The sequence below is a fragment of the Protomyctophum parallelum genome (assembly GCF_964188405.1).
Source record: "Protomyctophum parallelum genome assembly, chromosome: 16".
Taxonomy (NCBI): domain Eukaryota; kingdom Metazoa; phylum Chordata; class Actinopteri; order Myctophiformes; family Myctophidae; genus Protomyctophum; species Protomyctophum parallelum.
Window position 1 is genome coordinate 20657546 of NC_139711.1, and position 72089 is coordinate 20729634.

Consider the following 72089-nt stretch of genomic DNA (forward strand, 5'->3'; position numbering starts at 1 on the left):
TTTACTTCTTTACTCAAGTGGAGATTAGGCACAGCCATATGTGAAACTGATTGAGTCATGGCCTGGTACAGCAGAGTACCAAAAACGTTTCAGTAAGACAATTTGAAGCTTAGGAAGAGTAGCCACTTGTTGGGCAGCAAATGGAGATTTGGAAAAAATATATAACTGATGGACAAGGAAAGTTTCCACTTCACATGCATAATTTAAAAAAAAATATATAATCTACAAGCTCACAGCACATATCATGCATTGTGAGCTTGTAGCTCTGCCAATTTGGGTTCATGTTCACCCTAGACTATGGATCCTGGGGCTCAAGTCAAGTGGTTAATGTATTCAAACATTTGCAGTAATACTTCTATGACAACTGAGCAAGTAACAGTGTGGAAAACAGTCTAATTGTGAAGCCTTTTGACATTTAAAAAAACATTTGCAGAATACAGGCACCTCCTCTTACAAGTCCAAAAGTGGCTCTCTGCTGCCCCCATGAGTACACAAACAAATGGTCTAAATTAATTTTTATTTACAAGAGCTGTTCCTTTGTTTTACAGAGCAGAAGATGCATTTAAGTGTTTAAGACCTGTTGGACAAAATGGGTGAAAAACTTCATCAGCAGAACAGGTGAACTAATTTAGCCAGCACTAACTGGAGAAGTACATCTTTCAGTATATAAAAAGCTCTTTAGATAACTACTCAAAGCTCTTACAAAAATAGTTATAAAATGTAGTTGTCAGGCTCACAAGGACAGAAAATATTCACAGGCCTGTCAGAGAAAATATGCATTTACAATGTGTGGTGTTAAGACCACTAAATGTGCATTCGTCTTAGAGACAAACTATCAGAAATTACAAACTGCACTTGATTACGTAGTATCCTGCATGGACGATGCTCATGGTAATATCCAGTATGAAAGAACAATTTTCCAAGATTGTTCATAAAACTGTATGATTTTCCTTTAAAGCGCACATTTGTGCAGCTCTGCCAAAAACAGATGCTATACATGCTCAGTTATTAGAAATGTGGCATTTTAAGACAATAAAAATATAAAAAGGGGCAAAAACAAAATCATTTCAAAAGCAGTTTGGCAGGAGGATCAATGAGGGAGACTTCATGGTACCTGGGGAGAAGGGGGGGAAAAAAGGTTTATAAATATACACTACTCTGCACAGGCTTCTTCGGACAATATATAGTACACGCAGTATGTATTCATTTACTAAGACTAAGACTTACTTGACTGCCTTGTATTTTTCCCTGACCGACTGCTGGGCATGCTGTGGGGAATTGAGGTATGTCTGGTGCAGATCTTCGACACACTGAGTTAGGTCCTCTAGCGAGTAACCAGTCATCTCCGACAGGGTCTTGGGCTATGTGGGAGATGAGAGATTTTTTCTCTTTTAGACTAGTAGCATATCATACATCAATCAATATACTGATGGCAGAATTGTGCAATGTTTCCAATGTTACTTTGACCGCCCTATATAAAAAGCACACTTCCAGAAATGAATGCCAGGCGTTTTACTTGAAATTCAAACATCATGTGTTCAACTTACCCATGAAGCCCCAGTGATGGTGCTATTGGCCACAATGAAAGCTGCAGCTGCCGTTTGTGACGGGAGGTACTTCAGGAATGGGTCTGAATCAACCAGACTTATCTCCCCAAGGAACTAGAAAGGGAAAATAAATAAATAACTCAAAACTGGCCTACACATTTCAAATAAGCTACAACTGGAATGTATACTTTGGACATTGTTGCAATTCCATGTCAGGAGAGGACAAAACTCAATTAAAGATTAGACCTTTAAATGATCATAACACTAACCATTGCTAGGCTCTCCACCTGCTTGCTAACCGAATGGTTTACAAAGTACTGCGTTAGAAACTGGTTGACTGTGGGAGCAGCCAGATCAAAGGACAACACTTTCAGAACAAGGTGCTCCATCCTCAACACTTGTTTCTTGGTGTAGGTGTCATCTGTGATGTAAACGAACTCTGCCACCTCTGGGGGGTAGATCTCTTCAAATTTCCTGTATTAACACAAGAGCAGTTGGGAGCATTTTGTCTCAGGTCACCTCAACTTGTGTCACCTTCAACTTCTGAAATGCAGCTTTATGGAGAGACTTACGATGCAAGCAACATTGCGGCAGCTCCAACAAGCTGCAACTTTCCCCGAAGGACAGACATCGAGGAGAGGAAGCGGTCAATGTAGTTGACTGCCAGGTAGAGTGTCTCGCTCTGAAGCTTGTACTCCTCTCCCACTTCTACTAGCCAGTCTACCAAGATGGCCCTCATGCTGTTGGTGATGTCAGGCTGCTTCTTCATGTAGCCAGCTTTAGGCCTAGTTTTCACCTGGTAAAGAAAATGTAAATATTGAGCCACCATGGCAACCACCACTTCTTTTATTTTAATAGCAGTTATGTGATCCATGAATACACTCACCTCCATTTCCCTTATGTAAGTGTGAATTTCTTCAGCATAGTCCGGAGAGTTGTTTATATTGACCGACTTCTCTTCAGCCTCGATTACAGACATGTCCATGGGAGAATCTATTAGGCAAAAGTCAATATACATTAAATTGGATGACAACTATTGCATGGTTTACACACAACCGCAAAAGGAAATAAAGACTAATAGCTAAATGAAAAATTTGTTTTTGCTCATTAGTGCATACTACTGTGGACATAAGACAGGTGGAATATAAAAAGTAGGATTGGAAGCTGAAAGCTTACCGAAACTGACATCCATGCAGGGAGGGATGTCAATGGTGGCAAGAGGCTGTCTCAGGCGGGTTATAGCATGGTTGAGTAGAAGTGGGGAGTCATCTGTGGTGGGCCTTGGCTTGATGGCCACCTGCTTCTTGAAGCAGGCACCATCAGGCTGATCCATGTGGATCTGGAAGGGAGGCAGCTTGGAAGGCTCATCCACATGAATCTGGAAAGCTGGCTGCTGCTTGGAAGGTACTTTCTCATAGCAGCTTTTGCCATCATCTTCATTTTTACAGGACAGCGCCTGTAATGAGATGTATGGAGAGACAGGCACACAGGTTAAGCAACACTGTTCTTGTGACTGGCAGTGAATATGCAACCCTGTAGTAAGGGGGGGGGTCCTAGTTATATAACATGTGATGTTTTTTGCACAAATATATACACACATTTTGTTTCTTGGTGTACAGTAGTCTGCAGTAAATGTGATTTATAAATAAAATTGACTTTAGTTTGTTCCTAAAGTACAATTAGTGCGACTGCATTTATGTACAAATGTCAGCATTCCAATTAGGTAAAAATATTAGATCTGAAAACAGCAGTTGACCAAAGCTTTCCTATAGACAAGAGCAACATCATAAGAGACGAAATCGATTCACAAAGAATAAAAGCACAGGGCTGCCATATTTCAGAAAATGTCAAGAGTGAGACTCTAGTGTCTTAATGTGTTCGACGCCGTCCGAAGGGCGGCGGCGAAAAAAAATGCTTTTTTTAATGTCGATTTGGCCCGTTTTAACGTTGATATTTAACCTTAACACTGATGTCTTTACCTCCATGCCAGCTGCTCTCCCTGCACTGACAGCCTCCTCATGCTTAAAGTAGAAATGAAAAATATATCTATCTATCTATCTATCTATCTATCTATCTATCTATCTATCTATGCTCCTCAGACCCAGCCAGCCAGCCAGCAAGCCACACACATAGTACTCAGACCCAGCCAGCCAGCCAGCCAGCCAGCCACACACATAGTGCTCAGACCCAGCCAGCCAGCACGCCACACACATAGTGCTCAGATCCAGCCAGCCAGCAAGCCACACACATAGTGCTCAGACCCAGCCAGCCAGCAAGCCACACACAGTGCTCAGACCCAGCCAGCCACACACATAGCTCCCTCAAAAAATCTTCAAAAAACTGAAGAGGCTACTGGAGATTGGAGAACCTGATTTGGACATGATCTGATGCAGGAGTCAGGACAATGTCACTATGACAGAAAGAGAAGATGGGTCTTGCCACATTCATTCACCCCATAATCTCAGTGGAAATTGGGGAATATATATATGAATGTGGGAAAATTCCTTATTTTTACATTTTCTTAGTTCAAACACATCTGTGGGCTCTCTCTCTCTATGAACAGAAACAAGTCGCGATGCGGCCCCTCCCCCTTCACTTCACTTCACACACACACACACACACACACACACACACACACGACTTTGTCCCTATAATGTGCATGGGCTATGGCACCGTTCCACTTCCTCATATCACGCAAGAGACGCCACACACCAGTATAGAAGAGAGATAGTCACAGGTCACTTACTCACTTGTTGTAACTTGTGGGGGCTATATTGTCTTCCATGAAAAATATTTCGAAGCGATGTTAAACTCCGCATGGCTCATTTCCATGCGTCACACAGTCAGGGACCCTGCTGACGATTTGGTCCCTCCTGCATATATCAGCGCTGCATGCAGATCGGCTATTTTACCGTTCGTGCGTTATTACGCGGCGGAGCCGCAGAGAAAATTGTTATTTATCATTATAATGCGTGTGAAATGGCATGTGTGGCGTGGTGCGTGGTAAAGGGTTAAATTGCGTGACTGTCACACTCAAAGGGTGAGACATGGCAGCTCTGAAAAGCATGATAACGTAAGAAATACAAGGCCGGATGTGTTTAGTTTAAAAAAAACACACACGGCAGTTGTAACTGCTAATCAGAAGCTAAGCTAAGTTTAGCCGCTCTCTTGTTTCAGAGTCCAACAACAAGCTATATGGTTGCTAACATTAGCCGGCTTAGCATCGATTCATACACAAAACCATGCGCATTTTAGTACCACTACCAACCTGCTTGGTGCCGCCGTGGGTCTTAGGCTTGATGCTGTGCTGGTTGCCGTGCAGCGGTCCTAGGACGGTCCTGTTGCCCGCTTTGGGAACGAGGTTCTCCTGGTTCCCCTCGGCAGCAGCACCGGTAGTGTTAGTAACGTTAGCCCGGGGCTTCAGCCCCCTCAACCGTGACAGCACGTTCTCTTGGTTGGCGGAGGAGGATTCGACCGCGCGTCCGTGGTTCAAACGAGACATGATGGACGATTCCTGCAAAGATTCAGGAATTCCGCTTTAAAACCGCTTTACTATAATGTCGCGACACTCGTTTTCAAACACAAAACAAACGGGTGGTTTGTTCAGTCAAGTAACGTTAGGCGCTTAGCATTAGCTGCTAACCGCGGTAGGGAAGATCACTTACTAGTATCAGGTTTGTTGTCGGTTGTTCAGAACGTCGGTTCCGCGGCTGCAACGGTTTTCTGCTTTAGTTAGAACACTCGAATATATAAGAACGAAAGGACGTCTAAACAACTGCGTGTAAATTAATGTTTCAGCTCGTCATGTTCTCGTAATTTGCGCGTAAAAAGCTAACGCCTAAAACCTAAACTGTTTTTCTAACAATGACCGGTGGCTTCCTCCTCTCAGCTGCCTGTCCCTTTACTTTAAAACACACTGGTGGAGTTGGAGAACTGTTGTGTTGCTCTCTCTCCAGTTCAAGTAGCCCGCGACTATTGAAACGGACCAATGAGGAGACAGTCCGGGCGACGACGGACCAATGAGGAGACGGAGCTGGGCGTTGACGCGCTGCCCCTACGGCATCCGAGAGAACTCAAAGCGCAGTTGCGCTTCGCGGTGCGACGGTGCCTCGGCGTGGAAAACGGCAGAGCTGCAAGCTCACTGCGCGCCGCGTCCTCCACGCATCGTGAGCTTGTAGATCGGCTTTCCCCCCACATTGCATTCAAATAATCCCTGGGTGCATATTGCATAATTATGCTGGCCAGGGAAACATCGAATTCTGACTGTTTATCAACAACAGTTTATAAAACATTCAGTTTCTGGTACTTTGCATTCCTTGGAGATGAACGGTAATCTATTCAGGTTTTGATGCAGAAATATTGGGCCTGAATTTTTTGGGCCACCTTTTTAATGGTGTCCAGTAACCTGTTCCGGTTACATTTAACAGTGGTTCTCAAACTTTTTCATAAAATTGACAAATTTAGCCTGTGTGGACCCCCATTTGAAAAGATACACCACAGTTTTTTTTTTAGTGATTCTCAAAGTTTTTAATTTCAAGGACCCCCAGATTGAAATGCATTAGGACCACACAGAACCGCATTTGATACCATTTTGATTTCTGGGACCCCAATCTGCACTGTTGTAGGCCTATCAGCAGTGTTCATTTAATTCAGAGCACATGAGACCAAATGGAGAGTTAGACAAATAAAGGGTCCATTTGTTTCCTAAATATTCCTAATTCTTGAGTGCTGAAGTAAACAATCACTAATATGTTATTTGTTTCATCACAGCACAAGTAATAGTGCAAATAAATCACAAGTGAGCTAGTCTCCAAAAGAAAATTCTACTCCAATATGTTGCTCACAATTTGCATTTTGCCTATAGGCTAGCCCATAAGTCAATGATATGAATTTAATGTTGACAAACATTCATCAGAAAAAACACTCAAACTACATAAAATATTTATTTCCAATTGCTGTGGGACTACAGATCAGAACAATTCAGTAGTATACAAATGATAATGATATATGAAGACATTATTTATACATTTATTTATTTTTTACCAGTCAATAGGATAAAATATAAAACTGAAGAAAAGTCCTAACACTAAATAATGTAATGATGAATCAACACTTTGAACTGGAATGGTCTTCTTCAATCCCTGGAGAAGAACAGTCCAGGTCTAAATGTTGGCTATTATCATTCAATTATTTCTGCATCGTGACTGATGTGTCAGCAACACTGGTGTGTGCCCTTCTCCTGTTGGCTGTTTAATAGGAGAAAATACAAAATAATTCTTAAACTTTAACAATGAATCAAGACTGGAAAATAAATCACTGTTTTGACTTCCTCTTTGTCGGTTTATTCATTGTCAGTGAGCTTTGAATCAATGCTACTGTTTCAGGACAGTATGAGAGAATATACAATGGAAAATAAATTTGTGATGAAATTGTATGATATATATTGTCTACAATCCATTGTCAAGCAGAAGGAAATCTAAAATACAGATAATGTATACTTACTTTGTATACCAACTTTATCTTACATCACAGTACCACAAGTGTTCTATTTACAATACAAAAGCTAGTACAAATAAATAACATTGCCTGATCATTGAATAAGTTAGGCCTCGTTGAAAAACTCCAGCAGAGAGTTTAAGTCATAGTTGTCCAGTATCTCCAGCAGCGAGGACACCTTTGTCTTCACGTTCTGCCCTTTGAACTTGAACTTGTCAATGAAGAGGTCTGTTATCATACCTATAGGGAGGGTACATATGCAAAAGTTAGTATCTGCCTAGCCTCGATACCCAGGCTTTCATTTCATCTGCGCGAAAGATGAAAGCCTGGAAAAAGCCGTGGGCTGAACCAGTCTAAAAGTGGGAGTCAACCCTTCCGCGTAGGCGTCGCTCTAAATGATGTGACGTAGCGCTGCACTAGGGGGGAGAGGAGGGGCCGGGGGTGACGGACAGATCGATGAGATCCAATCAGGGTGCGCGTTTTTCTGAGCCGCGGCCCTCCCATCTAGGCCAGAAATGTCTCTGCTTAGGTCAGGCTAGTATCTGCCTGACTGAAAGCACTTTTAGCAACAGGATCTGTGCATAAAAGTCGCGGGTTTTCAGTAGTCTTTACCAGGTCCGATACTGCTTAAAATGCTGGTATCGGCGAGTATGCCAGTATATGCCATTCCGATACCACGTAATGTAATCCATGATATTTAATTAACCGTCGTATTTTGAATGCTTCAGTTGGTGTTGCACGACTTATTTATACTCTTAAGGTCCTTGCAGACTGAACGCATTTTTCGGGAAAATGGCAGCTGCACTTTAACAATAAATGGAATTTTGATTCATTCCTAGATAAGTGGATCCCCATAGCTCTGAGAGCTATTTGGTTAATTTGTACAGGGTCAGAGTTACAGACCTGTAAGGGTCCATTTATTTTGGAACCCCCTCAAGGAACCCAGATAGGAGCCCAGTTCCAGGCCCCACTTTGAGAACCACTGTCCTAAATGTGGCACTCGGTATCGACCGATACACAAGTTATGGGTATCGGACCCTGGGCAGGGTAGTAGCAGGGTCGAGGTTAAGAATACATTGCTGGAAATTAACTGATACAAACCCTGGTTTGGGTAAGGGGGTGTAGAGTAGTGGTGATATTCTAGCATTAGGGAGCAAAATTAGCAAAGAAATAGGTAGAGCGGTGCTACAAACTAGTGTCGGACTCATTGCTAATGTTTCCAAAAATAAAATAAAACATTTCAGAGTATCTTTTCAAAAACGTCATGTATATCACTCATTGAAATGTAAGGTTGTGACACACCATAAAGTCTCTCAAGGTGCGCTGGCTGCTTCTTGTACTCTTCCAGGAGAAACGTGGATTCGTCTAAAATACTACGGTACTCTGGGATGAGAAAGTCTGCATTCCCTTCATGAACCTGCAACTCCTAAAAAGAGAGAGAGTGAAAGAAGAAAAGATAAACCGTGAGAGGCGTCAACAGGTTTTTAGCTTAAAATGATTTTAAGATTATGTTTCAAGTCAATACATACTTTCAACGCGTCAATAAGCTGAACCTTTTTAGCCAGCAGTAGTTGATATTCCAGCTTTGGGTGGATCATCTTCAGAGTGTGGCTCACAGACTCATCATTGATATCTGCAAAACGTATTCGAACAGGAGCGACATTGATATTTGTTACATACCTCTGTAAGTTAAGTTGCTTAATTATACTGACTTAGGGCACAGTAATAACACAATAATTACATGTACTGGTATATTGTTGCTGCGGGCAGAAACCTCACCTCTATATTCTAACTTGTTGTGTTTATTCATAAATTAATTGATCATACTACAGCATCACACAAAAGCATAAAAAGTAGCAGATTTGCAAGCTCGTTCTGATACTTTTGCTATTTTCTTTTATTTGAATACTGAGAAGTAGCAGTTTTGGACATATGAGGTTTCCACCCGCCCTTGACAATATACTAGAATGATACTTGTAAATTGTATTAAAACAGCAATAGAGCTAGAGTCTAGACCTACCATAAGAGATGTTCAAGTTGATCTTCCTTTTCGTGGCTTCTTTAGAGAGGACATCGCTCAGAATGGAAATAGTGGAGATGTTGTCTGACCTGAAGTGGGCTTCTCCTTTGCTGATGCCACAAGAAAAACAGAGCTGACTTGTCAATAGGAAGATTGAACTATTATAACTTACTATAAATAATACATTTAAAAAACAAACATTGACAAAATGAGAATGCACAAACGAGACACTCTTAAGACACAACCTAAAATTTCAAAATGGAATTGTGTGAATACAGACTTCATGTTTTGTTTCCATAAAGACAGAAAACTAACTGGTAAAAAAATTCAAATCACATCATTGTGCAAGATACAAATCGCAAGTGGTTGCAATTTGTTTGTGCAAGCAATAATGTTTTGGGCTTCACCAGTGTTCCTGGTGTAAGTAGACTACGGTGAATAAATCAAGTATATGTCAGAAGAAATCTTAAAATTATTTCAGAATGTGCATATGGTGCATTAGCATTCAAGTCTCCCAAGTTTTTATTTAAATTGCTTTGACCACAGAGAAAGAAACTATGGAATCACAGATCATAATTTGCAATCACTATATCTGCAAGAAAACAATATGATTTTTCCTCAATATTATGCAGTGATATTAAAATGAATTGTGCAAAGGAAAGTGCAGTGGGAATAAGTAATTTATCATGCAAAAAACAAGTCAGTTTATTTTCTTCTAAATGACTTGCTTACAGTGTACTATTAACCCGCTTGAACCACAGTTTATAAAGGTATTCCATGGCTCTATATTCAATGTAGCTACAGACAGTAACGTATTTTTGACACCAGGTGTCGCTAATTACAAAGTGTTAGAAAGAAGTTAATCCAAACAAGAACACCAGCTGCCTTTTTGTTTAGACAGTGGGAGGTCAACTATGAATATACCTAAGTTCAAAATACCACCAAAGTGGAAAAAGTGGCACTCCAAAATGAAGGATGAAAGACTGTCTCAGATAAACAGTTACTGTACATTCTTATTGCCGCTTTCACACTGCGGTGAACCAAGCGCACACCAGCGTTGTGGAAGTGCTGCTCACGGCGCAGAAGACTGAAGATTACAAGAAGAGGCTGTGCAGCTCGTCGACACAATGCAATATCAATTTGTTACATTTATTGATAGAAATAATGAATGCACCGCCACGTGACAATTAGGCCAATTAGGATGGCATATTTGCCTGTTATTCTGGCAAATATGCCAGACATTATTATAACATTTTGTTTGTTATTTTTCTGTGCTGTGGTATCAATGGGAAAATGCTGGTCCAACAGGTTTCTGTCAGTGTTCATTTCTTCTACTAAAACTATGTCAAGAAATGTTCGACTACCTTTTTCAACTAAAAAAAACCTATGATGACATAAACTATGACAAAATAGATTGACAATTTCGGAAACAAATACAAACTAGATTAAAATGTTAGGGAGGGAGTAGTGGACAAGAGATCCAGTAGAAGTAAAAGACAAGTAATTACATTTTTGCAGGATCAGGACCAAAATCAATTTTTGTTGACTAAATCAACTGTTGATTTACTAAAATATTATATATAATATATAATATAATATTACAAAACCATGTCAAAAATGTTTGCTGTCAAAAGTAACACTGCAATACTTACCAGTAGGTGGCCTCTAGCTGTGTGCTGAGGAAAGTGTTGTGGAAGTGAAAGGTGATGGTCTCTCCAGCGGGGGTTTTCTCCGGTACCTCTGGTAAACAGAACACCACCCAGGAGTGGATCTCAGCAAAACTAAACTGACCCACAAGACTCAGCCTGTTCATTGGTCTGGGGGGGGGGTAAATACAGACAAGATACATTTGTTATTCAAGCTTTTTCATGAAGGGGGATTATTTTCTTCCATGTCCTTTGTTATTTCAAGCATTTCTATTATCAACACATGCAGATGTGTATTTCTGAGTGTGTCCATCTGAGATCTTATTCTATTTTAATTTTAAACAATCTAATGATAATTTATTTTGGAATTTAAGAATATAATGGATTATCTGAACACAGTTTTTGCTGCGCCCAAAGTGTGATTTATTAGGAGGTATACAACATTTCAACCTGTGTAGTCTTCATCAGGTACAAATTTGGGAATTTGCTTGCCTCTTTTGAAGTCCCCCATGGCAGAAATTCAGTTTTCAGATTCACCCAACTGAGTGCTTTTCAAGTAAGCGCAGGGGGGGGGGGGGGACATAAACTACATAAACTTCCAGTAGTTTATGTCAGTGATTGATCATGATTACCTGTCTTGGTCTATGCTGTGCGTTCGCTGGTGGAGGGACAGCGGCTTGATCTGGTACTGCCGGACCTGGCATGTTTTGGGCTGCAGCCTGGGGGTGATGTAGGCCTGCAGTGTACCATACTGGCCCTCGATGGATCTCACCTAGAGAGACCAGGCAGTCATTTTTTGTGTACTGGAGGTCCAGGTGTTTTCAAACATATCCATGATATATAGAGACATGACAAATCTGGCAAATCAAATCAAACAAACATAAGTGGTGCAATAGTTCGGTTCCCCTCTGTCACTTACCAGAAGCCATTTTGGGCGGGAACCCCTTTTCGTGTTTTAAGCATTATGTTATACTTTAGCTATTGAAAAATAGCAGATCTACAAGCCCATAGCACGACACCGAGTGCCGCACTATGAACTTGTGGGTCTGCTATTTTTGAAAAAACGTGAAAATGTGTTTCCATTTAACTCAAATCTTTGCTTCTGGGGGGTCCCTGGAACAACATATCAGATGGGGGTTGGCGGCATATTACATAAATCTTTTGAGGTCCTTGACATGAAATATTGAGAACCACTGATATAGGTATTTCGACGTCAGGCCTAAATCACATTTTAGTACAGCGCGTCGCACACAGAAAATAGGTCATTACATTTTCTCTTTAGCACTTGTTCATTCTATATAAAGGAATTTGTAAACTTTTGGGCTAGCCGTAGTACCTTGAGCTCCAGCCTGGTTGTATTGGCCTGACATCTGTAGGTAGCTAGGAGGAAGTTTCCATTAGTCTGCTGGGAACAACGGAAGACAATCCATCACTGAGCAGAGGAGGGGTCTTTGTTTTAGGTTATATTTTCTTATTTAAGCAAAGCTATACACAGCAGCCAATTCTGCTAATTGATGCATCAATTACTCTCTTTTATAATAACACTGTTTTTTCCGGCACTTAATGTAAGGTGCTATATGCATAATAAATAAAGCTTATTGGTTTTTTATCCATATACGGTCTATTTTTGTTCTGCATAGCAACAGTTAACACAATAAATGCCCAAGATGTCCACATACGTCCTGAACCACATGTAGTGTCCAGTTTCTGTGGACATCTTGGTAAAAAAAATCTGTCAAAATGTGGGCACCCACGTCGCTATTTTGAAAGAATGAAAGGGCACATAACGTGTGAATAAAAAAAACAGCAACAAAAAAAGAAACATCTCACCTCTGAGTCACATTCACTGAAACTCACAACAGCCGAGTTCTTATCAACATCCAGTAGGTCTATAGGAACATCGCTCTGTAAAGAGGGGAAGAATTAAATACATTTTACACTCTCAATCAAGAGGTCAGTTAAACACTCTCGACGAAAACAACACTGACATGTCGTTTGCATGCTGGTAACACATGGTACCTGCAGCAGTAGGTTGTCGATGGCGGTCTGGACCTCCAGGGTGAGGCTGTAGCTGGCGTCGTCCTGGCAGAGGGTGAACTTGTCGTTGACGCTGAAGACGGGCACGGCGGACACGGCCGTGCTGGACTGGGAGCTCTGCTGGTACTTCTCCCTGCCCTGGAGGACTTTGACCTGGAGCTGCTCCAACTCTGCCCTGAAGGACGACCACACACACACACACACACACACACACACACACACACAGTCAAATACTGCAGCGGTTCTCAAACCTTTAAACACCAACGACCCTGAGCTCTGACAGTAAACAAAGCATATATCTAAATCCCGGGGGGTTGCGCAAAGAAAAATGTTCGCTCTGAAAGAATATATATTCAAAGATATGTGCCACATTTTCACGATTTTTCAAAAATAGCAGACCTACAAGGAAAATAGCAGATCTACAAGCTCATAGCGCGGCACCGAGTGCCGCGCTATGAGCTTGTAGATCTGCTATTTTTCAATAGCTAACATATAACATAATGCTTCAAACACCAAAAGGATGCCAGCTAAATTGATATAGACATTTTACCGCTTGTATGCCCACATTCGCATCATCATTTAACTTCAGACGATGGCTTGTCATGGCAAAATAAACCATTCAAAAAACTTTGAAATAGCATTTCTAAGCAATACCTCAGGGAGGCTACTTTGGACTGGGTCTCCTTGCTCATCTTGACTTCATCTCCGGGGCCGGCCTCTGTCTTCTGGGCCTCAGTGGTCAGTCCCGTCACCCAGCCTGGAACACAGAAGTAAACACAAAAGTAAAACATGAGCGCACGCCGCACGCTCACACGGCTCAGGGGTAGAGTGGATGGATGGTAACCGCAAGGTTGCCAGTTCGAACCTGGGCTCCCCCAGAGTTAGTGTCCAAGTGTCCTTGATCAAGACTCTGAACCCCTAATAACAATGGAGAGGGCCATATTTCCACACTCACTCCAGAGGGGCCACATTGCATATTACTGTCGTAGCAAAAATAGCCGATCTACAACTCAAAACATATCGCATTGCGACACATTTTGAGCTTGTAGATCAGCTATTTTTGCTAATTTGAATTGAAATCCTGAATAATATTTTGCTATTGTTGACTTGGAATCCTAAAAGGGATTTTTTTTTAATGCTTTTAGTTATAGTTATGTTAACTTTATTAACTAAATAGAAATACATATTGGACATAAAAAAGACAATAACATTTTAATACTAGTAATTAGCAATCAATGTTCGGATATTAACCTGCAGGTCACATTAAGTGACGCATGTGGCCCCCGGGCCGCCAGTTGCCCATGTATGAAGTGACGCATGTGGCCCCCGGGCCGCCAGTTGCCCATGTATGAAGTGATGCATGTGGCCCCCGGGCCGCCAGTTGCCCATGTATGAAGTGACACATGTGATCATGGTCGTGAGTTAAATAAATGATGATGATGATGATAATGTGTGAAGGACTCTGAGACTGACCGGTGTAAGTGGCAGTCAGGACCTCATCATAAGACTCCTTCCCAACACAGCCTCCCTGGATGGACGTCACACTCTCAGACAACACCTGAAGAAAGAGACCAAAAGAACCTTGACGACAAGTAATGATGAGGGTACAGAATTTCTCATGTGTTCCGTACCCTTCTGTAATCTGTATACTCTTTATTTGTCCTTTGGAAATGTCTTGTTTTCTGTATGGGGGGGAATACAGATGGAAATTTGCATTCTTGCTAAATCCGGTGTATATACACTGTTTGTCAATATGCGCCGTCCCGTCCAAATAAACGTATTAATAAATAAGTCACTGAATTGTCTGTGCCATCAGTCAAATAAAGGTTATTCTACCTGATCAGTTGAGAAGATGCCAGTGTTCATTTAGAGTTTTAGTCATATTTTAGTCTTTTAGTTGACTAGATTTTAGTCAACTAAAACTACAGTTGACTGAGACCACTAAAATGTCTGTAATGCCTGATCTATACTTATTGTAGCCAAGTGCCAAAAATAGCAGATCTACAATTCACAAATTGTCACGCTGCGACACACGGTGAGCTAAGCTTGTAGATCTTCTATTTTTAGATCTGCTAGCACTACACCTGCAAACAACCGAGCATAGAATTAACAGTTTTGTCTAGTTTTTATTTGTTGACGAAATTGTCAATATATTTAGTCATAGTTTGTAATCATAGCTTAGTTTTTATTTAGTTTTCGTCAGTGAAAAAAGGTTAGTCAACAAACATAGTTCTAGTGGATGTTTCATGACAACATCGTTGCATGGCTGTTGCATGGCTGTCTTCTGCCCTCCCCCCCATGCAACAAGGTTGTGTCTTCAAACCATGTGACTCCCATTGGAAATGCATTGAGGCGGCCATAACAAACAGAACACACAGGACACAAGTGTGTCTTGCGTGTGTCTTACGTGTGAGTGAGGCCTTAATGAACACTGGAAGATAGGCAGACTCACATGTTCAAAGCGTAGCGTGGGCTCACTGGAGCTGTCCAGGCCGTACACCTCCACTGTCCCATCATCCCTGCCCACCAGGATGTCGCCCACACCGTCTCCAATGATGTCATATGTGTCAACACATAGGACACCTGTTGGGTGATACGAGCCAAATAAAATCTCCTGACTGAAACATTGTTCATTAGAATTACGTTTAGGTTATTATCGGTTATTATCGTTCTAAAGCCATTTCCTCTGTGCTCTACGTATGTACAGCCGCACGCAACACCTGGAACGGCTTTTATTCTTTGAATCGTTTGTTTTCTTTTGTAAATATTTACTGAATACATTTTGAGAGCGGTTATATTGATGCATCTTGTGCAGGTTGATTTTGTTGTTGTTTGTTTCATTCTGACACTAAAGCAAATGCAAAGATTCTGTTCCATTCGAGGCATATACATACTGATGCTCAACAGCAGTACTGGTCTTGATTAGAAAAGACATAATACCTCCTTTCTTTTTGTCATTTTCAATCTCCCATTTGGACACGGCGCTGGATTCACCGATCTTCACCAAACCCAGTTTTCCATCTGCTGTTCCATAAATAATGTCCTCTCCTGTTGACAGGTTATCCATATTAAGTGCATGATAATTTACAGGGGGACAAAAGCACATTTTGGAGGTTTACACTTATTGAAATATTCATATCCTAGGAGTTATGGTAAGCAAAAATACAATTAAATATAGTATTACTATTAACCACTTTACAGGTGAACATTTTCCAAAAAGTTAAAAAAAAATAGCCAAAACAGTACAAGCTCACAACACAACGCATCGCATCGCAATGCCTTGTGAGCATTGTAGACCGACTACCGGTATATAGAGTGTACCAAAATCTCCTTGAGGGGGCGTCAACATATGCGTCAGGTCACGTGGTAGCGGCCGCCATACTTCTGGGATTGTCTAGCTTGTTTACAGAGTGAGCGACTATCCGTGAGTTCAACAAACGACGTGCAACCATTCTAAACTGACATCTCACAATGGCGCCTGTAAGCTACTGTATGTCGAGCCTGACCTTTTTTCTTTCCATTCTGGTGTTGGCTCACTGTGTTGTCAACAGGAACGAGCTCAATGTTTACAAAAACAGACCACCGTCACTCTATTTCTACGTCATGTGGGCTAGAGTTTAAATCCCACAAAAATGGCGCAGCTAGCTTTTCAGACGCCACCCCCCCGCCTCTTGGTGATGTACACGTTTTTACACCCTATAGAATCAGAACGTGGACGGGAAAAACATAGTGTGACTTGCCTCCATCCTTGTTGTAAAGCTCCAGGACAGATGGAGGGCCAGGTACTTCAACATCATATGCAAGCTCTGATCCCTATATGGAATATGAAATGTGTTGAGAAAGGAGCTCCTTCTTGTAGAGATGTAATGATAACATCATTTTTGAGTGGTGCAACCACTCCTACAACCAGCAATGTCCGGGGGGGAGTTGCACCATTTAGTTCACACGGGTGTGATTTCTTTCCTTCCGGATACCGATTCTGATACCCATAATAACTTGCATATAGGTCGATATAACGAGTACCGAATCCGGTACCAGTGTCATTTTAAAATAATCTAGGACAGTGGTTTCCAGGGGGTTCTAAATGGACCCTTACAAGGTCTGTAACTCTGGGAATGTACAAATGGAACCAAATGGACCCAAATTGACACTTACAGGTCCATTCGATTCCATTGGTACATTCTCAGAGTAATGCTGGTCCTTGAAATTAAATAGTTTGAGAATCTAATCTATCTAGAAATAAAAAACAAATCCATTAATAGTTAATGTGCAGCTTTGTTAGTTAACTAAAAATGTAAATAGTAGTACAGTAAGAAAATAAACAGTCGTGCAAAACCAACTGAAATATTCAAAATATTACTGTAAATTACATATCGTGTGCTAAATCAGAATTATATGATATAGTATTTTATTGTCAGTTCACACTGAAATTTATCTTGCGACCCAGCAGCCAAGTATGCAGAACACATATACACACATTTGACATAACACAAAGAATAAGACAATTTACATACATAAAGACATGTTTGTTGCATTGAAATTGGTACATAAAAGAGAGTGTGAGACTGTGTGCGAGTTTACCTGCAAGACTCTTAGAACACGGTCCTGGCATGCCAGAACGGGGACTACACGAGAGAGGTTCTCGCTGGTCAAGCAGACAATGTCATTGATCTTGTCTCCAGAGAGGTAGTAATCTTGATCTTTGCAGTCACAGTAGTGGTTGTAGATGTAACTGGCACAGACGAAAAGGTCGGCGCCGGAGACATGCCTGCAAATGCAGATCACGAACAGTGTTGTTTTTGGCAGCAAATTTTGATTTGAGTTTTAGTCGTACTCTCTTGAATAGTTTTAATTTAGTTTTAGTCACATTTTAGTCACCTGGAATGTTTTAGTGGTAGTCTAGTTTTAGTCGACTAAATGTCATCAGATTTTAGTCGACTAAATCTACAGTTGATTTAGTCGAACAACATTTTTTGGCGGGCCTTGATGCCGTCGTAGTGACAACGCGTCGCACTATTTTCAGCATGCAGTGTTGTAGTGTAAAATGACTTATACTGGATATCTTGTCCACTAGTCCCCTTCCTAGCATTTTAGTCTAGTTTGTATCTGTCAACGAAATTGTCAATACATTTAGTCTTAGTCATCATAGCTAAGTTTTCATTTAGTTTCCATTTTGTTTTCGTCAGTGAAAAAAGGTAGTTGAACATGAATATTTTCGTCTTAGTTTTAGTCGACAAAAACGACACAGATCACTAACACCACTCAACGCGCTGCACTGTCACGTTGTTAGTGTACATTAAACCACAACCCATTTTGGTGTTTTACCCACTCAGATCGGTATGTACAGTATTCAAAAATGTAAACATTTTGATTCTGCTATATAAATATTTGACGTTTTTCAGAAACCTTAGGTCAGGATTTAGAGGCATTTTTAGAATCGGCCTCAGGCCTAAATGGGTTGGCCCCAATTAAAAAAAATAAAACAGTACCCGCTCACAATGTTGTGACCTTGTCGATCTGCTATTTCTTGCCTATTATCATGACTTGCCCCGAAATAGGGACAGTCACCAGGGTGGATGTGGTTAACCTGATGAAGGTGCACAGAAGTAACACGTACATGGCGTTGATGCTTTCCGTGAGGTTTGCCTCGAATGTGAGGAACTGTTTGCCTTTCTTTGTGAATCCTCGGACCTCAGAACCAGAACACACAAAGATCTTCTCCTGAGGTGTACCCTCGGCCCCTCCCAGGTCCAGGCGGCCTATCTTCAGTCCCGGAAGGGTTTTGAACACGGGCTGAAGGAGATGAGATTGTTCACACGATTAGACACACTCAAATTCAAAACAGTATCTTGCTTAACCCATTTAGGTGTTTTAAGCATTATGCTAAATATTTGCAATAATCTCAAATATTTCCAATTACCGGTAGGCGATTATGTAATAATTGTGACAGGCCTATAAAATGCACGAGAAAGAAGAACATGGGATGAGTAAATAAGATGCCTACCACTGCCTCTCCTTTCTTCATTCCAAAACATGTCAGTACACCATCATGGTCTGCAATGGCAACCTGAAGCAGACAAGAGTACAACAACATTATAATCTGTGAAACACATTAAGATTCAGGCTTTTGTTTCTATAGATATTAGCTAGGAATGTAGACGGCACCCCGGGAGCAGTATGGGTTAGCGCCCCAGCCTGCATCCTCTGTGAGGAGGAAGCCCAAAAAAAAACCTTCGATGAGGCCTTTAGGAGGGCCATTCGAGCCGCAAATGGAGCCTGCATTGCCCAGGTGGAGCCTGCAGAACCATTGCGGCTCAAGAATCCACGACTCCTGAATGAAGTGTCTGGTGCTGGGACTGGGAGTCTGGTGCAAGGTCCTGGCTGTATTGGTGAGAGCAGGAGTGGACCTGGTGAGACGTAGGAGGGGCCCGGACAGGAGGCAACCCACAGAGCCTAGTCCCTCCACATGCCAGAATTGTACCTCTCAGTCCCTGCATAGTGGTTCCGGAGTGGTTCCAAAGGATTGTATGGCCCTGGTCTTTCCCTGGTGGGTCTGATCGAGGGCAGCTACTGGGACGTAAATCGGGACTTGATCACCACGGCTGGGTCAACCGAGTAAAGTGTATGATGTTCGCGAGACCCGAAACCCCGATGACCTTGGGATGCATCCATGCGATGTATGTTCGTTCTGAGGCTATAGACAAGTGAGAAGAATACCTTTTGGGTTGCCTTCTTTCCCATTGGAGGTAGGAGACGCATCGTTTTCTGGGACGTCACACCAACCTGAGATGAAATAATGTAAAAGATGTGCAATTTGCATCAACCATCACTTTGAGATGTTGTTTGCGGCCTCTTCTTTAGTAGGAATGTATTCATGTAACAGACAGTTATATACGTTTCAATTGATGCTAAATCTTCAAATTGTCTTAAAAAAGAAGCAAATGTTTATGATATCTTTCTTGACTTGGACTTTATAGAACTAACAGCTATTCTAGTATACCTGAATCAATCATGACTCAATTCGATTGAGCAAAACAAGGCTACCATAATATATGGACTTCTATAGAGTATCCAATATTCTAATGTCCAACATTGCCTAACTTTAATGTAAACCGTTATCCTTTGCACGTGAAACTGTGTTACCTCTTCTTACCTGCATGTAGTCAACTCGGTTTAGATGGATCTCCATTTTCTTCTCTCAACAGTCCAAATACTTTAGTATTATACTTTAATATGGAATGTGTCTTACGTCGACTTTGGAACTGGGACTGAGCGAAAAGACTCTCACAGAAGGATAGCGAGATCAGGATTAGCCTCCTCCTCCAATTCAAAGAGATTATCAGGCGTTAGCTTGTCATGCTAACTTTGGCCAGCAAGCTAAAACAGCATCTAGCTGCTACAAATAACCAGGCTTTGGGGACTGCCAACTATACAGTGGGCGAATTATTATGAATCCATAATGAAATCCATATGCAGAATGAATTCTACACTAGAGATGAACGTCATCTCCTGATCCAATACTTTGCGCCGCGGACAGAGCCCACAGTGTCACACAGTGAACACATGAATCGGTCGTTCGGTTGCCAATGACAACACAGCAAACTGTTAGAGTGACGAGCCATATGGTAACAAGCTTCCGTGTCATTGGCTTAAAGCAGACGTGGACAAATTCAACAGGGATCTGAATTGGTTCACTAGTTCACGCTACCAGCCAATCAGAGAGGCGAAACCAATAGCGCAAATAAAATGTATAAAGACAAGAAATGATGACCAAGTATAAATATGCAATCAAACACTAATTGGCATCTTCCATTACACTGTTTTGTAAACATGTGTGGCCTCACTCCCCGAAGTTGCCCGAACACACCTCACCCCTGCCCACTTTGATAGGCTGGAAATTGGGTTGACGACAGAGTACAGCATCTTGCCACCAAGATACCCATGTACCTGTCTAAATACTTCACTAAACGATACCCATGTACCTGTCTAAATACTTCACTAAACGATACCCATGTACCTGTCTAAGTACTTCCTTAATGTCAACGAAGTCCACACCCACAACACCAGAGGGAGTTCAACAAACCATGTGCAACCCAAATTCGGCACAAACAAGGGACTGAAGTGACTATGAAAACCTTGGCTTTCCGTTGAATATACTATAATGAGTAGGCTATAGGGCTTTCTTGGCGGAGAAGGCCCGAGATAGACATCTTTGACAGGAATTGTTTTGCTGATGATTTCCCGAATGGTGTGTTAGTCATCGGTAAGTAGAGAGAGAGATGAGAGAGATTCAATTTATTGTCAATGTAGGCCTACAGTACAAGTACAGCACAGCGAAAAGTAGTTGGCGACACTAAATCTCTTTTCTTACAGGGTCCGTGGATTATTTCCTTATTTTCCTAATGTAGCATGAAATGAGTTGTGATTCCAGGTCCATCATTTATTCAAACAAGGCATCTTCCATATAGTTACATCAGGTTACCATCATCTTTCCATAGTATAGCACATTAAGGCCAGGCCAAGCCTGTCCATCATGGTCTCCTCTGTTCTCTAACTCCCTACCCTAACTCCAACCCTGTGTCCCCCATGCTTTATTTCACAAAACATCAAACAAAAGGTGCTTGCTTTTTCTATTGGTCAATAAGGCGTGTGTGTGTGTGTGTGTGTGTGTGTGTGTGTGTGTGTGTGTGTGTGTGTGTGTGTGTGTGTGTGTGTGTGTGTGTGTGTGTGTGTGTGTGTGTGTGTGTGTGTCAGGGGAAACAGCTAAGTCAAAGACCCCCAACTGTGACAGGCACTGTAGTACTAATGATAAAATCAAAGATCACTCCCCAAGAATTATCTTGAGAAGTCAAAGCGTAAACCTACATTTTGGAATGACTGTCTCTCAGCCATAGATTGGCTTCCTGCCTGTAGAACAATTTACATGCAAATAGACTTCAGTTTAAGGCACTTTGGTGAGACACTGGAGGGAGATGCAGGGAGAAATGGCTTGCAGAAGTTAAAGTAGTGTACATGTACAATGTACAATTATGACTAACCAGGTAGTTATGAATATGCTATATGATTCATAGCAGAAACATCAGAACACTCGTTTCGCTGCAGCGGTTGTGGCAGAGCTTGCCGGTAAAAATGCATCATGCACCTCATCATGCACCAACATGCCTGCAGCAGACGTGGACATCCGCCTTCCTAGATCTTCGTGAAGCAAAGCCATGATGATGATGATGATGATATGATTCATAATACACCACAGTGTGTATCAAAGTAGTTGGCGACACTACATCTCTTCCGTTTGGCCTCCTTGGCAAGACAGAAAGTCAGTTAATTTGTATCCCTAACTTTCCCCTAATGATGAGTCTTCTTCCACATGGTAAAGTAGTTGGAGGCTTGCCACCCAGGAATCTGTGTGGCCGTGGCTAGTTGGCTGTACCTTCAGTAAAGATGGGAGACTGTAGTGGTCATATATCTCTTTATATTCTTTGGACTATATACTCTTTTCTTTTTTAACTAAAAACTATTGGTTAGAATGGATTCAGGGGTACTTCCTCATAAGGAAGAAAACCGGTGTGAATTTTCACATGACCTGATGAAGATTCACACTGAATCGAAACGTTGTCAGCTAATGATGTTTTTATACCTGCAGGCTCTACCCTTTTTGAGCTGAAGCGCAGCACCCACCATGTCGATGTGCGTTACTAAGCTCCCTTTCATGGAATGGATTCTGGACCACCAAAACAAAAAAACTAACATAACATAATTAGACATGCCACAAGTTCATATTTTGTGAAAAAAGCTATTGGTAAGCAATTATTTTGCAGATTGGTCAAAATCTTGGCTAACTTTCCTAAATTCACAACAATTCAGTGTCTCTCAGTTGGAGACACACTAGATTTCATGTACTGTAGATAGACAATAGCTAATTAAAGAGCAAAGCATGTAAGAAAGTTATGTGCACGCACGTGTGTGTGCGCGCGCGCGTGTGTGTGTGTGTGTGTGTGTGTGTGTGTGTGTGTGTGTGTGTGTGTGTTTGCGAGTGTGTGTGCATGCGTGTGTGCGTGCGTGTGCGTGCATGTGCGTGTGTGTGTTTGGGGCCAGGGTGGGGGGGGGGAGGCGGAGTCACTACATACTATCCATGCCACAGAGCAGCAGCAAGTCACATCGTGCCAGGATGGCCAGATGGAGAGTATGTCGTGGTGCTGTTGGGACTCTGTCCTCCTCATCCTGGACACCTCTGGCTCCAGCTGGCGTGCGCCACAGCAGCGACACCGCAGCCATCAGACAGGTATCACCAAACAGCAGCAGCAGCATCGTGAGGCCCTTCAGCGAGATTCCCGGGAAGAGGAGCGCTCTGAGCAGCCTGTACAGTTTCTGGAAGCTTGGTGGACTCAGCAACATTCACCGCATCATGGTTCACAACTTCAACACTTTTGGACCCATATACAGGTAAAAAAGACGCAAAAGGCAACTATGAAGGGTATACTTGACAGCATGCATTTGCAAGTATCGTGAATTTCCTTAAGGTTGTTTTAAATTTGTTTAAAAGTGTCTTGTTATCTGACCTTGCATATTGTAACTCTAGTTTAGGGCAAGGCTATATGAATGTATTTCCTCTTGTATAAACAAATGGGTATTTTTCAATAACAAGAACACCAGGTCAACACTTGTGGCCTTGACGAGACAAGTACACTTGGCAAGTATGGATTATACAACAACAACACACGTCCCATCTGTTAAGTTTAAAATGTTGCTTTGTAGGAATATATATCCATTCATATAGTTATAGAAAGAATTAAACGTTGAAAATGTTAATTCTGAGATTATGTGATTCCTCCTGCATGTATTTCAGAGGTTCTTCAATAATAGAAAAGCTCCATTTATTCTGTATAGCTCTATTTTTGATCATGTGTGTGGTTTTTAACGTTGATGGAAAAATAAGCCCTATCAATAACTTTAAATTTGCAGATGAGGTGGAGTTTTACATCATGGTTTATCATAATTCTGTAATTTCCCAAATTTCAAATTACACAATACTTTTGTAGTTTTCTTTTATTCTGTGTTTTCTCATTTTTCATCTGGCAAATCTTTTGATGTAGTACGGCAGATAAGTAAACCTATTGTGCATTTTATGACTAAAGCATGAAACTTTCAGCATATCATCTACACACCTAAAGGTTTGTTTTCAGACGTGGAACCACTTCTGAGTTGATGGCTGTAAGTCGTTAGAGGCTGTACACATACTGTACACATATCGGGTTGTCAAAAACATGCATTTTTCCCTTTTTTGCAGGCACAAAGACAGTATATCAATAAGAAGAGTTCTGGAACCCACTAGTCATGATCAAATTGCTTTAATAGTTTAAATTAACAGTAGAAGATATGTCAATTGGGTTTCATGGGTCATTAGGTCACACAAACACCTCACATAAACACAGACACAAAAATCGGATTTTCAACCATTTGTGTTCAATTGGATTGAGCATTTGACATCTCTTCTTTTATGACTAAAGCATGAAACCTTCTACAGTGTTTCTATATACTATGAAGTTTGTTTTCAGACGTGGAACCACTTCTGAGTTGATGTCTGTAACTCGTTAGAGGCTGTACACATATCGGGTTGTCAAAAACATGCATTTTTCCCTTTTTTGCAGGCACAAAGACAGTATATCAATAAGAAGAGTTCTGGAACCCACTAGTCATCATCAAATTGCTTTAGTAGGTTAAACTAACAGTAGAAGATATGTCAATTGGGTTTCATGGGTCATTAGGTCACACAAACACCTCACATAAACACAGACACAGAAATCGGATTTTCAACCATTTGTGTTCAATTGGATTGAGCATTTGACATCTCTTCTTAACATATCCTATTTGCAGTAAAGAGTGTCTACCATGCAATGACATTATTAGAGAGGCCTAACAGTCTCCTGAGCATGAACAAAGGGCAGACTTTTAGCACTTGCATCACTTCGTGCACCCTTTCTTACAACCACAATGTATCAGTTCATAGCAGCTCTGTGAGGCTTCTGGAAGGGTGGTCCACAGTGGCTGCCATCCTAATTCTTCTTTCACCCCAATCAGAAGGGCTAGGCTGGATGAAGGGAATGGCATAGAAGCCACATTGATGACCAACAGGGCACATTGGCACAAGTCCTGTCGAGTAAGATACAATCAAACCAAACTGCAGCGACGGCGGAAGTTGCCAGAAGAGGTGAAAGTTAGCAGGCTATAAAAAAAAAAGAAAAAACTCAGAAAAGTGCTACGTACATGAGGCTTCAACAAAACAGTTGGACTTCAATGTTAGACAAGCTGCTTTGGAAACGGAAGACACTGAGTTACTAGGCAAACTTGCACCTGGGGACATGATAGCCCTCGAGGCAAAGTATCATCGAAACTGCTGCAGGTGTCAGCTGACATTGCCAATGGAGTTTGCCAGCGTTTCATGGCAGAAGATGTTGTGTGCCCGCAAGAAATGCGCAATGGACTCTTCACAACAGCTGCGGAGGACAATATTGACCACAATCCGAGCTCTGGAACAGCAAAGGACTCCTTTCATGGCACTGGGATCTCCTTGATGCAGCACCATACACATGAAAGTGTAGGCTCTGACCGTGGTGTGCTTGTGATTAACCAGTCCACTCTATCCACTAGGTCATTCATGCCACTGCCACAAGCCTACACCAATGTGCCACCAGTTGCTCGGAGACAAAGACCTTCAGAGCCCCTCCAGTAAAAGGCCCTTTAAAAGTCTTGATAGCAAGAACAAGAGAAGAAGATGGGTGGTTGAGAACTGTGAAGGCAGCCTTGGATGATCCAGAAACCAACCAGGCAACCTGGGTGTCATGGTCTGCCTATCATGCTCACATCCAGCAGACAGTAATCCCCCCTGCAGCCATCAATGCACTATTGCCTTTATTCCTGGACAACGCACACTCTGCTGCCATGATAAGACATTCAATGGACCTCATCAGAGCAGCACACGCAATAACCCTCTATTGCGTGTGACAGCATGGACTTTCATTGCCACATACAGAGGAAGTGGAGTTTCACGGTTATGAAACGCTGGCAGACTCCATTGGCAATGTCAGCTGACACCTGCAGCAGGCGATCATATGCCACACACATACCCAGACTGAAGAGAGTGTCAATTAGCCCTCTATTGCGTGTGACAGCATGGACTTTCATTGCCACATACAGAGGAAGTGGAGTTTCACGGTTACGGTTGTGACGTACTGTACCTGATGACTTTTCTGCTCGTGTATGTTTGACACTGAAAACCAACAGCTGTGAGATTGAAAGAGCAGCGGTAGAAGTTCCTTTTTCCAGAAGCTGAGTCTGGTGTTTGATGTTGGCCCCATCCAGGATCATGTTCACCAAGGCCAAAAGAGACTTCCGCCGTCGCTGCAGTTTGGTTTGATTGTATCTTACTCGACAGGACTTGTGCTACTGTGCACTGTTGGTCATCAATGTGGCTATGCCATTCCCTTCATCCAGCCTAGCCCTTCTGATTGGGGCTGGGTGAAAGAGGAATTGGGATGGCAGCCACTGTGGTCCACCCTTCCAGAAGCCTCACAGAGCTGCTATGAACTGATACATTGTGGTTGCAAGAAAGGGTGCACGAAGCGATGCAAGTGCAAAAAGTCTGCCCTCAAGTGTACTGCCCTTTGTTCATGCTCAGGAGACTGTTAGGCCTCTCTAATAATGTCATTGCATGGTAGACACTCTTTACTGCAAATAGGATATGTTAAGAAGAGATGTCAAATGCTCAATCCAATTGAACACAAATGGTTGAAAATCCGATTTTTGTGTCTGTGTTTATGTGAGGTGTTTGTGTGACCTAATGACCCATGAAACCCAATTGACATATCTTCTACTGTTAATTTAACCTATTAAAGCAATTTGATGATGACTAGTGGTTTCCAGAACTCTTCTTATTGGTACTGTCTTTGTGCCTGCAAAAAAGGGAAAAATGCATGTTTTTGACAACCCGATATGTGTACAGCCTCTAACGAGTTACAGACATCAACTCAGAAGTGGTTCCACGTCTGAAAACAAACTTCATAGTATATAGAAACACTGTAGAAAGTTTCATGCTTTAGTCATAAAATGCACAATACCTTCCATATGATGCGCCTATCTGCCGCACTAATGGTGGTGAGTGGTGATGACAGTCTGCACTCTGTGTTGTTCTCTTTCAAATGTGCTTGCAAGCAAGCAAGAAGAACTGACAGGGACAAATTGTTTAATTACAAATTACAAAGCAATAACCTTTCTATCTCTACAAACATAAGGGAGAAAATTGGTTATTATGAGAGTGTGAATATCATCAATCCTGAGGATGCAGCTATCCTGTTCAAAGCAGAGGGCCACTATCCCAAACGGCTGGATGTAGAACCCTGGACAGCATACAGAGACTACAGAGGCCGCAAATATGGAATATTACTCAAGTATGTGTACAAAAAAAACTCTGCATCTTCAATATATCCTGAATAACAGAAAAAGGGGAAAGTGTTGAAATTACAGTATGGTGTTTTGTGCAAAACTAATGCTTGGAATGGATTCGGAATGATGAAAACCCCCTATAGGCCATATTGTGAGGTCCCTTTTCGTTCAGTTCCGTTCCCACGTCATGGGCACTACACATTCAATGCATTTATTCATACATAATACCCTTCTGGACTTTGGGTTAAAAGTTCTACTCATAATATCCTGCAGTATTTTGTCACAAGCCAGAAATGTATATAACCAAAAAACGCTGCCGTTTTTGCTTGTAAAATGTGTTATATTGATTTTGGCAACACAAAATCTTTCTCAAATGTCATAAAAACATATACCTAACATCTGAAACAAGTACTGGTGCCTTAGTTTACTCATACGTTAATCTAGATCAGGGGTTTTCAACTGATTGTGAACCAGGGACCACCACCCTGACTAAGAATCAAGCTCTGGACCACTGTTGTGTTGGGAGGGTATATGGGGTAAGCTTAGCGCTTTTATAACACTTGCTAATGCTATGCAATATAGGCTATAGCTATACATACCACTGTTTCTTAACAGATGGTCCACGGACTATACTAGTTAGGTCTCTGGCAAAATAGGCCTGCAGGTGGTCCATGGGAAAATGTTTTTTTCACATGGACTTTCAGAAGTCCATCAAATGTAAGAAAATATTTGAATCGATAGCTAATAAAAAGATTGAAATTAAACATCAAATGTAAGAAAATATTTGAATCGATAGCTAATAAAAAGATTGAAATTAAACATCAAATGTAAGAAAATATTTATTGTATCAAGCCAAGGCATTATTTAACTGAAATATACGAGATATATATCTTTTGAGAACCACTGATCTATTCCTATCCCACGGTTACACTTCTCTTACTTTATCCATCCTCCTATTAAACTCAGATTAACTGATACAGTACTAATAGAGCAGACAAATGGGCACATTTCCTAATAATGATTCAATCAGGTAAGCTGGTAGACTGCACCCACTCCCTTTTCTGTGGAATTTCTTAACCTCAGACTTCCCAGTAACTGATAACATTTATTAGTTACAGTACTTAAAGGAAATTTAGAATATTTTGCCTTATGATGATGATGTCAATGGTGGCAATACTGTAAAGGCCTTTTTTTTTTTTTTTTAAGATATTATTTTGCGGCTTACGCCTTTTATTGATTTTTGAAGGGACAGACAGTAGGCTGACAGGAAACGGGAGAGAGATGGGGGGATGACATGCAGTAAAGGCCGTGTCGGGCTCGGGAGTCGAACCCGCGGCACACTGCGACTGGATTACCAGTCAGGTGCCCAGACCGTTACGCCACGGCCTGGGCTAAAGGCCATTTTCAACACTTTCCCCTTAGACAATTCCCGGCAACTTTATTTTGTTATTCAGGATATATTGAAGATGCAAAATCAGCTGAGTTTGTTTTTTTTGCAATTAGATTGAGGTCAAATGACATTATTACTGGACTATTTATCTATCTAGGACCGGTGAAGACTGGAGGTCGGAGAGGGTGATCCTCAACAGGGAGGTTATCTCCCCGAAGGTGATGAGAAACTTCATACCCCTGCTGGACGAGGTGGGTCAGGACTTTGTGGCTCGAGTCCATAAGAAGATAGGGAAGAGTGGAAAGAACAAGTGGACCGCCGATTTCTCTCATGAGCTGTTCAAATATGCACTGGAATGTAAGACTATATGGGCTTTAAATCTCAACTCTTAATTTATTGGCGGAAAGTACTGCACTGTTACTCAAGTACGTTTTGTGTTTCCATACATGCATGTATTGATACTTTTACTTATTTAAATAAACGTAGTACTTTTTCCACCACTGCTCGAATTTGACAACTGTGATTACACTGTTGAATGACACGTGTCACACGCTCAGTAACGAAGTAGTTCTAAATTGCAGTATTGGTACTTTTACTTAAGTAAAACAATGTATTACTTTTTCCACCACTGCACTAAAGCTTGTGTTTTCTATGTGCTCTCTGCAGCGGTGACCTCGGTGCTGTATGGCGAACGCCTGGGCTTGCTGCAAGATCACATCGATCCCGAGTCTCAACATTTCATCGACTGCATCACCCTGATGTTCAAGACCACAACCCCCATGTTGTTCCTGCCCCCACGTCTGCTGAGGCTGATGGGTGCCAAGCTGTGGAAGGACCATGCCAAGGCCTGGGACGGGATATTTAACCACGGTATGCCCTTAGCAACCAGTCATGTTTATTTTATTTTAAGTGCAATTATCAATACCCAATTTTAGTGTTCAATTCAATTCCCTTAATAAAAGTGCATAAGTATAGGCATCAAAATGTACCAAAATTAAAAGTACTCATTATTCAGAAGGTCCCATTTCACAAAGTTTACTACAAAGTAATAGTAACTAAACATCTTCAAATCATTATTGTGAAGCCTGTACAACTAGGCTAAACAGCAGGGAAACTGGGTTGTACTGAGTTTGACGCGTGCAGTGATTAATTCAATGTCCAGAGAGTTGTGTTACTTTCGGATATGTCAATCCATTTATTAATATCCACTTTCTTTCATCAGTAGTATTCAAACGTAAATAAACTGTGTAAACTTTCAAACAAACAACTGAACCTGTCGACCACGCACGGTCGAAAACTGTGTCGTCTTCCCCTGTCGCACCTGAGTGCCATCACACTGATGAGTGTTTCTAGTGTGACAACCACCCACCATTCTGACTGACTGATTCCCATGACGTCATCGTAAAGAAGGACATCATTAATTAGGTTAACAAACAAAACAAAATAAACAAAAAGCATTTTGGCTCCAACAATTATAGTGGCGTAACAGCCAGGTACAATATGAGATGTATAGTGGAGTAGAAGTAAAATGATTGAAAATTGGAAGTAAACTCGAAATTGTACTTAGCTACTTTCCATCACTGGTATCTTCTACAAATTACTGCAGATATGACACCAGGCATCTGGACACATTTCATAAACACAGGAAACTTTACTGTGCATTTCTTGAGTGTGTGCGTGTGTGCGTGCGTGCGTGTTGCTTTTATGTGACTCACCACCAGCGGACCAATGCATCCACAAATGCTACAGAAAGCTACGCGAGGAGACTGCCTGTCCAAACAAATACCCAGGGGTCCTGGCCAACCTGCTGATGCTGGACAAACTGCCCATCGAGGACGTCAAGGCCAGTGTCACGGAGCTGATGGCTGGGGGAGTGGACACGGTACACACAGACACATGCATTGTACACATCAACACACTTGCATTCTGGTCCGCCAAATATAGACGGAACAGTACATTTCTTCACATTATGACACCACCAAATTCCTGGTATGCTGCATGAGTATGGTCTACAAGTGACCAGTTATCTGTCTACATAACATGCTATCTAAGTTACATTTTAGCCTTTGCATAAGCCTGCAAGGTCATTAAGAACCAGGCTTAACTTGACTGTGGTGTGGTTCTTCTGTTCTGTGAAGTGTTCCATATAACGCTGCTGTGTGGTTCTGTGAGATGTTCAGACTTCCATATAACGCTGCTGTGTGGTTCTGTGAGGCGTTCAGACTTCCATATAACGCTGTGTGGTTCTGTGAGGTGTTCAGACATCCATATAACGCTGTGTGGTTCTGTGAGGTGTTCAGACTTCCATATAACGCTGTGTGGTTCTGTGAGGTGTTCAGACTTCCATATAACGCTGTGTGGTTCTGTGAGGTGTTCAGACTTCCATATAACGCTGTGTGGTTCTGTGAGGTGTTCAGACTTCCATATAACGCTGTGTGGTTCTGTGAGGTGTTCAGACTTCCATAACGCTGCTGTGGACACTGTACGAGTTGGCCAGACACCCCGGGCTGCAGGAGGAGCTGAGGACAGAGGTGGCTGCAGCAAGGGCAGCGAGCCAAGGAGACATGGTGGACATGCTGCAGAGGGTCCCTCTGGTCAAAGCAACCCTGAAGGAAACACTGAGGCAAGGCAAACTACACACAGCATTATCCTTAGTGTTAATGTGACTCAGAGGCCCCTTTTCCACCGGTTGGTTTCCAATGGGAACCGGTTCAGTTCTTTTTGGTTTTAGTCCATGAGCCAGAGCTACAAAATTGGAACGTTAATTATGAATTGAGTAGGCAAAGCCATACCTATATTAGATTGTTATCACCATGAAACTTCCCCAATTGAGTACTTACACGAAGACAATTATTTATTGAATTACAAACTTTACATTTTTAAATATGCAAATGAGGCCTATAGGAAAATATGCAAAATAATCGAAAATATGAAAAAGCTACTACTGTGGAAGGGTGATCATGTATTAATCTACTTGTATTGATCCTATAAACAATTTAATATAGGTCTAGTTTTTCCCACCAATTTTGGAGCTCTGGCTCATGGACTAAGAACCAAAAAGAACTGAACCGGTTCCCATTGGGAACCAACCGGTAGAAAGGGAGTCAGAGTGTGAACCTAAAGAAATACAGTATATATTCATACTGTACAAACATGATGCCAGTATAACTGATTCAGAGCAGCACACAGTTTGTTTTGAAACCTAGCCAGTGTTCTGACATGTTTCAGTATATATACATGTATATATGTATATGACATGTTTTTTGTCCGGGTAGCTCAGTTGGTAGAGCAAGGTCATGTGTTCGATCCTGGGCACCGCCAACTCAGCGATTGAGTAGCATGGCTTGGGTACGCAAGTCATGCGGTAACTACTGGGAGCTGATGGTAGGTGTTGCGCTCCACCTCACCAATCCATCTCGCACTGTGAAACAAGGATAGACTTCCACCCACACTCTGGCTGATACCGACAATAAGATCTACTTACTACATACTTGAGTATATACAGTATGTAAGCAAGTCGGAATGATGGTGGTTATGTACTTTTACCTCATTGAAATTCTGATCAGAAAAGTCCAAAGTTACCACTTCTGAACACTTCTTGTGATCATGCTTTCATGTCATGTTCTGCTGGCAGTATAGGTTAAGTCTACTTGATTATCTCTCTCTCTCTCTCTCTCTCTCTCTCTCTCTCTTCTCATTCCAGGCTCCATCCTGTGGCAGTGAGTTTGCAGAGATACATAACTGAAGATATCATCATTCAAAACTACCACATACCATCTGGGGTAAGAGGCTGCTTAAGTGATTAATGTAGTAAATTGTATTTTGTATGTATGGTTTCAGCATGGTAACTGGTATAATTAGACAATTTACATTTACAAAATGTAGGCATTTAGTAGACGCTCTTATTAATCCGGAGTGACTTACATACACAGTAAGCACTAAGCAAGGAAAATACGAGGTAATACATCAAATGCATAGAAATAGTCATCTAGGATCACAGGTAAACCAAGACCTGATCAATCTAAACTAGTGATGCACCGAATATTCGGCAGCAGAAAATATTCGGCAGAAAATGGCTAAAAATGCATTTTCGGCCTATTCGGTTTCGGCCCGAATAGGCAGAAAATATATCACCGAATAGTGTATGCAATTAATGCATTACAAAGAGCTGAATACATGTTTTATGGACCCATAATAGTGATTATTATTTAAGTTAAGTTTTGCCATAACCATTTATTTTGCCATAAATTAGGTAGCTTTAAGGTACGGCCATGACCGCTATGGTAGGAAAAAATATATATATTAATCATATTCGGATATTCGGTTTTCGGCCAACTGTTTCCTATATTCGGTATTCGGCCAAGAATTTACCTTTCGGTGCATCCCTAATCTAAACAGTACTGTATATATCAAAGACAGCCTGTCAGTCTACTGTCCTATCAACAAAGGCATGAAGGCCCCAAAAATCGGTATCTGTACAAATGCCAGGTGTACAAATGACCTGGCATCTGTCTACAAATCATGTAATCTAAATTACATTTTAGATTAGAGCTAGTGTTTACACTGAGCGTGCTACTCTCTCTCTGTTGTGTTTCTATAGACTCTGGTCCAGTTAGGCCTGTATGCCATGGGCAGAGACCACAAGGTATTCTCCAGACCAGAGCAGTATCAGCCGTCTCGCTGGCTGAGGTCGGAAGAGCTCCAGCAGCACAACCAATATTTCAGGGGCCTCAGCTTTGGCTTCGGCCCACGGCAGTGTCTCGGACGCAGGATAGCAGAGGCAGAGATGCAGCTATTCCTCATCCATGTGAGATACACAGAGAAGGCTAGCCTATATGTTAGAACCAGTGGTGGTAAAAGTACTCGATTTTCTTTTACTTAAATAAAAACATTATGAAAAATGTCCCATTTCACAAGTTTTCAAATTATTAAGTATTAAACTATGTCAAAAATAGCAGATCTACAAGCTCACAATGTGTCGCGATTGAGCTTGTAGATCGGCTATTTTCAGCCATTTGGTGGGTCCAGCGATCCAAAACCCATTTATTTTTCCCATAGAGATTTCCAAAAATATTGATCAAGCCATCCATCCAGGCTCCTGGTGAATCATGACCATACATTTTAAAACATTTGAGGAAAAAGTGTATATGGGAGTGTATATGCATAGGACACTAAAGGCCAGTATTAATATGTTCTTGGATTGACTTCTGCCTTTTTGCAGATGCTTGAGAACTTCCGAGTGGAGAAACAGCGGCACATGGAAGTGGAGAGCACCTTTGAGCTCATCGTGATACCAGAAAAACCTATTCTATTGACCTTCAAGCCTCTGAACAGCAGCCGGTGATTGAAAAGGTCAGAGCTGTATGCTGGAGACTGACAGATGATGAAAGAATCAGAGAAAAAATGTATCCATTTCAAGTAACTGATTAATAAAATATGATTGTCCAAAAAGGATCTTTTTATGAGAATGAAAAATAGCTCATATAAAGAGAAGCTGACACGCTGCCCTAACTGTAAACCTAATCTCAGTTTTACGCGTCGAGAGCTCGCAGATAGGCTATTTTCACTGAAGATACGATACGTCGTGTAGGGTGAAAACAGAAAAGTGTATAAAATGTGTATAAATCGACACAAGGCCACTTCGGTCAACCAAGTAAAGGGTTCAAGTGGTTAAGCAAGCATTTTATGACGTGGTGAGGTTTAGTGCCAACAAAAAAACGTTTCAAACGTCCTTCTACCGAGGGCCACATACCATCCTTGAGCAGATAAGAGATGTACTAGTCTCCCACACAGCAGGTTCAGGGCCCCCTATAGCTCCGTCCGGCGGACCTGCTAACAACAAGTACATTTACTCTTCTTATATAGTATTTTTCAATACTTAATACTTTTTATTTTGTCTGTGAATATGCACTACGAATTGTTAACCAGTGGTGGAAAGTAGAAAGTACATGTACTGTACTCAAGTACTGTACCCAAGTACTGTACCCAAGTACAATTTTGAGGTATTGTACTTATGGGAGTATTTCCCATTTTCAATACTTTTACATCTACTCCACATCTCAGAGGCAAATATTGTACTTTCAATCCATTGCAATTATTTAAAATGTTTAGATACTAGTTACTTTGTAGTTTTATATTATTTGCAAAGCATACATTGCCACTTCAGCCTTATTTATTTAAGAGTGCTTGTAGATTTATTTGAAATGGGACATTCTGCATAACAACTACCGGTAGTTTTACTTGGCAATTTAAGTACATTAAAGTAAATTGTGAATACTGAACTTTTACTTGTAACGGAGCATTTCTAATAACTTTGACTACTAAAACAAATATGAGTACCATGGTGGTTAACCATTAGTTGATAGACACAGAAGCTCAAGAAGAAAAAAAAAATAGTGGCATCACATAAATGGAATGCAACCTTGTTTGTACGATTTTCTTCATTTTATTGACTTATTTATTCCATTTTAATTCTGGTCCTACAAACATGACTTATCTGTAAGCAAATAAATACATGTAACATAGTAGAAATACCTGGGCATGCAATAAGCATATCTACAAAAGCCACAAAGAGGCTGAATCAAATGCAATTCATGAAAATTTGCAACCTTAACAAAATCTAGAATGCAAATTATGCATTTTCAGCACCCTTTCCATGTGCTGCATAAAACCATGCACATTTGATGATTCATATATGCAATGTGTGGTACCTTACGATAGACTTAAAACAAAACAGCAGATACCTTTTTTGCTAAATGCAGCACCCATCTTTACACACCTCTAGATCTAAGTGTTAATGGCATTTATAGTAGTTGTTAAAACTTAATCATAACATCAAATGTTATGCACATAAAAAATGGAATTGGAAGATGTATACATTTCACACAACATCCTCTTTCATCCACGTTTCCTTTGAAAAACAATTATATAAAAAAATCTGAAACTGTATATAGTATATCTTCATTTAAATTACTAATCTCTGAAAATGCATGTTTTTTATTTATGTGTCAGAATAAGCGATTATCATGAATAAATAAAGGTGATAGTAGGACAGGTGTCAGTCAACCGTCACGTCGCAGCTCATAGGCGACTTCGGTTCTTTTCAATGGCCCAACAGAGGAGAGCGGATCGAGGGGGAATGTCCAGCTTCTGAATGAGGTCAGATCATTAAAAAAAAATCTAATCAAAATCAAAATCAAAAAGACACCATGAGGGTTTCAGTGCACGGTAAAGCCTGGTCCTCCACTGCCACAGTACACAAATATACAGATAAGCAGGACTTATTAGACTCGGTAACATTCTTCGGTTTGTTGGTATATAAGGTCTGTGGTTCCAACAGAAGTTTATAACGCCAACCCTCACAGCGGGGGGAACAATACAAAAGTAAAAACAAAAACAGATCAGAAGGTGTTAGGGTTTCAGAAGGAGAGAGAGAGAGAGAGAGAAGAATAAGGTTGAGGTGGTGGTGGTTTAAGTTAAAGATCAGACTCCTGTGGGGGCCAGGCGGCTGATGAAGGCAATGCTGCTGTGGCACGCCCTCCTAAAGAAGGCGGGGCACGTGGGCTTCATGATGAAGTGCTCCAGGAGGATCCTCAGCTCCGTAAACAAGGTGCTGCATGGGGGGGGGGGGCAGAGGCACCGTTAACCCCATTTTGGCCTGATGTCAAGTTGTCAACATATTTTCACGATTAAAAAAGAACAACAGATCTACAAGCTCGTAGCGTGCCACGAGCTTGTAGATCTGCTGTTTTTCAATAGCTAAAATTATAACAATGTTTAAAACACCAAAAAGGGTTCCCGCCCCAAAATGGGTTAACTTTTTCTAAGTTTACAAAACTTAGCTAGGCTAAACGGTACCTACTGGTGCTATCGACGCGTATGTTCGTTCGTAGACAGCCGTATACTCCATAATCCATATATGAAAGCAGTGACCGATTATTTACCTTTAAGCATTGCTCCGGTTAGTATGGAGAGCCTCCGTCCCCACCTGCTATGGGATTTTTAAATCCAGCTCCGTTGAGCCTCCAACAGGATTTTCAAAACGCATGTATCTCAAAAGGTTCGAGAGCTGTCCATGGTGAGCCGCCGACGCACCCGATGATCGTAAATCATTTGTGAGTTTGTACCACATCACTGAGCACATGTAACTGGTTGTAATGATAGCCAAGGGGTCTGAGCTAATGCGAGTGGTGATGTGCTCATAACAAAAGGCCCCGACCTTCCTGAATAACCCGGAAAGGAAACGAGGCTGCAGCAGTAGAGCGGACGGGTGGCAGTCCTTATGTGTGCTTATGCTGCCCCCTGCTGGCAGCTAAAAGGTTAATGAGTATCATCGTTACTGTCGGAAAGCTTTGCATGTCCAATACAATTTTTTTTTTATCATCATCTTAAACATTTTAAAAATGGCATGAATAGCAGGCCTACGCGCTCACAATGTGTCACAACACTCTTGTATGATGAAGTAGAGTATTAAATTAAATTACCGAAATAACAAAGTCAACATATGGAGTTAAGAGCCTTCTTCCCCACAGCAACGATATGCCGATATGCATTAATGCCCTTCCCTTTATACTAAATATTCAAGGAATGGGTGCATTAACCCATTTGGACCCGAGAACCGATTCTACAAATGTCAGTGGTTCTCAAACCATTTCATGTCAAGGACCCCCAGAATTATCTGTGATCGGCCGTGAACCCCAATCTCAGATTATGTTGTTCCAGGGACCCCCCCCCCCCAGAAGCAAAGATTTGAGTTCAAAACGTTTGCTCTAAAATAATATATATATATATATATATATATATATTCAAAGATTTGGGCCATATTTTCACAATTTCTCAAAAATATCAGATCTTCACCGTGCCGCGCTATGAGCTTGTAGATCTGCTATTTTTCAATAGCTAAAGTATAACATAATGCCTAAAACACCAAAAGGGCTTTACAGCCAAGTTAAATGTTGACTCACCGGCAGTATGGGTTTCTTCTGGATGTGTAGCGGAGTGTGAGGAATCTGTAGTAAATGAAAGGCTGCAGTAGGCTTCCCTGGCCACTGTGAATGAAAACAATCATTACTGCACATTAGGATTTGCCTCGTTTCAGGGAATCCCTAGGACCAATTTTCAATATCCCAAAACTCACTAACACTCGGTCACTTGGCAGTGTTGGTGGTGTTACAGTGAAATCGGTGACCTGCCGAAATATCTGACCATCTTGTGGACTTCACACAACTTAGATACTTACATGGAGGTCTTTATATATACGTGGCCTAAATACCGCTAAGTTGAACTAGTAGCGTTCGGAAACTGATGTTATGTGAGGTCTACACGATTGTCACATATTTCATCAGGTCACCATAACACTGCCATGCTGGAGTGACAAAGTGTGAGTGAGTGGCCCGGCCGAGATTTGGGGTCTATATAGATATCTATCTATCTATCTATCAATTAGTAACGCTCGTCGCCCAGGACGGAATTAATAAAAGGACAGAGATTTATTGATATAAATTGAAAACCGATCGCATCGCTCCACAGGCTGGGAGCATCTGTTGCGCAACATTCAATGTTATTTCCGGTTGGGACGTCATCGAAAATCCCCCCCCCCCCCCCCCCCATTTTAGCGGATGATATCGAAAATCTTAAAATGTGATTAACTCCTGCTCTAAATCATTCAGTCCAATTCTAAGCAAAGATTATGTTTTAGACGGCCCATCGCGGTCACGTCGCTAGTCACATTAGAATTAATCATAATTATACCCCCCGCCTCGGGAGTGTTTTGGCTACATCAGCTACATCCGGGATAGCACCTGGTGCGTCGCTAAATGTGCTCCGTTGATGTAAATCGCTGGGCGCTCTGATTTAATGTTCCTAAATACCCCCAGGCGTTCTAGGTGTTCATGTACTGAAGAGCATTTAATATACGTTTCCATCTCTGGTTCTCATTTGGCCTTTTTGTATATAAGCCAGGTATTTCTTTGTCCATGCCATGTGTGACGAGGATCATGATGAAGGCGAGCTAACCACAACGCACAAGAGAATTTCAAATAATCTACACTGAATCCCAGATCTTTTGTCCTGCCAGGGCGGGTAGGCCAAAGTTAAAATTTCTGAAAAATATACATTTTTCAGGAAATTACGTTTTTGTGAAAATATATAAAGTTTTGTGACTTTATATATTTTCAATTACTTCCATGAGATGGGAGAGGTGGTGGAGTTAGTTGCAGTTTGAGAGTGCAATGGAGTTAAGGTTTTGTCCAAATAGGTTTTACTACTTTCCATTGGTTCAATATTTTCAAAACAACAGACGTAAAGGGTGTTTACTGTTCAATAGCACTGATTTATGCAAAAAAAAATTATCAAAAACCTCAAAAATTGAGTTTAGGTGGTTTCCTCTCAACAGCAACAATATGCTACATTCAGGTTTCAAAATTAACCAGAACAAATTCATCAGAACATATTGTGATGAAGCCCGTTGTCATGGAATAAAATGGAGTCTGTGCAATTATTTTACAGGTCAATATCTGCAATGCTAGTGACTTTTACACATCATGTTTACCTTTAGGTTGAACATAATAAGCATACCTGAAGAGCATGAAAACGGTGGCTGGCATCAAAAAGATCTCATTGCAGGCAATGAACTTGAGGATGTTCTGCTGGTTGGATGTAAGCTTGTCCAGGAAATTTCTGATGAATGCTAGGCTTGTGGGACCCACGGACTACATGGAAAAAAAGAAGAAAAAAGTCAAGAGCTAGTGTCACTTCAAGGGACACTTCACCCTTTTTGCAAAAAATGGCCAACAACTCTTACAGTACATAAATCTAGCCTACTAAAGACTACTACAGAGATGTATGGTTTCAATTCTTCATTCTCCCAATGACAAGGATTTCAATTTGATTAATCGTTCAACCCTATTTCAAACATTTGTGTGATCTCATGCATTGTCTTTTCTCCAGTTAATCTACACAGCACACAGAGGCGGTTATAGCGGACCCCTACAGATAATAAAAATGCAGCTGGTAATTGATTTACCGGTAATCAATTTGGGCTTATTTATAGAGACATGTAGTACCCAGTCATCAAGTCCCTGAGGTGAAACTACTCATGTGGTTATTGAATCCCCTGTTATGTGTCAAGAAGTGTTTCAGGGGGCAACCGCCTTGGTTTATTAAGACTGTTGATACACATCAAGAAGTGTTTCAGGGGGCGACCGCCTTGGTTTACTTACATCCAACACTTTCTTTGTATAGGTGGTAGCATGAAGCAGGGAGAAGAGGAAAACTGGAAAGATGCTCACTGGAGGTAATGGTTAAGGCTTCAACGGGTATCGACATAAAACACCATAGCAACAAAGTCAATTCACAGCCAGTAAGGCCATCCAAATAATTTAAATACAGCTGTCTGAGATGTCACCAGTGGCTGCAGCCAAGCCCAAATTAGACATCTTAACAAGCAAATGTGCTTATTCTGGCATTACGCCCCAAACAGCATACTGCCATGGGGAGGCAAAACTTTGATGAAAATGAATCTTCATTCAAACCACAAAGGCTAGCTGACGCCCCGTAAAGATGAGGATACTTGTGATGGGGTAGGAGTTGACGAGGATGAGGGAGTACAGAAGGTAGTGACAGCTGTCCTCCTGTAGCGCCTGGGCCAGGAACGCCCGACTCAGCTGGAAGCGGGGAAGCCTCTGGTGCAGACGCAGAGCGCTGGTGAGGGCGTTGGCCAGCAAAGCCCGCTGGTAGAAGTTGGCCGCCGCTTGGGTTCTGAAAGCACAGCCGATATGGTGAGGATTAAAATCCAGCGTTGATTTCGTCGACTTAAAACTATGACGAAAAATGTTCCGTCGACTACCTTTTTCCCCACTGACGAAAACTAAATGGAAACTAAGCTATGATGACTAAGACTAAATATACTGACAATTGTCAACAAATAAAAACTAGACTAAAATGTTAGTGAGGGACTAGTGGACAAGAGATCCAGTATAAGTCATTTTACAATTACAATTATATTACAAATGAATAGCCGATCTACAAGCTCACAACGCGTCGCAGCAGTGTAAAATCAGTCATTACGACAGCATCAGGCCCGCCAAAATACAGTTTAGTCGACTAAATCACCTGTAGATTTAGTCGACTAGACTAAACACTAAAACATTCCAGGTGACTAAAACTAAAATGAAAACTATTCAAGAGACTATGACTAAAACTAAAATCAACACGGATTAAAGCACGTGGTTATTAGTTATAACGCACTGAATAGGGAAATGGTTCCAATATTGCACAACTCAACATATTTCACAGGGGAACGTCAAGATACAAATGACTGGTTTCCTTACCCCAACAGTGGCAGGATGAACATGACTGAGCAGTAGACAGTGAACAGTCTGGACAGCCACATCGCCGTTTCCAGCTTATTGCTCAATAAAAATTGCTGAAAAAGAAAAACATACGTTTTTTTTTTAACCCAATCATTTGGGTTTAACTTTTTAAGCAAGCACTTTCAGATTTAATTAAATTAAGACCCGAGCTCGATTCTAAAAATGCGTTCTACATACTGTTTTCGGACAAATCTATGTTGTTATATCAGTGGTTCTAAAACTTTTTCAAGTCAAAATGATATGCATTTGGCCGCTCTCTAAACTAAATATGACTTATAAGAACGACACAGGATGTGTCACACCCAACTTCTGTATGGATGACCCAGGGCTACCCATACGACGCGCCTTTGATGTCTATGTGTGCACGTCCCTGCATTTAATGACACGTGGTGGAATCAGGTACTGTATCTACTGTATATTATGAATCAATGTCACGGATGAATCATCTCTATTGTATTGTGGTTACATCATGCCAGCACATGTACAGCAGCAATGTGAACTGAGCTGTTTTGATCCCATTAGACTGGTCCCCTAAACCAAACAGTCAAATCAATTAAGTGAATGAAATAACTTAGTGCTACCGTTTGTGACATGGGAAGAAAATGATTCTGTCTTTATTATATCAAAAGCACATGGGTGTGAATGATTTAAAAAAAAGTTTTCTTCACACACACACACACACACACACACATTTATGCTTTAAATAGATTTGATTATGACGATAGTAATGGTGACCCATTTCAGATTCAGACCAGAGTAAATATGTATTCTTTCAAAAATAAATGTAAATTTCTTTCATACATTTCTAAAATAGCCAATCTACACGCGTATATTGGTAATGCATCGTGACACGTGAGCTTGTAGATCGGGTAATTTAGCCATTTTGTTTTTAAATAGGGCGCCTTAAATGGTTAGTTAGTTAGTCACGAGGCGCTGAAAAGGTTTGTGAAAGACTTACAAGGTGCCATTGATTGATGGCACAGTGGTTAATTTGAAACACTTTAGTTTCAGGATCACACTACCTTCCTCAACAGACATGTGGACATAAACACTGTGGAAGATAACATGAACATGAATGTGAGGTGTGTGTGTGTGTGTGTGTGTGTGTGTGTGTGTGTGTGTGTGTGTGTGTCTGTGTGTGTCATTTAGGAGCGCCAGCTGCTGTGCAGTTGGCTTCATGCTGCCACACAGAAAGTCCTTAACCCAATTACCTTCAGCAGTTTTTATGGTGACTATGAGCTGTCCATGTGCCGTGTGCAGCTGTTGTAGGTGAAGGCTGTGACAAAGGTCTGGCTGTGCTGTAGATTTCTCTTTTTTTAATATATATATATATATATATATATATATATAGACCATAATCTGTACATGACGGCCTGGTGATCCAAGCACCCTGGGCTGTATTTTTTTTATTTATATATCTGACAAATTGTGGAAATAAATACAATATGGTAAAAGGTTGACTGCCCACTCATTTTCTTTTAAAGAAGGGTGGAATACGTATCCTGGTCGCTGAACAAGTAGGTTGCCATCACAGAATCATTGACCAATTTGACCTCATTGTAACATTGACAGAATTTGGCTTGCATCTCAAATAAACATGCCATCTCTCTGTACCTGTCTTTAAAAAATAAAAATAAACTCTGATGTACTTTTCAGAGCGTCTGGGCCACTAGATGGCGCCATACTCTGGCCCTGTTGGGCCAGTGGAAAGTACTGTGAAGTACTGTGAAGAAGATGATTTCTGTGAAATCGTCTCTGTAATTAGTTACCACTAAAACAAAAGCGTTACATGATCCCGAATCAAATCATTCAAAGACCGACTGTGTGTGTGTGCAGCACGGAGCGCTGTGTCAGCCTGCGCGGAACAGTGGAGGCTCGGCCAGAGCCATAGAGTATAGACAAGAGTTGCGACATTGCGGCGGCAGAAAACAGCCACGGTCACGTGGTTCATGTCATTGGACTGAAGCCCCATGAAGTGAACGGAGTTGTCGTAACTCTGTCTTACTCTATGGCTCTGGGCTCGGCTGGTGTGGTCTGCAAGCAGTTCACAGCTCGCCTCGCTCGCTCCTGCGGAACGTGCGCCACTCGCTCACGTTCAGAGGTGAGACTGCTTCGCGCATGGTCGCAGACATGTTCCTCTTATCATCCTCATCCGTCGATTTAATTATGTTGTTACCCGTGTGGCGAGACCACTGGAGTTGGCTGGGGTATGATGCAGCCAAAAACAAGGTATTTTGTGAGCTCTGCGGTTCCAATGCCCACATGACATATTCAGAGTTGAGCTCTGCAGTTCCAATGCCCACATGACATATTCAGAGTTGCCGACAAGTAAGTTAGAGAAACGTCTACTACGTGTATAACGTAGCACATCTCCGGCCGGGCGGCCGATAGGTGTGAACGGTTTTGCCGATTGACGTGCTAATGGGGGGACATTTATTTAACCCATTTTGGGGAGGGAACCCCTTTTGGTGTTTCAAGCATTCTGTTATACTTTAGCTATTGAAAAATAGCAGATCCACAAGCTCATAACTTGTAGGTCTGCTTTTTTTGAAGAATCGTGAAAATGTGACGCAAATCTTTGAATATATATATTCTTTCAGAGCGAACGTTTTTAACTCAAATCTTTGCTTCTGGGGGCGTCCCTGGAACGACATTTTCAGATGGTGGTCGGCGCCAAATACATATAATTTTTGGGGTTCTTGACATGAAATATTGAGCACCACTGATGAAACATAGGTATTTAAGAAAACTTTACGATTTAGAAGATTTTTTTTAAAGAATCGTCCTCAGGTCTAAATGGGTTAAAACAAATGCGGCTTGCATGCTGTGGTTTGCTACCAACAGAAATTTGCATGCACAATGGCTGCCAAAGTAGTCTCTTGTTTTTTCGCTCCCCTTAGAAGTTAGACTGGGCCAGCTCTAAACTGACTGGGCCACAGCTCTGTGGCTGTGGCCCAGTGAGTGTGTGTGTGAGGGAGTGTGTGCGCAAAGTTTGGCATCAACCGGGCCAACGGTGCCGGAGATTAGCTGTACACAGACGGACGGACCCGCCCACGCACACACAGGGATGGACGGAGTGCAAAACATAATCCGACTCTCCGCAAGCCTTCGGCCTGGTGGAGACAAATTGGAGCTATTACTCAATACTCACCACTGGCCCCAATCGGGGGGGAGGGCTTGGTGGTTGTTGTTGGTCTGCGTCAGACATCTTTCAGGAGTGTGGGTCACCCTGTTGGCAAGAGAAGTCAAACCATGATCCATTCAAAGCACTTTACAGTATAGTAGCCTACCAGCTCCACCTGTGCCATGTAGGGATATAATAGAGATCTAAATCACTACCATCAATAATACAATGCAATAATGTAATTTACTGCATTGGTACTGACTGATTGTGTCATATCCACAATATCAAAGTCATAACTTAAAATAAGTCAATGTCAAAAATATCCATAGCTTTTTACCTGCTCGACGTACATAAGTGAAAGCTTAGCCTTGGATCAAGATCATTCATAGAAGTATTTTTATTATTTTACTTTCAAATGTCAATGTCGATAAAATACATCCCTTTGATTAAATGGATAGTCTTCATCCAAGGCTAGTGCTAGCTCTGGTGCAGAGCTAGTCTGGACCAGGGCTAGCTAGGCTAGTGCAGTGCTAGTATGATCTCGTTATTAACTGGGTAGCTGGCTATAGATTGTCAGTACTGAATGTCCATAGTTGTAGCGCTACGTTAGCTGAACAGGAATGATCTGTGAGGTGTGATTTAAAGTATTGATCATCATCATTGATCATCAGTGAACAGGTTCATGTTAATAGCAGCACGCTAGGTCGCTAGCATCAGGGACGCCCAGTCTAGAAGATTCTCACCGCTGCTGCTAACTAGCTAAGCTAAGTTGGTATAGCTAAGCTAAAGATAGCAGACATGGCTACAGCATTGAGCTTTCAGTGACTACCGGCATCATACAAGTCTTGCAGTGCAACACTCCAACAGATCACGCTGACAGCTTTCACCGGGGCAAAAAACATGGCACGTAGGTATAACCGCTTCTAATCGGTCAATGTGTATATATATGTGTATGTTGCTTTGCCTACCTCAATATCATTCAATAAAATCAACTCGTCGGTGCTGGCATGCGCTCTGTTCTCCTACTACTGGATGGAGACCTCTCTGATCAGCTGACCGTACATCGTTTCACTCGCGAGATTCGTCTTCACAACGGGAGGAGGCAATAGCACCCGGGTGCTGTGTAGCAAGGACTGTCATGGATGTGATTTATTTTATGAATGGTTACTGAAAGAGCCACGTTTCGGACATGAACTGAACTTAAAGAAAACAGGGCCTTGGAGAGACATCAACAAGCATATAGTTTACCTCAAACTGGCTTGTCATAACAGTCATTCAGTGACATGTACAGCATGCAGTGGTGGAAAAAGTACTCAATTGTTTTACTTAAGTAAAAGTACCAATACTGCAATTTAGAACTACTTTGTTACAAGTAAAAGTATGGAATTGAAAATGTACTTGAGTACAAAGTACAAAGGTTTCAGCATCAAAATGTACCGATATTGCAGAATGTCCCATTTCACAAGTTCAAAATGTGTAGAAAATCTATTGAAAATAGCCAAGCTTGTAGATCGGCTATTTTCAGATGGCCGAAATGTATAGGGTTGAAGTGGTTAATGTATGTTTTCTAATCAAAATGAACTAAAGTTTTCAAATAATTGTAGTGAAGTAAAAGTACAAATTTTGGCTCCGAGATGTAGTGGAGTAGAAGTAAAAGTACTGGAAATTGGAAATACTCAACTAAAGTACAAATACCTCAAAATTGTACTTAAGTAAAAGTACTTAGTTACTTGCCACCACTGCATAACAGTCATTCAAATGTACAGTAGGCCTACTATGTCCCTGCAGGCCTATTCGACCATATACTTTTGCTTGTTTTAATGCTATTTTACGTTTTTCTCTATTCTGCCCTGTAAAGCACTTTACGCTGCATTATTATGTCATGAAAGGTGCTATATAAATAAAGATTATTATTATTATTAATAGATGTTCAATATGTTTAGCCCAAATCACTGCTGAGCCATGAATCACTTGGCTGACTCATTCCAAAATCATATCTGCCAAGTCACAAAGTTAGTTTAACTAGTCCTTACTCCTTACCCGTTGTGAGATATTTGCCCCCCCCCCCCTTGTGGCCGTGAAGGGTACTGCGCCCGGGTGCGTTTGTAATTGACTAATACATTAATAATAATAATAATAATCATTAATATATGTGCAGCATTATAGAAGGCTATTGTGTGTGTGTGTGTGTGTGTGTGTGTGTGTGTGTGTGTTGTCGCTGCCCCCTGGTGATCGCTGATCGGATAGGCTATACACTATACAGCAAAACGCAAAATGTATTTTTCAAGGCAAAGATAAAGTAGCCTAATTCAGAAGAAGAAGCTGTGAGTCGGCTGTCAGAACTCAGCACCATTGCCCGCACGGTTCACAGTTCACACCACTGCAGCAACACTGACACGTTCATCGGAGTGACTGCTGTCTCTGTGCCGTCTGTGAAGAGCCATGAGCCGCGACTCCCGGAGGGGCAGCAACACCGCCGGGTAATCTACACTGACTGACTCGAGACTTGAGAAAAAGACGTCCAAAAGTCGTTGTCTGTGTATAGGCTAATTCATTGGTAAAAGTATGCTAAATAACTAATTTTTAGACCATCTGGGAAATAAATAAATAAATGAATCCGCGGCGGCGAGAGCCCCCCCCCCCAACGCAATTCTATAGCCTACCCAAAGGTAAAACGCACCCGCCGCCTATGGAGCTAAGGCAGTGTTTCTGACACACAGACACACACTCAGACATTGTTAGAATTATAGTATGATGATGATGACTTGGCAGAAAGTAATTTTGGAATGTAAACAAGCATTTTGAGGACATAGCATATATACATATACAATACATCTAATCTAATAACAATAATGATGGGGAGGCATACTATGGTCCGACGGAGCATTGGTTCGAAGGAGCATTGGTCCGAGGTGCGTTGGGGGTCGGGAGAAGGTTGGGGTTAGGGTTAGGTGTCTGCCCCTGGGGAGGTTAGGGTTAGGGTGAGGGTTTGGGGGTAGGTTTAGGTGTGCTGCCCCGGGGGAGGTTAGGGTTAGGGTGAGGGTTGGGGTTAGGGTTGTGCTGCCCCGGGGGAGGTTAGGGTTAGGGTGAGGGTTGGGGTTAGGGTTAGGTGTGCTGCCCCGGGGGAGGTTAGGGTTAGGGTGAGGGTTTGAGGTAGGTTGTCGTTAGGACCAATGCTCCGTCGGACCAAACATGCAGTGCCATATGGCGCTCTATAGGTGCATGTGCTATATAACCATAAGTGAATAGGGATTAGCTGCTATGTGGCATTTAATTCAATATAGCCTATATACGCTGGACATCATTTATAAAAGGGTTAAATAATTAAATGTGCATGCAAAACATTATTTTGTGTGTGTGTGTGTGTGTGTGTGTGTGTGTGTGTGTGTGTGTGTGTGTGTGTGTGTGTGTGTGTGTGTGTGTGTGTGTGTCGACCACTGCCAAACCCACAGCACAAGGAAGCTACGTCATCTTCGACAACGATGGTCAAGGAGGAAGGTGTGTGTGTGTGTGTGTGTGTGTGTGTGTGTGTGTGTGTGTGTGTGTGTGTGTGTGTGTGTGTGTGTGTGTGTGTGTGTGTGTGTGTGTGTGTGTGTGTGTGTGTGTGTGTGCGTGCGTGCGTGCGTGCGTGCGTGCGTGCGTGCGTGCGTGCGTGCGTGCGTGCGTGCGTGCGTGCGTGCGTGCGTGCGTGCGTGCGTGACTTGAAAATAGAAACATTTTCAAAGTTTCTTTGTTAGAGTTAATGGTCAACATTCTGACAATCATTGAGTTTGTACAGTGACAGGCCCTCTCCCCATCCCTCGAGTTTTGCTTTAGTAAACAGAAAATGAATTTCAGGTGCATGGGTTACAAATGTCATCCAATCAGGACATACTGCGGATAGGGAGAAGCCTATGGTACGCTGGCCATCAGGGACGTGCAGAGAGTGTTAGAGAGGCAGGGGCTGAAATCCCGTAAGAGGGCACTTTTGAAGTTAGTGAAAATAGCAGATCTACGAGCTCTCTGCAATCCAGTACTCTTTAGCTAGTAGAGATGCGGTGTGTACGACATGGATTTTGAAAGAAAATGTGTTCAGCGCAAAATGCTGCGTTCAAGTTCAGGAGACTTCGGAGAAGAAGAAATTCACCTGAATGCATGCCTTCGGGAAAGGAGAGGGCAGTCTGGAGAGGGCAGTTGTTTCACAGACGGGGTAAAAGGGCATGGGGGCTCAAGCCCCCTTTGATGTCTATGTGTGCACGCCCCTGAGTGGGCATAACATGTGCAAAACGAAGAAGAGCCATAGGCATGAACGTGGAGGCTGCAGGAAAAAGCCTCCAGGTGGCTCTGGTTGAAAGGGCAGAGAGCAGTGCCTGATCAGCCTCGTTGGAGCCTGGAGGATGGTGGTCTGTTGCAAGACCCGAAACACCCTATAAGAAGGATTCCAGGAAACAACACTGATGACGTGTCCAAGTTTGTGCATCAGTAGATCTGCTAGATCAGTGGTTCCCAAAGTGGGGTCCGGGGACCCCTATAGGAGTCATTGAGAGAGTTCCAGAGGGTCCCCATGCACCTGAATGATATGAACCAAATGGACCCTTATGGGTCTGTAACTCAGTGTGTAAAAATGGACGGTTCCATTTGTACACTCTCAGAGTTACATTAACATTGATTTTACAATATAAATGGGGGTCTCAGAGATATAAATGCTATTAAATGCGTGGGGGTCCGTAGACTAATGCAGGTCAAACTAAGGGTCCTTGAAATTAAACTAAATTAATTAGTGTAATTTTGGGGGTCCTTGACATGAAGAGGTTTGGGAACCACTGTGCTAGATCATATAGATAATAATGAATTGCATTTTTATAGGGCTTTTCCAAAGCGCATGGCCATGGTCAAAGTTGCCCACCCCTGCTCTAGTCTAATGTCTAGTGAATCTCTTTTTTTTTAAACTTACATTTTTATTGATTTTTCAACAATGACAAACGACAGAAGAAAACATACAGTACAAACAACAACACAACAAACATACAAACATGAAAAAACAAAAATAAAAAGACATCGACATTACAACCGATTCCTGCTATTTGTTTCAAAAAGCGTTATAGGATTGCCATTGCCAACATGTGTTGCAATGTGAGTCTGTGACACATAGCTCGGTTACATTTTAATACAATGCTATAGGCTATATACCTCCTCCAACTCCCATTTTTCTCCTTAAAATGTTTATATTATGTTTTGACACATGCTTTGGCAGTGTTTTCTCATGCCAATAAAGCTCATTTTAATTGAAAATTGTATAACTTAAGTTTAAAGGGTTTTTAGAGGTTTGGGCAGTAGTTACCTTGCCATGATGTAACTCCAAATGTGGACAATAAAAAATTAATTGCTCCAGTGAAGTGCTTCCATTAGAAATTGATCATTCAAAATGTGCTCCTCGTTGACTTACATTGTACTCTAAAACTCAAAGTCACTCTTTTAGTATGTAAACAGACAATATAGAGCATCAACAATTTTTATATAAAAACGTTAACTTCCTGTTGATGTGTCCATTTCTTTTCTTTTTTTCATTTTTATTAGGAAGAAAACTCGGACTGGATCCGTGGATCCAGATCTTCAAATAGTAAACTCAACAGGAAGTTAACATTTTTAATATAAAACCACATGAGTTTTAATTTGGTGAGGCTCTATATTTTCTGAGTCAAATGAATCAAATAAAGATCAACAGGAGCAAGCAACAAAAATAAAGTGATAAATATTGATGATGGTGGAGAGAAGGAGTCGAGATTGACTCTTTGAAAATAGAGAAAAGTTCCTGCAATTCCCATCTAACGTCACACAAAGAAGCTACCACAAGAGGGCGCCCTCGACCATTTTATAGTGTGTAATGCGCAACAGCGTTAGATAACAGCCCACACATCCTTCTTGCTATTTTAGCTTTGAATGCACCTTATTTGTCCGAAACATGTTTTTAAATGTTACTTCCAAACGCCACAGTCCACCGCATGTGTTCGGAAGGTTATTGGGGAAGAGATTAATCGAGATGGGCTTATGTGTACGTGTGCATGTGCTGCAGATATCATTTTCAAAATATAGGCAGTGTAAGCACCAGAGAATCTAATTATTTCTTTGCAAAACCTAATTAGGCATTAAAAAAGGTTAACGCCAGCGCCTGAAACGTTTTTGTTTAATAATCCCATTACTGACGGCTCATCATGTATAAAATGGTGCAGGAGGGACACTAAGTTTCCACTTGTTAAAGAGAATCCCTGAGAAATAGTCGCAGAAGTTTTTGACACCATCTGCGTTTGGAAAAGTAGACAATAATTAAGCTCCGGAGACTCGACGCCAGAGTAAGTACTATAGGCTACCTCGCCATATGATAACATGCATGCTTTTTTATTTTATTATTCCAGTCTGCCTAAAAATGACAGTCTTTTAAAATCTGGGCTATTCTAGAGGGGGTCTGTTTTATGGTTTGCTCACATTGTTTGACGCATCAGTTTGCTGGAAATGATACAACAGACAGACAGACAGACAGACAGACATGGACCTGCGTTGTTTTGTTTTTTGCATCATCGTGTCCTGGAGGACCATTACCTGTCACAATTAGAGCAACATTTGAATTTTGATGAGAACATTGTTTGTTCAGCGTGTTTTAAATGGGCCCAATAATCTCTTATAGGTACATTGAGAGATTATATAGACTTGCCGATAAGACAACAATCCCCCCCTCCCACCGCATGCTGTACGATTATTATACGTGTGTGTATGTATAATATGTATGTATATATATATATATAGCTGCACAAGCACCGAAATGAACAGTTTCAATATTATAAAACTTGTGACAAAATAGCATTAATAGGCTATAGTCAAAGAGCCACAGTCCAAATCGAATATTTTAGGCCTATATTGCAAACATTTAGGCCTAGTTAATTTACGTTATAAATTATTATTATTAGCTTATAATAACAATAATAATATATTAATAATTATAATATTGTTGTTGCCGTTATTGTTCAAATGTAAATGTATTTTCGTAGGCCTATACTGCTTACAATCGGTCTTCAACTTCAAGCCAAAGCAAGGTTTTTGTTTCCCACAGTCTTATGCCAACATAAACAAAGAAGCTTTCAACCCGCACCCTTAACGCATATTTCAAAGGACCATAGGCAGGTTTAAAAAGCGAGTGACATTAAACTGAAAGCCTAACGTATAGATGGTCCTCTCTCAAAAGAATGCGCTTGTAATCGCCCAAAAAAGCAGCCTGCATGTGTTTATTCCCTTATGCCTCTATTTTCACAGAACAAACAGGGCGTAAAAGAGAGGGTTGAAAATCACGACAAGCGAGGAGGAAGACGAATAAAAAAGGTCATGGTTGTTTGTTATAGAGAGACTGAGAGGAAAAGAAGGACACGGTTAATTTCCCTCAGAACTCACTCTGGTTATAAAGAAACAATTCAGGCAAAAATATCAACAGGCCCTCTCTCAGTCTCACTATTCCTTTTATCTCTTTGTTGCCTCTGGTTTCATGTTTTTTTTTCCCCATTTGCAAAAGGCCACAAGACCCGTTCAAAGGATTTCCACAATAAAGAATAGGCCTCTGTTAGTGTAGAGCAGGTAGGCTATAATAACCTAGATTTTAAAAAAATGCCGCGTCCAGACATGCAGCATTAACCATGATATATGCATGCGTGACGGCTGTGTAAAATCAGCAAGTCGATCAGCACAAGCCCGCCGCAAGACTTCAGCCAAAACTATTTACATTGCGGGATTCACTACAACAAAGTGAACTATTCTTTGGGGAGTATAGGCATGCACATATAGGCCTATGTTTGTTTCTGGGCTGAATGAATGGATGGTGGTCTACTCTAATGGAATTGACCGCGCGTCAAGATTGTCACCAAATGGCTTGGGCGTTTTTTTACAGAGCTGTTTGACAGCCTATTATGTCATTGGTCACATCCCATCCCCTCCGCTCCACTCCTCGCTCCTTTCGGTATGAATGGGGTGAATTAATCAAAAGGTTTCGGGGAAAAGATTTTTGCCGAATGAATACACTTTTTAAAATTAAGAAAACATATAGTTCGCGATTCTTCCCTTTATACACCTGTGGTGTCGTTTTGTGATATATAGCGGCAGCCTCGTGGCAGGTGCATAAGAGGTCACGTTTTGATCGTCACAATTTCACAAATTAGGATTATTTGTGCAAGGACCTATATAGCCTATACTTAACTACTTTTAATTAAAGAAAAGAAAACTCATTAAATTAGGCTATATAAGCTATATAACCTGCAAAAAAATGGATGAGTCGTTTGTGGCTGCTAATATGGGCTTATAGGGGTCGGCCAAGGTCCATGCATGCATGATATTTCATTCATCCCCTTCTGACGCGTTGATTCTGTGAAAACCGGAGGATTTATTCCCACATTGCACATGCAGCAATACAGGCATATAGAATAATATAGAAGATACATGCGCAGTTTGACGACACGCGATTATGAGTGAATAATTATGAATATGTCTCTGCCCGTTTCTGAAAAGGTTTATTATTTTTTTATACCCTGCATGCTTTAGATTCAGAATGACTCAAGACCACTCCACACACTGATCTCATATCATATAGCCATAATATATACCACTAATAAATTAAATATTGATCAGATTAGCCTAAACAAAACAAAAACGAGACCACCATCACAGTTTTTGGGGAGTGGGAATCTGTCCATATGCCCTGCGGCGCGGAGAGCAGAGCACAAAGTCAAGATCAGGCGGCACTAACGTTATTGCGTTATCAAACGCAATCATAAAATGAATTAATCACGTGCGCTGCATACTTTTTGTTTTTGTTTTTGCAACGCGTATATGCACTGCACGCGCATCGTTTGGCTGTAATGGATGGCTTTAAAATTTGACGTTATTATTTCCTGTCATTTCAGGAAACAAATTGAACATTTATTGCATATATATTAAAAATTATACAGTCCTCGCATGGGGCTGATGTCTGTTTTATTGAGGCGCACTGAAAGGTGAGGTCTCCCCGGATCAATTTCTCTGTCTTGTTACTCCCGCAAGAGAATGTTGTGGGGGGGGTTGCCCTGACTGAAACCGCTAAATTGATTCAGAAACGAATTCATAACTTGGGCGAGTTACGGCAATTTTGGAGGCTGCTTTTATTCCCCCAATTTTCGTGTTTCACATTTTGATTGCTTTATGCTTATAAGAAGAAGAAGAAGAAAAAAACGTTTTAAATATTGCCTCAATCAAGTGCAACAGCAGGGGTTTATTCTGCTCAGTTTTGTGGGCTATATAGCCCATGTTATTTCCAGTTGGTTGGGGGGGAAAGCCACTTAATACACGCGGGTTTGGTGTGGTTTCACAAACATAACCATTAAGCGGTCACAATGCTTTTATTGTGCACTTGATCTGAAAATAGAGTGTGGTCTAAAGGCTGCGAGGTCCAGACGAAACGAGGAAGAGGCCTTGTCTTTGTTTGGGACCCGGGGAGATGAATGGCCCGTGTCACGCAGATGATTAGTTTGCACTATTAAATTGTCAAAAAAGGAAGGATTTCCCTAATAGTGGCCCTTTTTTCCTCGAAGAATTATAGAATGCGGAGTTGTTTGCGACTTTGCCGGGGAACTTAGCCGTGGCTTCGCGGGGGTCGAGGGCGGCCAACCCGCTGCGTCGCCGGGTGAAGGTCAGGCAGAGTTCTCAGCGGTGGGGAGAATCTATCGGTCAACTCACTGCAGTGCAGACACCCAGACCCAGTGCGTATATTGAATGCCTAATTTACACTCCCTGGGCTCGCAATCATGACAACGTCGCTCATATACCGACGAGAACAGATCCCCAAAGCTATGCCAAAACGCGTCCCAGCGTGACGGTGACGTCCCACGGAGACTGCATGGCAGACTGTATGCAGCTCACACACAAGTCACTGATGATGGAAGTATAGAGCCACTGTCACTTGGCATCTCCAACTTGGAATATCATCATATTCCCATAATTCCCAGATATTCCCCAATATGCGCACAGGCTTCTAAACCACAGGATGACTTGACAGGATATAATGATATCAACCTGTAGCTTAGCTTGTGCGCATATAGGGGGATAGTATATGCATGCACCAACCAAGTGCACCTGTGCGCCTTGCATGTGCCATCATGAGTCATGTCAAATCTACACGTGCATCATACATGATCCATGCTGCATGGCCCACTCTTTCAATCCGATCAAGACAGGTAAAAATCACACCGTGTGAAGTGAGGGGCGCTAATATATTAAAGTCTAACTCATGTTGATTATAGGTGATGTATATGGTGAGGTAAAAACAAACGGTGCCAACACAAACAGTAAACGCCATTAACAATAAAGTGACGTATAATGAGGAACAATGGCACATTATTAAGTAGGCTACATTTTCCGTTTACAAAACGAACATTGAACTAAAGACAAACATTAAACCTGTAGGCCTATAGGAGGGACTATAGCGCCCCTCAAAAATCAGCATAAAAAATGAATCGAGGTGAATTAGCCCACACACAGACAGGGCTATACTTGTTAATGATTATCATGTTTTAATCTTAAACGTGCTGGGTGTGCTATAGCTGCTGCTGCCGGAGCGCATTCAGCGCAATGACAAGAAGAGCCCAAAGACGTTGAGTGCATGGGTCCGGCTCCTCATGGCGCCAGATCGGTCCCCATGTGCACTGGCCTCGAGGCGCGGAGGGAGGCTCCAACATCATGAGCTGTCTGTCTGTGTGTGACATGACCGCCCTGGCCCAGGGAACCCCCTTCCATTCTGCTCTAACTTCTATTCTAGTGCCAGGGGTTTTGTGTTAAATGTTAACAACTTTGGCCCAATCCATTTTATCCCCAACAACAAACCTGTGTTGACTCTCAACACTCGCCTCCTTTGTGCCCATTATACGCCTGCCCGCACTTGAAGATTTATGTATTTTTGATATTAAATTCCTTCTGTCATCAAGACTGCTCTGTTGTTGACTTTTCTTGACCCGTCGACCCCGTTCCCCAAACTTTCCCATATTTAACGCGGGATCTCCCCCCCGCCCCATCTCCTCTTTATCTTGTTCAACGTTGGTTCGGACTTATAGCTCCACCGCAGAGCTGTATACATGGCTGTCCCCCCTTTGTTGGCATGTGCTGTTTGCACTGTTCTTGAACTTCAGTGGTGCTGGGCCATACATACCAGGATGGTGCAGCCAGCCGGGGCCATCATCATCTCCTCTATGGCTCTCTAGGCTTTGAAGCGGGGCTATATCCGTGTTCCTGCACGTCTGCCTCCCTCCTCCGCCATGCCCAGCTTGCTAATTAGTTAAACAAACGCTCCTACTAATGATTCCTCTGGTCTGGTGGTGCATGGTGGTGGTGGAAGCCTCGGGGGGCTCAGCTGCGGCTGCAAGAGAACTTTACTAGGCACGTCCTGCTTGGAAAACTTGGCCCTGCTGACCCGAGTTAGTGCAAAATGGCTGGAGACCGCCCTGTCCGGAGTGCAGCCACCCCCCCCCCCCCCCCCGGGCCAAAGGCCAGTGTCCATGGCTCGGGAATGCCACCACCAGCTGCTCGCAGTGACACCAGCCACAAAGGCGCGCCGTTGAGCAATCGTTGTATGGTGGGTTGTCAGTATTGTGACATTGCTTCGGGTTGACATTAATTTACTCACTCATTGGAACCACACAAACAGTTCTTAAAGGTTCATATCATAGCCTCATGCAGTTTTCCTCCAAAACGTTTACCTTTCTTGGAGCATATATCTCAGCGCGGTCACACTGTTGTCACGTGTGTGTGTGTGTGTGTGTGTGTGTGTGTGTGTGTGTGTGTGTGTGTGTGTGTGTGTGTGTGTGTGAGAGAGAGAGAGAGAGAGAGAGAGAGAGAGAGAGAGAGACTGTGTGATCGCGGTCGTTTAAATTTGGCCAATGTTTGGCCATTTAGCCGGCCTGTGTCTGTGAAGCTCCAAGGAGGTCTTGGACATAAATTGATACTAATTGCTGGGACTGTACACTGCTGGCTGGCTGGTTGCGCCTCGGGCGATCCGGAGGACCTGCTTGTCGCTGCCTAATTTGACAAGGGCTTGTCTGTCTTGGGAGCAGCTGGTCCTATAAAGCACTGGCAACATAATCACAATCTTGACGTGGCTATAGTAGTGGCTTCCACTTTGCCCGCAGGACTTTTTTGAGGGGAAAACGCCGTTCACGGGAAATTTATTGAAACTCCCTTTGGGAGAAGCTTCTAGGTGCAGGGGGGGGGGGAGTCACGCTGCTCGCGGTATTAATAACAGAAAAGGCACCAATTAGCCTAGACAGCTAGGTGACATTTCTTGACATAATAAATCACACCGAAACAAGACAAGAAGACCAAATAAAGCCCATGTAGGCTATAGCTACAGCACTCATAACCCTATACATATAAAGTCCAATATTTTGCCCAATATAGGCCATTTATTAAAATCGTATATAGGAAACAAAATTAGGCTAAATATAGGCATAGTATAGTGCAACGGGGGATGTGATGCACAAATTATTCAGGGTTGAACCAACTAGGCTAGACATATAGAAACACAACCACCAACCCTCATAGTAAAAAAAATAATAATCAATTCTTTATATCTCTATAGTGCATATAGCTGAATGCATCAAGCAGGTATTGTTTTCGTCTGAAAGTGGGAAAAAGGTTTTCCTCAACTTTCCCACTGCCTGTAAAGAAATGCTGCTTTTCTGCGTCTTTTGAAACAGAAATCGTGATTTTTTTCTCCCCCTCGTGCATTCTCCTGACGCTCCCCTTTTCTTTGAAGGGAACAATGACAACACTGAAGCACCCCGCCGGTGCGCCACAGTCGGGGATCCCCTGGATTGTTGTGGACATCTTTGGATTTCATCAATCAAAATGACTGCGGTTTTCCATTAAAATGCTGAATTTGGTTCGGGGGGGGGACGGGGGGGGGGACGAGAGCGCGAGAGAGCAAGGTAGAAAATACGAAGCTGTCCTTCTCGATGATAAATGGCCATCCTTTGATTGAGCAAATAGAGAAATTACGTGCCACCGTATGGTATGGTATAGGCTACTAGCTATATGGCTGCTGAGAAACGGTTAAAAAAAAAGATTGTTAAGGATGGAGATCTCATGCTATTGCGTCATCATTCCATTCCACCCAGCGTTTTCACACGCACACGCACAAACGCGCACACACACACACACACACACACACACACACACACACACACACACACACACACACACACACACACACACACACACACACACACACACACACACACACACACACACACACACACACACACACACACACACTTCGGCTATCACTTGCAACACTAAACAAGGCCTATATAATTTCAGTTGGGAATGGCAACACAGTATAAGCCTATATGCCTTAGCATGTTTCAGGATAAGGCCACCCACATGGCCATTTCAATAACGTCTTAGGCTTCACTCACAGCTTTCGATCTAGCATACAACATTGATGCATGCTAGATGTATGAGACTTGTTTACTGATGCAAGCTCCCCATGCATTTCCAATGGAAGTCACATGGTTTGACAACATTTTTGTTGTACGGCTTTCGGCTGTGTTTCGACTGCCCCCCTCCCCCTCATACAACAAAAATGTTTTGTCAAACAATGTGACTCGCATTGGAAATGAATTGTGAGCTTGCATCAGTCAATAAGTCTCATGCATCAGCTATACATCAATCTGTTGTGAAGGTGTGAGTCAAGCCTTAGCCTTTTGAATATATATAGCAACAAATAACTAAAATGCCTCAAAAAGTCATTCAGAGACATAACTGACCACTATATAGCCTATTGTGTCTTCTCACTGCATATACAATAGGCCACTAAGGGCGCGTTCGGAAATGGCGCACTGAGCGCGCTGTGCAATGCAAACTAATATAGGCGAGTGCGCTCCGGTGCGGTATTTCCGAACGTGGCAGGCAGGAGCAATTGAAATCTGGCCTTGGTATTGCTGGCAACAGACTATAGACTATACTTATTCAAGTATTTAAATGTAAGTCATTCAGATGCCCATAGGCCTAAGCCAATGAAATATTCGATCCCATGGCTAAAAGCTTTAGATCATGATTATTTAATTAACCTAAAGTATAGACCTAGCCTTTTTTGTTCAATGTTTGTTTTATAAACGCCGTTGACAATGAAGGGGAAATTTACATGTGTCATTTACATATTGTCTCTTTATTGTCAATTAATGTTTGTGTTGGCACCGTTTGTTTTACATCACTATTACATCACCTAACATGAGCTAGACTTTAATATATTAGCGCCCCTCACTTCACACAGGTGTGATTTTATTTATTTCTTTACAATTCTGAAAACAATAATGAATGAATTAGCTATATACTGACCCATGTTTGTCAAGGTGTCCCTTCTAACTATAGCATTATTGCTGCAGATAATTATCCATTATTGACATTGTGCCCCGCCTCAGGTCAGGGGGTCAAACATTGAGAGATTAATGGCACCACATTGCCATAAAGATATAGCCTATACATCAGTGATTATAGAACAACAAATTGCCCACTCCTTCACAAAAAAAATCAAAAAATCAAAAAAAGAATGTGACATTTGTCAGGCTTTGAAGAATTGTTTAATTTGAGCTTCTTTGGGGCTATAAGGGCATAGGGGCCAGCCATGCACTAGCTGCAGTCTGTCCTGAGGTGAGGTCTGCATTGGCTGCTAATAGAGCTCTAATTGATGGGTGAAGTCCCCAGTTTCCGTGCTCTCCTCTCCCTTTATTGCGCCCTGGCGTCGGCTGTAAAATAGAACTGTAATCAGATTGCTGCTATTCCTCCAGGAGGGGAATGAGAGAGAGCTCAGGGCCGGAGAGAGAGAGAGAGAGAGAGAGAGACAGAAGGGGGGGGGGGGCAAAAAAAATCGTTATTAAAAAAGTTAAGCGCAGAGTAGAATTCGACATACTGTTGAGCCTTGATGAAAAAGAGGAAAGTGATACCGTCGACAGATTCCGACGATAACATTTCGCCTCCCCTGAAATAACCTTTTCCTATAGGTTTTAATTTTGTGGCTTAAATATGTCTCCTATATATATCCCTGCTGCTCCCTGTCAAAAAACATACTCAATTAGTGTGTTTTTAATGACACAGACTCTTGCTATGTGACTAAATGAAACACAATAATCCAGCTCTAGCCTACTGTCACACTTCTGATGGGTTGTCAATCAAATCAGGCCATGGAAACAAAATGACTCCCTCTCTCTTGCTTGTCATTCTTATACCCTTTCTCCTTCTATTCCTTTCATTCTCCCTCTCCTTCTCCCTCCTTCTCCCTCCCTCTCTCTCTCTCTGTCTGTCTCTCTGTCCCTCCCCCCCCCCCCCCCATCTCCTATAGAGCTTCCTGGAAGGCCGTGATTGGCTGCCAGTGTCTGGGGCCGTGATAGCAGCCCTGGAGCCCGGGGATGATTGATGATGGCGAGGGCAAGGCCGAGTCGCTGGCAGGATAAAGCCCCATAGACGCCTCAATAAAGAGAGAGAGAGCCTCAATACATACCCTCACCCCCCACCACCAACACCACCTCCCTCAGAAGACCCACGGCTAGAGCAGGAGTGCAGGGGAGAGGAAAAAGTGAAAGAGAGTCAGCGAGAGAGAGAGAGAGAGAGAGAGAGAGAGAGAGAGAGAGAGTGAGGAAGGAAGAGAGAGTGGAGGGGAAAGAGAGGGGGAGAGAGATGGAGGGATGGAGAGAGAGAGCGAGAGAGAGAGAGAGAGAGAGGAGGTACCGTTCTCTGTTGTTAGGTAATCCGTTTAGCCATTGAGCCAGCAGCCGTCTGAGGGTGGATAAGTGCAGCGACGGATGTGTGTGGGGTGAAAATAGCAGGGGTTGGCTGGTGGTGGAGTGCCTGGGGGGGGGGGGGAGGCGGTGGGACGTGGGGTGGAACTGGAAAGGATGGAGGGATGGATATATGGAGAGAGAGAGAGAGAGATCAGGATGTAGGTTATTGGAAAGAAAAGGATAGATGAGAAAAGGAAACAATGCAGTAGGCCTACAACTGGAATGCAACTAGGGCTGTAATATTCAAACTGTAAAAACCTGGATTCTTAACGACACAAAAAAAGAGGTGCATGTGTTTGATCCGACGGTACTAACAGTCCTGAGTCCAACACCCTATACCAAAACCCCAACCCTAAACTTAACCCCACAGGAAGCCGCAGGTTATAGTTTTAACCTGCCACAGACTGGTTGTAACCTGCCATGCATGTCTGGAGCCACAGGTTATATAGGTTTAACCTGCCACGGGTTAGTTGTAACCGGCAGCGCATGTCAGGAGCGATGTGTTGTCAAACTATAATGCCTGTCAGACTGTTATAGTAACCAACGTATATATGCACCCCACAAAAACGCCTGCTATACCATAAAAGCTGGCACATTGTGGCCTGAGACAAGTAATGCCATGCATGAGGGTAACTCTCATTAGACAAGTACTACAGTATATACTTCAGATACAGCAGATATTTGTAGTTGGAGACAGACTGTCTCCAACTACAAATATCTTCTGTATACTGCTGTATATCTCAGACAGTATTGACTGATTGGAAGTAGTTTTGTTCATTCATAGACTTTGGGTGGGTGCTCTTCAAACCAGCTTGGATATCAGTGTTGTTTTGATATAAACAGTGGCACATTGTTTCCGAGTCCATTTGATATTGCTGTGAATACAGCAAAGTCAGAAGTGTTAACTTTGAAAGAAACACTCTTGATGAAGGTCCAGAGGGGCCAAAACGCCTGTCAACTTGAATGAAAAGTGATGCTGCGCAAGAGCAGAGTGCATGGATTTTTGTTCACGAAATATTCTTTTCATGATTGCTTCATTTGTCACTGTCCAACGCACCTGCATCTGAACAAAGTGGACGTGCAAATATTTTCTTTGCAAAAACACTTTGAAAGAGTATAAGAATGGACCCCGAGTTAAACAATTTTACTTTGTCACAAGTCACAGCCCGAGACGCAACTCCCCTGCTGACCCCTTGCCTTGCTACATGAATGAGACCCTGGCAGGGTTAAGATTCCATCGGTCATAGCCTCGTCCACTGCTGTGGCTCTGACCACATGCAGCCCTGTTATAACCCCCAGTCGCACTGCGTTCCCTCAAAGGCACAATTAGGCGAGAGTCGTCTCCTACCAAGGCAGCTTTCAGTGACCCCAGCGTCGCAACACGGTGTCCTGCAGACCTGCCATGGCTGGAGCCACGGGGGGAGGAGAGACTATAGGCTGAGGTTGGTTGGGGCCCGCCCCACGGCTGAGGCTATGTGTGACCCTGTGGCTCCTCTGTCCTCAAGCGTCGCATGCATGCTCTTTTGTTTTAGTATATTCACACTTATTCAGTTGTTCATTTGGCTATAGTCTCGGGTATAGCCAGACAACTATTCCACAATCTCCGAAATAGAGAGTGTGGAACTATACACTTCCCGAAATCTGAACAAGGAGGGTGGCATCTGTTCGTCATTTTCCGTTCACAAAAATATATATTTTAAAATTACATTTATTTATTTATTGTATTTCCATTTCTGTTAAGCAGCAAGCTAAAGTTTATATATTCTTGGATGATTTTTGATTGAGTATTAGGATACATTCACATCAGTGTAAAGATTTTCATCTTCACATCCGCTTTATCACTTGTTCATGATCTATAGTTTCCGTTACTCCATACTGTATGACAGGAATTCAAGTATTTGAAAATTGTGGGAGGCAACAGTCTGGCCACGCAAGACTGTTGCCTCCCACAATTCATTGGCAGACAATCTGTACAGCTTGGACATCCTGCAGCGGCTTGTCTTCAGTTACAGTGGTGTAAAAGTAACTTCAGTAACTTGCCTACATTTACTCAAGTACTTAACTACAATTTTGAGGTACTTTTACTTTACTAAACTTACTAAAGTACATCCAATTTTCAAAACCTTTACTTCTACTCCATTACATCTCAGAAGCAAATATTGTACTACAATTACTTGAAAACTATAGTTACTAGTTACTTTGTAGATTATTATTACAAATCATATACACCAGTAAGACGACGAGGGCTAGAAGCGACTGAAACAACAGAGCTTCTTAATATGGCACAATGCCTAAAAAATGTAGTCTCTGTGACACATCTAGGGGCCGCAATCTGCATTCAAAGATGTTCCTATAGAAGCTTTGTCATAATTGGTCGAACAAAACCCGGTCGCAATGACTAACCAATCAGGAAGCAGACAGGCAAATGACAAAGCTTCTAGGAAAATCTTTGAATGCAGATTGCGGCCCCTAGATGTGTCATAGAGACTTTTTTTGGGAGCGTTCTACCCATTGCTGGCTGTCTGAATACCAAAAAATAAATAAAATAAGAAAGGTCATTAAACGTTTGACATATTATTGCTTATAGCAGCTCTAAGTAGAAAATCTGAGTACTTTTTCTACCCCTGTTCAGTTATGTCTCATAGCATTTCATGAGTGTTCATTAGTCTGGTTTCACCCGACAAAAATCACAACAAATTATGCACTTGGTGACAATGTTTAGATTTTTGACATGGTGGCATAAGGTTTCCAAAAAAAAATCGCAAATAAGTTGGGCTCGCCCCCTAGTGGTCTGTTTGCAATGCATCCAATATTATATAAGTATTCAGTAGTAGGCTATAGTTCAGTATATGGTTGAAACCCCAAATAATTGATTTCTCAATGGATTCTGTTACTAATGGGTATGCTAAATAACATACTAAAAAAAATGGAAAAATCCTGGAAAGGCATAATTTTCAAGATGGCGTCCGAGGTGGCTTAAAATGCCTATAGGCTATAAGCTGGGAGCCATCTTGAAAATGATGCCTTTCCAGAAGTTGGATTTTCATAATCTGTTATTTAGCATACCCAATAGTAATAGGATCCATTGAACATTATTTTCTATCAATTATTTGGGGTTTCAACCATATCCTGACCTATTGGATTCATTGCCAACAGACCACTAGGGGGCGAGCTCAACTCGTTTGCGATGGTTTTAGAAAACCTTATACAAATACCTAACACCATGCCAAAAATCTGAATCTTGTCACCAAGTCCATAATTGTTATGATTTTTTTACATATTAAATCAGAGTTTATATAAGGCATTGCATCCACCGTGGACGCTATCTTTAAAACGGCTTTCCAGGACTTAGAACTTCCTACATTTTTTGTACGTCATTTAGCATACCCAATAGTAACAGAATCCATTAAAAATATTATTCTATCCATTATTTGGGTTAATGGGTTTTCAACCAACTAATATTGGATTCATTGCAAACAGACCATAGAGGGAGACTGCAACTCGTTTGCAATGGTTTTTGAAACCCTTATGGCTTATGATCATGCCTAACACCATGCCAAAAATCTAAAAGTTTTCACCAAGTGCACGATATTGATGATTTTGGCCGAATTCCCTCCCAGCTTGCATAAAGGACTGATTCCTGTCTATATGTTAATCAAAATGTATCATTTACAGTCAGTTTGTGTATGATCGATGGATATTATTACATCCATATGGTTCCTGTTTTCATGATAAAGGCTTTTGAAATATAAATAAAAACATATTTTCATAAAATACACCAAATGTCTACATGTCTTGTTGGTTAATGTGCCAATGCATTACTGTTTTAAATCATTAAAAGAAAGTCTGCTTTTATTCTTGAGATGCGGGTATTTCACATGTAGTGAAACATGTTTAACGTGACTTATACTGTTTACTAATGAAGCTTAAACAGTTACATAACAAATCATGGATTATCATCACCTAGCAGTTATCCAATTAAAGTCATACAGAAATCTGTGTGAACATTTCAATAGCGATAGGTTAATGAAACTGTAACAGTCAAATGTGTCTTTGTTGATTTGTGATTAGAGCAGGGGCGTGTTCATGGGGTATCACATATAACCTGATTCCACCTTGGGTTTTAATTGCCTAATTGGAGTGATTATTTAGCAATGGGGAAACCATTGCACCTGTTCTCTGTTGTTGCGTGAGGGGGATTTACCGTGTTTGATAATCACCTGACTGTGATCATCCAATTCATCTGTGACTTTCCCTTGACACCGATATTTGTTTCCCAAACAGTGTGTCGGGACTAGGGATGCACGATTAAATCGGTAGCATAATCAGAATTGGCTATATCGGCCATAACAATGGCGAAATATTAATCGGTTTTCACCAGCAAAAGAAATTAGAAATTCTACATTTAATTTGTGTACTCATCGTCGTCTCATTCAGTAGTCATTCAGTTGTGAAAACAGACACTTGGAAAAGAGGATATGCTATTTACTGATTGATTGAATACTTTTTTAACAGGCTTTGGGCCTATATAGGCTTGTTTCCATTGTGGTCCTCTGTATAATATCGGAATCGGTCAGAATCTGTATCGGCAGATATGACCCTGCAAATAATCAGAGATCTGATATCGGTCATAATTTCATAATCGTGCACCCCTAGTCGGGACCCATTTTTGGGTCACACAGACCCATTATTATGGGGTGCGAGTGTAAACAACCCTTTTTTTCTGTTTCCTATACCTTTTGTTTTTAATTATCATTATTTCAAACGATTTACAGAAATGGTGCGTCCTCAATAATGTTATTATCATGATTTCATGATCAAAGAAATTCCATAAAAAAACTACTTTTAAGAAGTATTGAAAATAGTAGATCTACAAGTTCACAACACATCACGACGTGACAGATTGTGAGCTTGTAGATCGGCTATATTTTCACTAGTTTGGGCCCCAGGGAGACAAATTTCTCCTTTAGGTCTTTAGCTAAAAGGTTTGGGAACCACTGATCAAGATTATGGGGATGTCTCCCATCTACATATGGACAAGAGCGATTGCAACAAGGTGTTAATATGAATTAAGTATTGCATATAACACAAGCTGATTTTGCTGTACAAAAACCTTGTATCTCTAGCTCCATATTTCCTCTTTTTATGTTTTGCCATAAATCTAGACAGCATCATGCAAAATGTATAGCAACAATAGCGGACATGCAAGCTCACAATAAAGCAGCTCAATGAGATTCTAGATCTGGTATTTTGGAAGTATTTCACCTATATTTTATGTATTTGTGGGTTTAATTAATATTTAACCAATGGAGATTATTATAACAAGAGCTTGTCACTATACATTGGATCTATTGGAACACAGGTTCCATTTTCCATTTCCTAAAAAGTAACCCATACCTACATACAGTACTGAAACCAATAGGTTTCAGCCTTCAGCCAGACAATGACAACACACACTGATCCTCCCCTGGTTGTAGGGTTGTAGTAGCAACCTCCAGCCTATATAGTCACTACAGTATATGCAAAAGAGAGCAATTAGAATTGTACACAAAGCAGGCTATTTCATGATCATACTAATTCATGCATTGTTTACCGTACGCATTTAGACCTACCATCGATTCTACAAATGTCCTCTAAATCCTGACAGTTTTTTGAAAAACCTCATGTCTCTATACCAGTGGTGCTCAACCATTTTCATGTCAAGGACCCCCAGAATTATCTGAATTTGACCGCGGACCCCCATCTGAAAATATGTTGTTCCAAAAATAATATAATAATAGTGATAATAATGATAATTGCTATTATTATAATGCCAAATACGGTAAATGGTTATGTAGTGCAAATTAATGTAGGGTTCTCTATGGTGACACGGGTGGGGGATGGGTGGGATATTGATTTTTATTTTTGGTTTATTATGTATTCTGAATCTGGCAACTATTTTGCTCGGATCGATCATTGCAAGATCTTCAATTGTTGAAACTATTTCAACTATTATTATTATTTCTTAGTAACCATGATCCTGTTTTGATGTATGTACGATAGGCACTTATAAGCTTTCAGCTTCTGCCTATTCCATTTGATCACCTCTAACGATGTAACACTTCCTTTATATAATGTGTAATTGTGTTGGTGCTGTTGTTGTGAGGATGATCAAAAAAACTAAACTAAAACTAAAACTAAACTAAACTAGTTGTGTTCTATAATAACTGAACTACTTTACTAATGAAGCCTAAACGTAGTGCCTTTTTCACACAACACTGACAACAGTCACGAAAAAACACAAACATGACTTTCTAATATGATATGACCATTAATATATATTTTTTTATTTATATTTTTTATCCCACGATTTTGTAACCCATTTTTCACCCCTGTGTCAATCATCTAATGTGATCCTGGGCTCTACACACCCTCCACCAACCTAGTCCCCATATATGGGGGACAAGGGGAGAGCAACGGACTCATGCTTCCTCATGCTTCCTTCATGCCTGAGTGTCCAAGTTGCTCCTTTACACCTGACAGGGGGGAGTTTCCCTGGTTGGCGCATGGAAGGAACACGTTATTCCAACCAGTTCCTTTCCCCTCCATCAGGCGCCCCGGCTGGCCAGGGAAAGGCAGTTTAGTGACCAGGATTACTGCATGTTTTTTGTGAGGGTACCTACCTTAGGGGACACGGGGAGAACATGCAAACTCCACACAGAAAGGCCCTTTCACCAACCCCGCCTTCGGGTATGGGCACTGATGAAGCAGAGGAGGAAACACGCCGCCAGCACCCACAGCGTCCCGAGCGGGAATCGAACCCAGGACCTTCTAGCTGTGAATGACCATTAATATAAACAAAACCAAAGCTGAGTGACCACTTGACTATACTACTGAACCATTCCATTATTTTCCTGTTCAACAGTATAGTGAATGTGGTGGTGGTGACTCAGATCATTTGTGTAGATGTGTATTCAGAAAAAGTTGTATGAGGAAGTCTGGAGTGACAGAGAAGTATGTTACAGTGGTGCAGGACATGTGCAGTGTAGGCCTACTGTATGGACGTAAGACAGTGGTGAGGTGTGCTATGCAGTGTTGTTTTCGTCGACTAAAACTAAGGCGAAAAATGTCCGTCGGCTACCTTTTTTCACTGATGAAAACTACAAACTAAATTAAAACTAAGCTATAATGACTCAAACTATGACTAAATATACTGACAATTTCGTCGACAAATAAAAACTAGACTAGAAATGTTAGGCAGGGACTAGTGGACAAGAAATCCAGTATAAGTCATTTTACACTTGGTTGCATGTTGAAAATAGCAGATCTACAAGCTCACAACGCGTCGCGCTGCGCTGCGTTGCGGTGATTGACATGTGATTGACAGATGAGGTTAGACAGAAATCTCCATATGGACCATGATGTTTGCGGATGACATTGTGAATTAGCCCTTCACTAAATCCCATCCGAAATTCCAATCCAATGCCAATGCAAATAGTTTAGCAACGGTTGCTATGCAGGTCAAGCTTTCTTCGCCTATTGGACAATGATGGGTTGGGAGGGACTTAGTGAAGGGCTAATTGTAGTGAGATCAGTGAGCAGGTATAGAGGAAAATCTAGAGAGGTGGAGATATGCCCTGGGAAGGAGAGAATGAAGGCTTAGCCGCAGCAAGACAGAATACATGTGTCTGATTAAGAGGAACCCAAGTGGAACAGTGAGGTTACAGGGAGTAGACGTGAAGGTGGAGGACTTTAAGTACTTAGGGTCAACATTTCAGAGCAATGGGGCAGCGGTGGCTCAGGGGTAGAGTGTCCGGATGGGAACCGCAAGGTCCCAGCTCTACCCCGGGCTCCCCCAGAGCTTTAGTGTTGAAGTGTCCTTGAGCAAAACCCTGGTTGGAATGGGTGGAGAAAAGTGTCAGGTGTTGATGTGTGACAGGAAAGTATCAGCAAGACAACAAGATGGTGGTGAGACCAGCTATGTTATATGGTTTAGAGCAGTGCTTCCCAAACCTCTTCATGTCAAGGACCCCCAAATTGACACTAATTAGCCCCCATTAGAAATTAAAAGGGTCCATTTGGTTCCTATAACTATAATTTAGCTGGGGACCCCCTGGAACTCCCTCAAGGACCCCTGTTTATTAGTGAGTATATCGGTAGAAGGATGTTGAGGTTGGAACTGCCTGGCAGGAGGCCTAGAGGAAGACCACAAAAAGAGAAGATTTATGGATGTAGTGAAAGAGGACATGAAATTAGTTGGTGTGAGAGAAGAGGATGCAGAGGACAGGGTGAGATGGAGGCAGATTATTCACTGTGGCAACCCCTGAAGGGAACAGCCCAAAGGAAAAGAAGAATATTCAAAAAAAGTTGTTTAAAAAACAAGAAAGGACTTATAAATAAATGCAAAATTATATATTTTTCTTATAGAAACTGGAGATCTCTATCAACAGTATTCTTTCATTCTTTTATAATGAATTGCAATGAATTGCATTTTTATAGAGCTTTTCCAAGTGCTCCAAGTGCTTTACAATGGTTCATTCAGTCATACATTGAGAGGTGAAGCGGCGAACAGTCGACGGCAGCGTCCTCACTTCCCACACCAATGGTTTGCGAGCTCACACCGACCGACTCACTGGAGGCAATGTAGGGTTCAGTGTCTTGCCCAAGGACACTTTGACATGTGGACAGGAGGAGGCGGGATTCGAACCACCGGCCCAGGACGACGACCTGCTCTACCACCTCCTGAGACACATGCATGCAAAAGGAGACATAGCATATATAAATCTTAGAGACTAGTAGATAGCCAGCGAGCCACAGGCCCAAAAGCTCAACGGTTAAGGATTAACCTGTGATGTCATGACATACTTTTTATTTGTGTTTTTTCTATTCACTTGGTCATTAAGGTACACAGAATGAGAGGTCTGCTCTGCCGGAAACATCGCAAAAAAAGAGTTATTAGTTTTGTATACCACACCATAGACAACCAATATAAGGCAAAATGTCATCATACTTTAAGTAGCATGTGACATGTCAAACTAGGGGGTTTACATGATTCTGAATCGATTCCAAGCATTAGTTTTGCACGAAAAACACTCCTTGGCCTAAAAGCGGTGATAGCCGTCAACACATGTGTGATGAGGTCAGAACATTTGGGCAAGTGGATATGGCCGAATTTGGGCCAAGGAGTGTTTTTTGTGCAAAACTAATGCTTGGAATGGATTCAGAATCATGAATACCCCCTAGTTTGACATGTCACATGCTACTTAAAGCATGATGGAATTTTGCCTTATATTGGTTGTCTATGGTGGGGTATAAAAAAATGGCCATAACCTTTTTTCACAATATTTCCGGCAGAGCAGACCTCTCATTCTGTGGACCTTAATGACCAAATAAATTAACACAAATAAAAAGTATGTCATGACATCACAGGTCCTCCCAAATTTGGACGGCTGGCTCCCTGGCTAATAAAACTAGAGTCCCTCGCCCCAACAAAACACATACAGCCTTTGATCGCATGGACATGACCACTTTCAGCACAGCATTAGCATTAGTGTGGAGTGAATCAGGGCAGGCTTGAGGGTACAGCTATTTTGCCAGCATTGAATTATCTCATATTGTGGCTTTTGCTGCTGCTGCTGCTGTTGTTGTGTTGGTGTTGTTGTGTTGTTCTTGTTGGCGGTGGGCAGAGGTTAGAAAAAGGCCAACAACAAATTCAAGCCACCGGCGTTGGCCGCATGGGGAAATGCTGGCAAGCGGGGCCGGAGAATAATCATAGGCTAATTGGATTTCCAGCTCTGATAATGGAGGCCAGGCTAAATAAGAAAAAATCCGGGCAAATTTGTGCAAATGAAAAAGGATTCCTCCTGACATAATGGCACGGTGCAAGGCTGCCTCTAATAAGCAATAATCTGTCTAAGAGCTTCTCTCTCTCTCTCTCTCTCTCTCTCTCTCTCTCCTCTCTCTCTCAATCTCTGTCTCTATCATTTCTTGTCTCCCATTATATTCCTCATTCTCTCTCCTTGTTCTTCTATCCCTCTCACTCTCTCTCTCTCTCTCTGGTCCTCAACAGCATCTCTTTTTTCCCAGAGGAGGGGAGGGGGGGTACTGGTGACATTGTTCATTGTTATTTGAGAGAAATATGAAATATACGTTGTCTAACAACGAGGTCTAATGGGGTGTTCTCTCTCTGTGTGTGTGTGTGTGTGTGTGTGTGTGTGTGTGTGTGTGTGTGTGTGAGTGTGTGTGTGTGTGTGTGTGTGTGCGTGCGTGCGTGCGTGCGTGCGTATATCCTCTATGAAGAACGTGTGAGGAATGGATTCGCATAATTTGTATACCTTCAGAATAGGTATTACTATTAGGCCCACATATAGGAAGAGAGAGGGAGAGGGCAAATGTTTGTTTTGAGATTTGAGCCGAAATGATCAGGGGGTGAAACTTGGCTGGAACACCAGGACCTTATATTTAGTACTTTATATTTGATATATATATATATATCTATGTACACGTTTTCAGTGTAAATGTAGCGTCTAACTAACAGGGAGGGCCAAATATCTCCCGCTCACAGAGGGTTTATGAGTTTCAGGCAGCACGTGTCAACCAGGAGTTGTCCTTTCCTGACACTATAGCCAGGTTCTTCTACACTCCTCAGTGGAAGAGACTGCATGCTTTACCACATCTCAAGGACTAAAACGGTTCATAATCATTCAGCACACAAATGCCCTTGTCAACAAGAAACACACAACTCGCAAATGACCTTGCAAAGCTGAAAAACACCCAAACTGCAGCCCTATACACGTCTTTCCCTTCCCCATATAGTGGTAATATCCCAGCAAGCACTATAGTGAGAACATGTGGCCATTTACACACCACCGTTGGCAGCAACAGCCGCTCCGAGACAATTTTAACTCCAGGAAAAGATGACACCTTTTTTTCTCTACAGTATCCCATTCCCCCTCCCTTCCTCCACCTCATCCTCTCTCCCTCCCTCCCCCCCTTCCCCCTTCCCCATCTCCCTCCTACACCGAGGCAGCAGCAGCGGGCTTGGGCTGGCTCGCTATTCTTGACAACTTCCATAAATTATTGGAGATTTTCATATTTCAAATTTCATCTGCATTCATGCGGTGCGCTCGGTGTGGGTCCCCCGGTAGAGGAGTGTATAGCGTCGGGGTGTCGGGTATTGGGAGGCTGGAAGCCCCCCCCCCCTTCGATATAGCAAAATGCTGCCACCGGCTGCCTGGCTCACTGGCCCCCGGGACCCCAGGCTAATTGAATTGCATCCTCTGATTAGATTATCCCTGCGGCAGCTTGCTGCCGATCTGAAGTATGGGTGCCTTCTATCCTACTTAACCCCTCTGCCCCCACCCGCTGCTGCTGGCTAGCTGGCTGGCTGGCTGGAGGCACACACATACGCACGCATGCATGCACGCACGCACACACACACTTTCACACAGCTGAGGCAGAGTGCCCAATATATTTGGGGGGGATGGGAGGGGATCAAAGTTGGCCAGTTGTGTTATTTTTCTTTTGCATTTGTCTCTCCTGGTAAAAGTGGCCATCTTTCACTGGCAGGCCCCTCACACCCATACAGGCTTCAACCTGCATGGCACACACAGGAATAATATTCACACTTCTGCGTTTGTCTCATATTGCTTTAATAATCACCGCACATGTTGTCAACTATTTGGAGAAGTAGCTTCGCAGTGAGATTTCAATGAAATAACAAATAAGAAGAATAAGAATAAAACAAGAAGCAACACTGAGAAGTATTATACCTTAAACAGCCACAAAATCCATGAAAAACAAACGAATGGTGGTGCTCCAAATACAAAATGTCGAGCTAGATTATATTTCCATTGATCTTTTTTTTATAGTGTCTGCATTCACATATTTTCCACTACAGCCTACATATGGTCGATGTTAAATATTGAGTGGGATCATTTTGTTAGAAGACAATACAATTGATCTGGCCTCTGTATGTTTTTGCTCTTTTGCCAAAACACATCATACCATATGCAATGATAAATGATAAACAATTATAAAATTAAATTATTAAAATCATTGAATGTGAGTGATCGTCTCCCCCATATTGACCCACTATGGACTACAGTAGCAATAATTTCATCTACTATTGTGTACATTTAGATTTTTATTAATACCGTCAATTTTAACATCTAGAGACATTTTATATGACATATCATATATTGCATGCAAAATGACTGTATATGT

The 72089-nt window shown here is 41.9% G+C and overlaps 4 protein-coding genes across 5 annotated transcripts; 1 reads left to right on the top strand and 3 right to left on the bottom strand.

Annotated features, from left to right (window-relative positions):
* Positions 1-499: 499 nt before the first annotated feature.
* ccna2 (cyclin A2) lies at positions 500-5457 on the bottom strand. Its single transcript, XM_083786187.1, has 9 exons — positions 5213-5457; positions 4816-5061; positions 2724-3003; positions 2434-2540; positions 2120-2343; positions 1817-2021; positions 1548-1661; positions 1228-1361; positions 500-1114 (listed from the first exon to the last, which is right to left on the bottom strand). Exons 2-9 carry the CDS (start codon positions 5047-5049, stop codon positions 1063-1065), a joined length of 1350 nt encoding a protein of 449 aa, XP_083642313.1. The 5' UTR covers positions 5050-5061; positions 5213-5457; the 3' UTR covers positions 500-1062.
* A 1308-nt stretch (positions 5458-6765) lies between these two features.
* bbs7 (Bardet-Biedl syndrome 7) lies at positions 6766-20267 on the bottom strand. Of its 2 annotated transcripts, none has more exons than XM_083786178.1 (19): positions 19900-20267; positions 19464-19529; positions 18751-18813; positions 18364-18539; positions 17328-17514; positions 16487-16559; positions 15687-15794; positions 15199-15329; positions 14220-14304; positions 13401-13503; positions 12729-12921; positions 12540-12614; positions 12046-12111; positions 11342-11481; positions 10716-10880; positions 9064-9173; positions 8573-8676; positions 8346-8469; positions 6766-7283 (listed from the first exon to the last, which is right to left on the bottom strand). In XM_083786178.1, exons 1-19 carry the CDS (start codon positions 19933-19935, stop codon positions 7150-7152), a joined length of 2139 nt encoding a protein of 712 aa, XP_083642304.1. In that variant the 5' UTR covers positions 19936-20267; the 3' UTR covers positions 6766-7149. The 2 variants fall into 2 exon arrangements, with proteins under 2 accessions (XP_083642304.1, XP_083642303.1); XM_083786177.1 differs by having other exon boundaries at positions 12046-12114.
* Positions 20268-22914: 2647 nt separating this feature from the next.
* Positions 22915-33919, top strand: LOC310873675 (cholesterol side-chain cleavage enzyme, mitochondrial-like; the record flags this gene model as incomplete). The annotated part of the gene is made up of 9 exons (XM_083786224.1): positions 22915-23189; positions 27035-27190; positions 28733-28932; positions 29242-29445; positions 30297-30457; positions 31032-31198; positions 32279-32357; positions 33176-33382; positions 33797-33919. 9 exons carry the CDS (start codon positions 22915-22917, stop codon positions 33917-33919), a joined length of 1572 nt encoding a protein of 523 aa, XP_083642350.1.
* A 1078-nt stretch (positions 33920-34997) lies between these two features.
* Positions 34998-45113, bottom strand: tmem33 (transmembrane protein 33). Its single transcript, XM_083785798.1, has 8 exons — positions 45039-45113; positions 44098-44175; positions 40905-40999; positions 40145-40332; positions 39795-39862; positions 39151-39284; positions 37539-37622; positions 34998-36187 (listed from the first exon to the last, which is right to left on the bottom strand). Exons 2-8 carry the CDS (start codon positions 44152-44154, stop codon positions 36058-36060), a joined length of 756 nt encoding a protein of 251 aa, XP_083641924.1. The 5' UTR covers positions 44155-44175; positions 45039-45113; the 3' UTR covers positions 34998-36057.
* Between the last annotated feature and the right edge of the window lie 26976 nt (positions 45114-72089).

Coding starts and splice junctions, on each gene's coding strand:
- ccna2 (XM_083786187.1), bottom strand. CDS start 5,049: ATGTCTCGTTTGAACCACGGACGCGCGGTCGAATCCTCCTCCGCCAAC. Junction 2,344..2,433: donor CTTACATAAGGGAAATGGAG/GTGAGTGTATTC, acceptor TTTCTTTACCAG/GTGAAAACTAGGCCTAAAGC. Junction 2,022..2,119: donor GCCGCAATGTTGCTTGCATC/GTAAGTCTCTCC, acceptor GTGTTAATACAG/GAAATTTGAAGAGATCTACC.
- bbs7 (XM_083786177.1), bottom strand. CDS start 19,935: ATGGAGATCCATCTAAACCGAGTTGACTACATGCAG. Junction 11,482..12,045: donor CAACCAGGCTGGAGCTCAAG/GTACTACGGCTA, acceptor TGGTCTCTCTAG/GTGAGATCCATCGAGGGCCA. Junction 9,174..10,715: donor CAGCTAGAGGCCACCTACTG/GTAAGTATTGCA, acceptor TTGTGGCATCAG/CAAAGGAGAAGCCCACTTCA.
- tmem33 (XM_083785798.1), bottom strand. CDS start 44,154: ATGTCTGACGCAGACCAACAACAACCACCAAGCCCTCCCCCCCGATTG. Junction 39,285..39,794: donor ATACAAAGAAAGTGTTGGAT/GTAAGTAAACCA, acceptor TTTTCCATGTAG/TCCGTGGGTCCCACAAGCCT. Junction 36,188..37,538: donor AGAAGAAACCCATACTGCCG/GTGAGTCAACAT, acceptor CCCCCCATGCAG/CACCTTGTTTACGGAGCTGA.